At 35.6% G+C, this 72,089-nt stretch overlaps 1 protein-coding gene across 1 annotated transcript; it reads left to right on the forward strand.

Moving 5' to 3' along the window:
• The first annotated feature begins 19,854 nt into the window (after window positions 1–19,854).
• LOC149793333 (uncharacterized) lies at window positions 19,855–38,611 on the forward strand. The gene is made up of 4 exons (XM_089968906.1): window positions 19,855–20,658; window positions 22,628–23,012; window positions 30,016–30,129; window positions 38,331–38,611. The coding sequence occupies exons 1-4, from the start codon at window positions 19,939–19,941 to the stop codon at window positions 38,609–38,611; spliced, it is 1,500 nt and encodes a 499-aa protein (XP_089825032.1). The 5' UTR covers window positions 19,855–19,938.
• The last annotated feature ends 33,478 nt before the right edge of the window (window positions 38,612–72,089 follow it).

Genomic DNA, 72,089 nt, shown 5'->3' on the forward strand with positions numbered 1-72,089 from the left:
ACCATTTTCCTTATACAAACAGTATTTCGACCGAAAACGACATGTGATCCAGGGTCTACAGAAATTATGTATCATTGCGCAGAACAGTATGATGCACAGAATAGGCTGACACTGGTATATAATCAGTTATTCTTGGAAGAGGCAGTGTGGACATCTGAAAACATGTTTTCTCCTCAATACTCTATTTTTATGCATAGTGAATATACCACATTAATAAATAATTGATATTCAACAGCTGTTTACAATTAGCTGCTTTTGATTGGCAACTTTTTACTCTTGTCTCCAATCGTATCCTAGCTGACGGTGATTTTTTATCATGTCAGGGTCAATGAAGATAACTGTTGATTTTTCTACTGGAGGATTTCTTGCTGCTTAGACCGTTTAATACTTAATTTGAAACCTAAAATAGACCTATTTAGTTTACTTAGAGAACATCATTAATATCCTTTATTCTTAAAAAAAATATTGCAAGCTGAATTTATCGTTATCATTTTTATTACCAATTCTCATTTTTCCAGATCACACTTTAGTCCATTGCTATTTACATTTTATCATGTGCTCAAAATGAACATTAAAATTGATGTAAGCAAGTGTACAACACAATGTCATGCACATAAGAAATGTATGAATGAGTATATTTATATGTTTATATGTATATATATAAAGCACATCATCATCATACTGTATATTCACATAAATGCCATATATTTATTAAGGAATTAAAATAATAGAAGATAATATGCTAAATAATGCCAGACAAGGTCATCATGGATTCATTTTAGTTTATATTTTGGCTTACCAAAAATCTACTCTTTCTGCAGCTTATTTTAGCTCTCTTTTTGCTTCTTTTTGGTTGTGGATGTCGGGCTGTAATATGTCATGTTTGCTGACAGCAACCTGAGCCTGTTAATTGTTTTAGTGGCTTGGGTAAAGAGGAAATTTGGTTAGGTGTTAAATGAACCCTTCCTTCAGCAACATTAGTCCAAACCAGTTGGCACATACCCCAGTCATTCCCCATATCTCTCTCTATCTCTCTCTCTCTCTCATGCACACACAATCATGTATATGCAGAAGCACTATACATGATAGTTATCAGCTTTAAAACTTTTGCATGAATTTAGTTATTCTGTATTTCTTCTATGCTATGCCATGAATTACTGGATTTTCTAAGTGAAATTATTAAGATATTGCACTGGAGTGAAATGTAAATATTTTCACTGCTGCATAGATAACAAAATAACAGTGAAATTTGAAGTTATTCTTAGATGTTTATGTGTTTCAGTGGTAAAGATGGCCGTTTTCCATTGCAGATGACTCCAGTAAAAATTCAACAAGGCACAAAGTTTATTTCTTAATGTGCTATTTTAATTTGAATTGGGAAGAAGAATGACATAACTATTTATATTTTTGGTGTAAATAATCTCAAATTACTGGATATATTTCATCTTGTGTTTGAAAAACCCACTTGAAATATATAAATATATATATATATATATATATATATATATATATATATATATATATATATATATATATATATATATTTATTAGTAATTCATTTCAAGCAGTATCCTTTATATTTAGATTGTCATATGCTAAATTAGTAGCCAACACTGGTACAAACAAGGTCGCTCTGATTTGTGAGCAATGAATCATATCTGGATACTGTTTTCATTGTTGATTTTCTGGTATCATGTTAAGCAAGTATATTTTTAAATTTTCAAGGCAGAAAACGTAATTTTTGGTAACTTTTGACAATTTTATGCGATAAAGCATGAGGTGTCAGTTTTGAAAGAAGTTATTGTTATTATGGGTACAACATTGTGATAATGTTAAATACTTGTAATGAACCAAGTAAATTGGACAGATTTCCAATAGAAATATAAGAAGAAAGTAGATTATTATTGAACATTTTGACTGTTTTTTCAAACAGTTTATATCAATCTAACTTGATTTCTTTAAAAACTACCATCAAATTGATGGAAGGCATTAATTGGCCAGTTGAAGAAATGGCTCTCAGGTGTTCCAAAACTTGTAGTTTACAAAACATTTACTATGATTTTGTGTCCCAACTTGTTAATGTCCCAAGCCTGACGTTCATTACTGTATGAATATTCTATGCTCAGATCATGCTTTTCGCCAACTTGTATTGATATTGGAAGGAACATGTTAGTTTACAGGCGATAATTGTCCACAACATATTGTTTTAAAACTGCAGCTGGCATTGGTATATATATTTTTAATTTTTGATAATGTTGCTTGTCAGATTCTTTAAATTTCTCCAACATATTTACAATGTACTTTTCTAGCAGAGGAGAATAAAGCAGTCAGAAGTTGCAAGACAATGGATAGCCTTAGGTAAAGACCAACCTGGATTCAGCATACAGTACTTTCAAGAGAAAGGTTTGTTATTTTCATTTTCCCCTTTAAAGCAAGAATTTTCAATACTTTTTAAAATACAATGAACAAAATTTAATTTAAAAATGCAAGTTTATCTTACACAGTGCCCTAAATTGTTTTTTTTTTATAAAAAAAAAAGAGAAATACCCTCTATTGGCCATTCAGAAAATCAGTATATGTCTTCTTATGTGTATTCTTCTCCTGAAGTGCTGTTTGTATTGGCATTGGATTTTCACTCAAACACTATATAGCAATTATGTAGCTGGTTCTAACGAAAATGGTGCCCAAAAGACTGGCACCATAACCATCTTAAAACTTTTGTTAGCACTTCTTTAGCTTGAATGATAACATAGACATGGAACTTCCATTGAAACACTATTTGCAACATTTATGGTCAAGATCAAAAGCATGATGAACTGTTTTGTAGTGCACTTAAAGGTATCTTGTAAACACATTAACTAGAGTAAGTGATATTAACAAATTTTATATGTTGGATTTTCTCCATAATTTCCAAGATGGTTTTGTTACTCAGAAAGAAGAAATCGTTTAATTTTGGATTCCTGGATATTCCGTTCAGACATTAGAATCTTGGTCCCTTCAAGGGACTCATTTTTTTCTTTGTCGTCTAAAATCTGTCACCTGAAAAGCCTATGTCACACCATTAGAATGTGAAGTGAAGATCTTTAAAGAAAGCTTAAATGTAAAGTTAATTCCATTCCTATTGTGCATATTTGTTAGGTCGAGGAATAGTGTCTGACACGGAAAGACAAGCAGGAGATTTCATATTGGAATATTCAGGAGAAAAGGTCACTGCGGATGAGGGGGAAAGACGGGAAGAGTCTCTACCCTCAGTATTCAGATACTTTTACAAATATCATGGCCAGTCATGGTGGTAAGTTAATAATGTCTGTCATCTAGTACAATCAAACCTGTCACTAGTGGCGCCCATGTGTAAAGTCGCTACTGATCTTTGCACACAGGTTACCTTGGGTTTAGGACATACACACCGAATAACGTCATCATTATTATTGCTGTTATTATTATTACATTGTTTTATATTTACAGTGCAACAAAAATCATAAATTGTGCATATATTTTATCTCACAAATTTATGTTCCAAACAAAATAACTTTATCCGGCTCACTTTAACCCATCCTGTAAAATAGATCATCACTGACTTGAAATATATATCTCAGTTGACAATTTAAAAACAATATCTTAATTACTCAGTTGCTCAACTTGCCAAGATCAAAGATTAAAAAAACAGTCGCTTTACGTAAGAGGCCTGTTAGGAATAGGAAATCAAAAGAAAACATCTGTAGCTATTCTTTTTGAACTCAAACTTCACTTGCTTTTACAGACAGACTGTGAATATGGAAAAAAACCTAATAGTAATGAAAAGGGATGTAATTCATATCTCTTCTAAAAGTTGAACTCATATAACATAACTTTTATACAAAATGTTAGTGAAAATAGGTCTTGGAAATCAATGTTTGTGGTCTTTGAAAGTTTGGAAAAATTCTTTGAATTTATTATTCTGAATTCTGTATGAACCCTGTAGAGACAGATAGATAAAGGTATCAAATTATACCTGTCACACTAGCACAAACGGTGACTTATGTTTCTGGGGGCCCCAAGTGACCATGTGGTCTAAGGAACTTGCCTTTACAGATCACTGATATCTCACCTCTGTCTTTGGGGTTTTCGAGTCTAAGGCTCAGTCAGCACAAGTATGTGAGAAAACTTGCCAGTAGCTTCCTGGGGGTCGGTGGTTCTTCTGATTTGTCCAGTTTCTTCCTACACCAGATATTCTGGCTGCAATGAAACACCTGGCTGCTGACCATATAAATCAGGTGACCTTTACATACATGACATTTATTAAGGATATTGGGAGTATTGGGAATTAGACTGCCTGTTGTCAAGCATTCTATCCATTAAGACTAGTTTTCAAGCACAGTTGCAGATTGCATTTCCCAAACTTGAAGGCTGCTAACATCTTTGATCACATTTGTGTTTTTTTCCCCCTTTCTTTCAGATTGCTTCGTCTAATATCAAGGACAATTGACCTCTGCAGTACTCTAAAGTTCTCTATGGGTCAGACCCTCATATTAAGATTTGGACTGATCAGTTACTTTTAGCTTCAGAAAATGTCCATTACTCTTCGGTGCCATGATGGAATCTTTTGTGTCCTTCACTTGTTAACTAAATTACCTTATGAACACTTGAGTGAGGCTTCCTTCGAGAACCTTAGAGACTGACTTCTTTCTTGATCATCAGTGAGGAGTGAAACTAATGCCATTTAGTGGAAATGGGTTGCCTTCAGTTTATTCTTCTTTGCCTGTCCTGTTTTATAGCTAAGAATTGGCTATCTTCTAAAGCCCATGAACCATTTGAAATCTGTTGTCTCAGTCACATCTGCGATAAACCCTCTTGTCTAGTTAGAGCCTTGTGTTATTGGATAAAGGTCAAATAGAAAATAATTGGTCAAAAACATTCTTTCTCTTCCTGTAATAGATACCCCTGATATTTCAGCAGCCAACATCTTGAGGTGGGTTATCCTGTCAATGAGCTAAGCAATCTCTCACAGACATTGGGTTTAGGCAAGAGGGTTAAAATCAAAGCCCATTAGGTTCAGGCTATTTCTGTGTCTTTGGCCTTTCATAATCTTTTATCTCAGGATGATATTATAAAAGACGTGTTCTGGTGGTCTCGCTCAACATTTTTGTTCTGCCTTTGATGTTGCACCAGAATAAAGGCATCAGTGCATTAGGTAAGATAATGTCAGCCAAGCAAGTTGTTAAGAGCAATCTACTGCCAATGCGGTAATCAACTTCCCTCTGAGTTAGAAAAGTGTGCGATGGAATAATAACAGGTAATATGTTGCTGCTATGAAAATGTAATTTCGGGGGATTGAATTACATTTAATCATAAATGCTTATCTGTTGTTATTATCAAATTCCAACCTCACTCCTCACTCTGATGTTTCTCGAGGCCTCCAATTTCTGGTTGGAGGAAGGAAACATGCCTTGGACAACGAACTAGTACCAGGAAATGTGAAAGTAGTATAATAACAAGCATTACAGAATTAAAATTAGTTTACTCTTCCCAAGATAAACCATTTAATGTTTATATTACAATGTAGCATATGTTGCCACACTACTTAAGATTTTGAAGAGATTTCTGTCATTTTTCTTTGGGTCAATTTTCAGTGAAATGTTGGGTCAGAAATATGTTGCATTCTATATTTTGTCTTTCAGTGCTTTGTCATGGACCTAAAATTAAAAATAAAACAACATTTATTTCAGCATTGATGCAACAGAAGAAAATAACAGGTTAGGACGACTTGTCAACCATGGAGGAAAAAAAGAAAGGAATTGCACAATGAAAGTGGTCTCTAAAGGGTCAGACTCCTCATTAGCCCTTTTCAGCACCAGGTAGGCTTGCAAGCATACTTTGACGTACTGCTTCTGATTATTGTCAGAACATGTACTTTAACTAAATTTACACATCACAATCTTTGCATAAGCTGATATTTAACTCGTATTCTACAATTGGATAATCAAATTCTGATGTCCTAAAAACTTGAACTTGTTTGTTTTCCCATGTCATATTGCCGCTGGTCAGTAACTAAGTTGAAATGTGATCCTGACAGTTTCAGCGTTGACATTGGATTTATGAACATACAGAGTATTATGTTCATGCTACAAAGCTAGATAATAATGACAATTCACATAAAACATTTTTAAAAATCAGACTAAGTATTCTGTTCTCTTTATCTTATTTTATGCACAAATGCATACTAGAGTACATTTCAGTCTCATTTTTGATGCAACGTGGGACCACAACTTTTGTCTAATCTTGCTATGTTGCCAGAAGTTATTTTGTCTTAGAGGAATCCAGCATTCTGCTTCCTGAATATTGTAAGATGTCCATAGTACCTAAGTATGTTATATTTGACATGCATCTTGATTTTTGTATAACAGTTGAACATGGGTTTCAAGTTCTTTAACTATGCTGTACTGACAAAAATGGTACTAACAGCTGTCTCACTTTGTGCTCAGCATTAGGAGGTTAGTGTTAGGACTGGTCGGCTTGGTGTCAGGATAATGTGACTTGGTGGGACATCATGCTACATGTCTGCGGCATGATGCCCCAGTACTAGACATCACTATAAACTGCCACACTGCAGACATTATAGCAATATGACTGAAAAATTGTTAAAGCTATGTTAAAAATTCAAATCACAAACACACATTGTAGAAGCTTCATTCAACTAGACTCAATAATTCTGATGTAATGGCTGGGTTAATAAAAATGTGTTCATGCATATTGCATGACTGGTCATATACCAATAGGTTCATGTAGGCACTGGCTACAATACTAAAACATTAACCGACCTGCAACATGTGGTTCCGCTCCAAAAAACATAACAGACTATGAGTCACAAGTTTGTTTACTTTAACGTTGGTTTCTCATTGATTGGCAAATCAGTAGAGGATGAGTCCCTTTGATGGATTCTTAGTTTTAAATGAGGGTGGGGGAATATCCCTCTACATTTGTTAAATCTAGAATAGACCCTTATTTTCCCTTTTTTTTCAGAGATATAAGTATGGGGGAAGAATTACTGTATGACTATGGGATTGATAAACTTCCTTGGAAAACAGAGGTAAGAACAGTTTTAGCATGATCTTGAAAGTGCTTGCTTTATGGTGGTTACCTCAAAAAGTTAATGAATTTGTGGTCAGCTCCAAAAAGTACTTGAAAAGTGCTTGAAAATACTAGTTCTTGAAAAGTGCTAAAATTGTTAGACAAACACATTTCATAGAAACATTTATTTACTAATATCAAGAAAAGAAAGGAAAGATTCATTAGAAAGGGAAAAACTCAATCTTCCTTGAATTTCAAAGATATATTGGTTACTTAATATATTTCATAAGACTTTTGGTTCAGTTGCCTATGAGCTCCTTAGTACATAGTCTCATTTGGGATTGTAATTGACCTGTGTTGTAAAAATAATTGATGCTGTGTACATTAGGCCATTGAGACTGATAAACAAAAGCATATTGTCAACAAGATTCCCATGGGCTCTATGCACTGTATATATGGTTAAGGCCAAGTGATGAATTAAATGTTGTGTCTCATGATTGTCTAAAGACTATGGTTCAGCAGTAGCTTTAGCTCTGCAAGTCCCCAGGATTTACCGATGGTGTTGACAATACACCTTACACATCGATCAAAAAGTCTCAGAATGGTATGTTTCTGGCCCTGTTGAACCTGAAATCACTGAAAAATGAGTAGAAAATTGAATACAGAATACAATACAGAATCAGTTAAAATCACTGAAGAAATACAATAGAACTAGCACAAAACATCGAATCAATGGAATCTGACAACTCTGTTGAAAATGTCCATGCATTTGATCTTAGCTCTAAAGTAACCTCAACAGTGGTATAACTAGGAACTTGCATAACTGTGGTAACCTCAGTGAGTGAAAGCGCTCTTATGTCCATTGGCAAGTATGAAAAGCATAAAATTAATTAAACCTTGCAAGCAGGAATGATTTGAGACAATTTCTTTTGGCTTGATCTTGAAAACCTCAAAATAAGTCTGAAACTCTAGCAAAATTATCTGGGCCATACCTGAATTGCTGATGTGTAAGATGCCATGTTATGCATTGGGTCTTCACGTGTTTGTATAATTAAGAAATTACACTAGGCAGGTCTTGAGTTGCTGTTGTGTAAGATGCCATGTTATGCATGGGGTCTTCACTTGTTTACATAATAAGGAAATTACACCAGGCAGGTCCTGAGTTGCTGTTGTGTAATATGCCATGTTATGCATGGGGTCTTCACTTGTTTACATAATAAGGAAATTACACCAGGCAGGTCTTGAGTTGCTGTTGTGTAAGATGCCATGTTATGCATGAGGTCTTCACTTGTTTACATAATAAGGAAATTACACCAGGCAGGTCTTGAGTTGCTGTTGTGTAAGATGTCATGTTATGCATGGGGTCTTCACTTGTTTGCATAATTAAGAAATTACACCAGGCAGGTCCTGAGTTGCTGTTGTGTAATATGCCATGTTATGCATGGGGTCTTCACTTGTTTGCATAATTAAGAAATTACACAAGGCAGGTCCTGAATTGCTGTTGTGTAATATGCCATGTTATGCATGGGGTCTTCACTTGTTTGCATAATTAAGAAATTACACAAGGCAGGTCCTGAGTTGCTGTTGTGTAATATGCCATGTTATGCATGGGGTCTTCACTTGTTTGCATAATAAGGAAATTACACCAGGCAGGTCTTGAGTTGCTGTTGTGTAAGATGTCATGTTATGCATGGGGTCTTCACTTGTTTGCATAATTAAGAAATTACACAAGGCAGGTCCTGAATTGCTGTTGTGTAATATGCCATGTTATGCATGGGGTCTTCACTTGTTTGCATAATTAAGAAATTACACAGGGCAGGTCCTGAGTTGCTGTTGTGTAATATGCCATGTTATGCATGGGGTCTTCACTTGTTTGCATAATTAAGAAATTACACCAGGCAGGTCCTGAGTTGCTGTTGTGTAAGATGCCATGTTATGCATGGGGTCTTCACTTGTTTGCATAATTAAAAAATTACACCAGGCAGGTCCTGAGTTGCTGTTGTGTAATATGCCATGTTATGCATGGGGTCTTCACTTGTTTGCATAATTAAGAAATTACACAAGGCAGGTCCTGAATTGCTGTTGTGTAATATGCCATGTTATGCATGGGGTCTTCACTTGTTTGCATAATTAAGAAATTACACAGGGCAGGTCCTGAGTTGCTGTTGTGTAATATGCCATGTTATGCATGGGGTCTTCACTTGTTTGCATAATTAAGAAATTACACCAGGCAGGTCCTGAGTTGCTGTTGTGTAAGATGCCATGTTATGCATGGGGTCTTCACTTGTTTGCATAATTAAGAAATTACACCAGGCAGGTCCTGAGTTGCTGTTGTGTAAGATGCCATGTTATGCATGGGGTCTTCACTTGTTTGCATAATTAAGAAATTACACCAGGCAGGTCCTGAGTTGCTGTTGTGTAATATGCCATGTTATGCATGGGGTCTTCACTTGTTTTGTATAATCAAGAAATTACATCAGGCAGGTCCAGAGTTGATGTTGTGTAAGATGTCATATTATGCATGGGGTCTTCACTTGTTTGCATAATGAAGAAATTACACCAGGCAGGTCCTGAGTTGCTGTTGTGTAATATGCCATATTATGCATGGGGTCTTCACTTGTTTGCATAATTAAGAAATTACACAAGGCAGGTCCTGAGTTGCTGTTGTGTAATATGCCATGTTATGCATGGGGTCTTCACTTGTTTACATAATATGGAAATTACACCAGGCAGGTCCTGAATTGCTGTTGTGTAATATGCCATGTTATGCTTGGGGTCTTCACTTGTTTACATAATAAGGAAATTACACCAGGCAGGTTGTGAGTTGCTGTTGTGTAATATACCATGTTATGCATGGAGTCTTCGCTTGTTTGTATAATGAAGAAATTACACCAGGCAGATCTTGAGTTGCTGTTTTATAAGATGCCATGCCTTGACCTAAAAGTGACATTTCCCACTGTTGTCCAGGACCGGTAAGATTTTACACTGAATAAGCCAAGCACTAGTCCAGCAACTAAGTCTGACATACAGATATTTACTACAGTGCATAGAACATCAACAAGGCACAGGGAAATTTTGAAATGCACAAACTGCCCATTGTTACTTATGGTACTCTCCCATTATCCCCATTGGCAAGAGAGGCCATTTTCACCAAATATGACTGCATTTTTTTAAATTGCAAATATGTGTTGGCATTTTTGAATAATTTTGAATGCATAGAAATAAATCATCCTCGATATTTTATAAATGGACTGTTATTTAATATTTTAACTGGTAAAAGTAGTTCTAGGCTGGGTTTGCAATACAGAATTACAGATTGAACATCCATGTCAAATGCCAGATCATCCGTTTAAGATTAAATGGATATGTACTAAAATAAGTTATCAGTTATAATAACTGGCACACTATTATATCAATATAAGTTGTATGAATGCAGTTCTTTAGGGGAGAAGTCAGGTGTATGGACCACCATGTATATATAGTGGTGAGTGCATTATTCTACTAAAAGTTGGTCACCATTACCCATATTACCTACATTTCATGCTGAAATGACTTTGGTAAAGTTTTGCAAACAGTTCAGTTTTGGAGCCATTTTTTTTACTGTAAAGGTAGTTCTGTACAATTTCATGTTAAATATGGGGTTAGATTTATATAAAAAAGAATTTCCTAGATTTTTGTCACTGCCCTGGCTATTTAAACAATACCTCATATATCTTAGGTACTGCTGAAATAACTTTTAATTCCCTTTATTTCGGTGTATGATTGATGGGTGTAATTTGGGTTATAAAGTATACAGCCTGGTCTTGCTTAAGTTGTTCACCTATCAAAAAACTGCTTGCTTCAATTGGCCATTTTCACTTAATGGACTTCAGGTAAATTGTATTTTTTTAAAAGCAAGCGATAACTTATGTTTACTTTTTATATATTTGGTAATTCATTCATTGAACAGTCAGAAGCTGGTATTGTCTAATCTGGCAAAATTGTTTTCCTATTTTAATAACTGCTAAAGATAGTGTACTTTAGACTAATTCAGGTTGATTTTTCAACCATTTTGGTTGGCTCTTTGCTTAGATCATTTTCAATTTCCACAAGCAACATAGAGGTGTGCCAACATTCTTTCCATTGTGCATGTTGCAAACGCAAACAACTTCACCTTCCATCTGGCACTCTCTCAGAAGTACAGAATATATGCAGAGCACTCCAAGGTCATGCATTTGTGTGGAGACATGTGTTCTATTAACACGTGTACAGTTAATGGCTCAGTTTGAAAGATCATGATTAAAACAAGCATGACTCCTGTCTTTCTAGGTCATATAATGAGTGGAGGTGAAGTTGATGAATATTTAAATGTTTGATTGTATGTTGTGTTTCTTCATTTATAAGAAAATGTTTAATGGAAGAAATTTACATGTATTCAATTTTTTTTTTTCTCTTACAGATGAAATGAAATGTCTTGTCCAGAAGATGGGTGGGCATCTGGTCGAGGGAAAAGAAATGGAACCTGTCCATGTTATCCTGGCTGAAGCTGGAAACATTGCATCTAGTAAGCTTTTGTTTTGCCTGCTTTAGCATTAAATTATAAAGTTTTTCTGTAATGTCACTAATCCTAAACCATAGTGAGAGATTGCCATCTATTGACTGTAGAACCTGCATCTATTGCCATGTTATATTTGCACACCTGCACTAAATCTTTAATCTTTAATCTTTTTTATTGGTTGATCAGCATCAGAGTCAGTTGGATATTTTTTACTGAGTTTTCTAGAGGCCAGACTGTCAGCTGTTTCCAAACGTGTTTTTATTTATATGAGTCCATGTTTCAGTCTTATTTTGATGTCTTTTTAAAGGTACAACTCTGTTCAAAAGGTTATTGTTTTTAAAAAAATACCGTACTTTAGACCCATATGGGTTTTTTAGTTTAGTTTTTTTGTAGTGCTTTTTTTAAAAAAACATTAAAATGCTGGGAATTCACACAAAGACTTGTTTATGCTTGATTGTGTGGAAAACAATTTCTTGTCACTAAAATTAGTTGTGTCTGGCAACTGGGAAAGAGTGAATGTTTGCCAGGTATATTTATTCAAGAAACCCCTGATACATACAGCAACTTTCTTTATCACCCCGGTATATAATAAAAGAGTGGATAATGCTTTGTCCTTCTGTCTAAATAGTTTTGTTTCCAGAGTATAACTCTCTCACTGTTAGTACTATTTCAACCAAACTTTGTACACCTTTTGCAAGTTGCTTATAGGTGCCTTTTGATACATAAAATTTTCTGCATTCTGCTATGTTACAATGGAAACAAAGTGTAGAACAAGTAGCATATAAATTGAGTGATGGTCTTAGCAGAGGACAAGATATGATATGTCATCTCAAAATGACTATTCTTTTTCTTTTTATATGTCTTGCATATCACTTGATTTTACATTAAAATGGTACACTTTCACCTTTTGCCATGTACATGTTATAGGACCCAATATTCTGATTCATTATTTGGCATTGTAATACTTTGTACCTTTAATAATTTTTTTAAGAATGTTATCTGAGTGCAAATACTTCCTGGGTGAGATTCATTTGTTTGCTACATATTTATTTTTTTTTGTTTTAATTTCAGGAAAATTTCCAGATGCAATAGATAAACAGTGGGTATTTGATTCTATAATCAGAGGAGCTTTGCAAGATAGAAAAGAATATATGATCAGCTCTAAAGAAGGTAACTCATGTGTTGCATTCTTTGCTCACCTGGTCATGAGGCCAAATGAGCTAATGATATGGCCCTTTATCCATTGTGCTGTCCAGTATCCCTAAAAATTTGCTAATTTCAGCATGTAATATATTAGCAATGATGTTGTAGACTCTACGAAGTAGGGGTACTGCTATTAGTGCTAGTTTTGTATAGATTTACACTTTTTAAGCTTAGATTACACTCTTTTGCCACTTAGCAAAAATTACGCTTATACCTCCCTTGGGGCTGGCATGTATTGTTTTTGAATCATTCCATTGGATCAGCTTAAGTTGTCTATCACAGTATGTTCATGAACAAGGCACTATACCCTAGTTTTCAGAGATAAAGTGAACTAGATATAAAAGTTTAATTTACTTGATTTGATCATGGTTTTTGTTCATGTTCAACAAATAGGGGGGCCCTGAGTGGCTGAGTGGTCTAAAGCGCTGTCCGTTACGGATCACTTCCATCTCACCTCTGTCTGCGTTGGTTCGAGTCTCGGATTTGGCTAATATGGGTATGTGAGAAAGCTTGCCAGTAGCTTCTCGCGGGTTGGTGGTTTTCCAAGGTTCTTTTAACACCATTAATACTGGCCGCCATTTATAGCCTATCATGTGCTGGAAACTGGCGTCAAAACCCTACAGCAACAAAAAAATCAACAGATAAGGGCCAATTCTTTGGGTATTTTCTGGAAGAAGAAATAAATGTGATCCATGCCCATGTTCATGTTATATATCCTGGGTGCAAGTTATCAAGGGAGAAGTGTAATTCTATGTATGACCACAAAATAGAGTATATATGTTGATCTAGGGTCCAATCTTCAAGGTCAAATCGCTTCTGTCCCCAACCCAATATTAAAATCGCATCTACTGCCCACTAACCCAGTCAGAAATTATGTTTAAAAAATATGCTTCTATAGGGGGCAGTGTTTTTTCAATTAAAACACATCTGATGGTGGATCATAATTTTTTTTTATTACTTCTGTTGTGGGTTGGTTGAATTTAAAAGTGCCTTCCCCTGTAGGGTATATGTTTTACTGGAACAGCCCTCAGTATAACTTTATCTTTGATTTCTGTTTATTTACATGTGCAGCCAAATGATCAAGATTTGAAAACAAAATTAAATGCTGTTGACATGTGTATCATGATTGTTGAATTGTTGCATTTAGATACTATCTGCAGTCACATTTCATCATATTTACTTTGCGCAACTATTATATATGCCATCACAACAAAGTATGTAATACATCACCATCAAGAACCTACTTCGGTTGTGCCTTTCATAAATCTTGTGCTTTTAGACTGCTATGTTCATGTACATCTTACCTCTGTAGGATGTTACATGAATATTTATCTAATCTAGACTTTTATTTGTTTTGTTTTTGTTTATATGCTTTGTTTGAGCAAGATCAAAACTGTATGTAACACCAGGAAACTTGGTGTATTCATCTTGGAGGCTACTACTTGAAATGGGCAAAAGTCACAAGTTCCAGCTTTTCACACTCCAGCATTTAGGTTAAGCTTGTGCATTTAGTTTTCTAGGACACCACTATATGTATGATCATGAAACTTGATTGGCTTATTCATCTTAGAGTGTACTACTCACCACAGATAAAGGTATATCCCGGTGATTTCTTTTTTACGTTACAGCAATCAAGTCTTGTATTTAACTCAGTTTCTCAGGTACCATTATATGCAGTCGTGAAACTGGATGGTATATTTATATTAGGAATATTAATCACCTTTATGACCTACCAGTAAGGACGGTGAAGTGTTTGGTTTATGTGATGACAGATCATATGAGACTTTGCTTTTTGAAGAATTTGTGTTACTCTAGTGACATCTTAGGTTAGTTTTATGATGCATTTTACATACTGTCATAATAGCACATGCAGAAGGACGTTTAACAGATCTGAAGATTGACGATGTGAGATACAAAGATGATCATGAAGAAAGCAAGTTGGAGAATTGTTGTCCAGAAAGTTCAGCAGGTTTGTAGTACAACAGATGTGTAAATCATTTCCTTGCTGTGGAATAATGTGAACTATTTAATTATTGTTTTGGATTTAACACAATTTCTCAGTGCGAGATAGGCTATCCAAGGCATCAAGTATAACTGGTGGAAGAAAAACTTGTGAAAACCCCATGTGCACAGAAGATTTAGTGGGAAAAACCTGTGGGCTTTTACCTTTGTGATAAACAGTGATAAACAAGGCAACATGGAAAGACATGTCAATTTTGATGAGAAAATACTGTTACAAAAACCAAAAAGACTCAGGGGCTCAAGTCGCTCTTGAAATCTTAGCTTAAAAATACATACTTGAAAGGGAGGAGGGGGAATACTGTATATTATTTTGCTTTCAGAGGTATCATTCTGGTTTAGGGAGAGGAAAAGGTTAGTGGGTAGCTACATTGGTAAATTTTATTTCTGTAACATCAAATGACATAACTCTGGATGTTAGAAGTAACCAATAAATCTTGGAAAATTGGTACACTATGAATAAACTTGATTTCTCAGTATTTAATTTTGTTTTTTTATATTCAAGTCCATTCCTGACCACAAAAAAGGCATTCCAGCTCTGTAAAAGAAATTTATAGTTCCTTGCTGCTTTGTTCTCTTGGAATCCATTTATGTTCTGAAAAAATCTTGCCTCATACTTCTAAGTAACACAAGTAAACTGTATTCTCTGTTCAATAACAATGAAACAGAATGTCTTATAAAATACATGATTTGATTCAAAGTCATCCAAAAATGTCCTGTAGGATTTTATGCTAGACCACCCAACTCCAAGCACATAAGGGGATTCTCATTCCCTCTGTTAAATTTAAGCAACTGAAAGCTCAAAATATGTTTATCACTTCTTACAAATACATGCCAACCATTATGCTTTTGGCGTAATCATTACGTTTTTGGCCACAAAATTACGCATTACACGTAAACATATTCGGACTATGTATTTTCGGCATATCCCCCTGCCAAAAGAATTAATAATTTGTTTTCTCAATCTTTATTAACATCCCATTAATCCCACAGACTGTATTCTAGAAAAGATGGTTTCAACGTAACTATGACATAAGAGTACGCTTGTCCATAGACTTTTGCATGTACTTTCCTAACAGTATTATGTTCTATTTATAGCAGCTTCCCTATTTCCAAGAAACATGCTGGTTTCTACTTTCACACTTTCGACCTCAGTTTCTATTTATAGCAGCTGTGTGGCTTAGTTAGGAGAGGACATACTGGTTTTCTAATTTTTAATCTTTGTTCGCAGATTCTTTGTTCTAATTCATATCTGGTACAGAACCAGTCTGGAGGTTTTTGGTGCTAAAAGTCGTCAGATTTATTATAGTTAATGCGTGTTAGAGCAAAGAGCAAAAATGTTTGTCAGATAATTTTACAGATGGATTAGAAAAAGATGAAAAACCAACTCAAAGATGATTACATAATACAGCGTTACATTCTAGGACAGCTTCATACCCATTGCAGGCTTTGTGGAAAGGATTTTAATATCGATCATGGTGGTAAAACAAAGAAACCTTGAATTAGCTCTTTTTACTAAGTCCAGTACTAAGGTAACTTCTTTCTTACAGCAGAACTCAATTGTGGATACAAAGTTTATAAATGCAGAGGCATTATTTACCAAGTTCTTAATAGAACACAGACTACCCCTAGGGCCGTAGCTGTAGAAAACTATGTTGGACCATTGTTCAGCAAATGTTTCTTGATTCCAGAATTTGTTTGTATCGGATACAAATGGAAGAAAGAAAAAGTTCTATCAAGCATGATTTACAGACTTAAATTGGGATATTTCAAAATAAAAGTTTTGGATTCTCCAATGGAAATTGGGGTCACTAAGTGGCCCTAAGTAATATAGCAGAATTACTCAGCTCCTGCTAGCAAAAAATACAAGGGGTAGTAGACATTTCCACCATAAGTAAGTCATTGATTTACATTTTACACTGGTGTTTGGCTCAGATCTCATGCATTTCTTTATTGCAGTCTTAAAAATACATGTATACATGGTATTACAACAACGTCTCACAAAATGTAGATAAGTTTGAAGTGCATTTCTCATGCTGCATGGACTAAGTCAGCTTTTTATAGAACTTCTACCATATAGCCACTATTATAGTACTGAAATGATGTTAGACCTTGTACGTATGTACATACCCTTCCTTGTTCTTTTAACTAAAATGTGCAACCAAAATATCACTTTCATCAAAATTATTTTGATCAAAGAGCTATGAGCATTGTGCAGTCACACATTGATCGTAAAAGTATTGTTTTTCTTGCAGCCAGAGAACATAAAGTATTTTAAGAATTTTTTTGATTCATTTATTTTTAATGATACTGATTTATTTATTATTGAAGATTTTATTGGAAAGCAACTCCAGTCTATGGATTGAAGATGCATGTATGTCAATCAGTTAGTCCCATCTGTTCAGCATCAACACTGTTGTTAGTGTTTGTGTTTAGCTAAGTTCCTCTGATTATTTTGCCTGCAGAGTCATGTGCCTTGACATTTACATTTGTCATGGGGAGTAATTAATTTGCTCCAACAAAATTAGGTCACTCATGAGTAATTTGCATAAATTTTACATACAGGTAGTTTCTCTGTTGGCTGCATTTAGGAAACTTGGTTACAGGGGCATCATGAGGAGTACTTTACCCTTTATTAACAAGGTCAGTGACCTAGGGTTTTCGCCTCGTGATTTATATTAACTTTTGCATTTAGGTAAATTTCCAGTGTGCATAGAATTGTCATCTTGTTTTCTTAAAATGCAGACCGTAGCTTCGATTGCTTATATATTTTTACGTTGTACTGCAAAGGTTAAGCTACACCACAATGTGTAGTTATAACTAGTCACTAACTTTGGAAGCTAACCAATTATATTGTAGAGGTGGAAAGTTCGCATTGGCAAACATACTTTATGCTCTGTTGTTTTTGTACATAAAGCACAAAGCCATAGTTACCATCAAAGATTATAATTTAAGATGTGATTATTTCACCTTTTCCTTCCAACCTCTATGAAAATAACAACTCTTTATTGGGGATCTGTCTTTATGCTGAAACATGAATGGTCTACTCAAAAACTTGGGGCATTAAACTGTAAAATCCCCAATTGGAAACTATGTTGCACCCTTAACAAAATCTCTAAGGCAATTTCATACCTATTGCAATGGTATTTATTATTACAGCAATCCTGACAGGGTAAAATGCAGATTTTGTTTGATGCCTGATGGTATTTTGCTGTTGAATTAAACAAGATCACAAAACTATAGCTTGGTATCACATCCTATAATCTTTTTTTGTTGATGGAAGTGCAAAGCTTTGATTATGACTGATGCTCAAGGCAGTTTGACACCCGTCATACAATGATTTAACAATCTAGCTGTTATGTCAAATAAGAAATTTTATATTATTATATTTTATAAATGTGCAATTCAATATAAGAAAAAGAACAGAATTTATGTTTACAACTACAGATATCTGATAGGAGTATTTTTCATTTGGTCAAAATATCATTATCATCAGAAATCCAACAGGGATGTGTTAGGTTTCTGTTTACTTTCTCAGATTCTTTATGCCTGCAGAGTCATGTACCTTCAGATATATATGCATCTTGAAATATATTGGATTGTTCAAAATAAGATCACTGTCAACAGAATAATGGATGAAGCATTATATCGGGAAATGCGATCACTTAACTGTAAGTTGTGCTGTTCAATGAAATATGCAAGTGAATCAATACCATGGCTTGGTATCTTGTGATACCTCCCTCAAAAGGCTTTAGCCCAGAAATGTCTTGATCATACCATAGTTCCAAAATGCTGACCTTATTGAAAAGACAAATTGGTACAAATATGCTATTTTGGTGTCTGGCATGATGGCCTGTAATCAAGAGTGACCACTCAAAAGAGGGATACTTTTGTACTGGCAAAATACCCATCTTTTTAAAATTCAATGTGGCATTTTTTGCTAATGTAGAAGAAATACTAAATGCTACCTTTGCCCATCTACCACTGATTGCACAAGGCATCCAATTTTGGGCATATTCACCAGAAAATGCATTTAAATAAAGATGTATTGTTGATAATGACATTATTTGTGAAAGCTGGTGATGATGTGGACTGCACCAGAGACCTGAATTTTAAATATTTCCATCCATCCTTATTTTCATTATTCTTTGACAATGAAGGAATATTAGATAGAAGTTGGTGTCTTCTAGCATTTTAACTATACTTTCAACCAACTTTGGTAAAGTGTTCATCTTTATTAGTTCATAGTTCACCCAACCAAAGGATGGCACTTTGAGGACATCCATCTTGTTTGGTTTATGATTTCATCAGAATGTTTTTTAAATTTCCTTGAAGAATGGAGTGAAGAAGACTACAGCATCAGTGGTTCTGAGGAGGAAGATAGCGACTATGTACCAAACAGCTGTTCAGAGCAAGAAGAAACAGACGATTATGACACACATGATAAAAAACAGAAGAAAGGGGAGGATGAAAGTGAATCAGAGGAGTCGACAATAATTCCAAAAAAAGAACACAGTTTTAATAAGATAGTAATACAGAAATCTGTAAAAGTGAATGAGAAAAGAACACAGAAAGTTCACAGTTGTTTGTTTTGTGAAAAGTGTTATCAGAAGATCCCAAGGCATTTGGAACAAATCCATGCAAATGAACCAGAAGTGGCAAAAGTACTGACATTAATAAAAGGTTCAAGAGAACGAAAGGATGCCTGGGAGTTGCTCCTGCGAAAGGGTGATTATATTCACAACTACAACACAACATTGAAAGAAGATGGAGTTCTTTTATTAAAATACCGATCAAGGGAGGGAGAAGAAAGAGACCCTTCACAGTATATTCCTTGTGAATTTTGCCTTGCATTTGTGGTGAAGAATGACCTCTGGAAACACCAAAAACACTGTAGACACAAGCCCGATAAATTAAGTGATGGCTACAGGAGTGCAGTCACCAACTCCCGTTTGCTGTTACCTGTGCCTGATCCCAAGCCGTTTTACATGAACATTTTGTACAGGATGAGAGATGATTCTCAGGAAGTAACAGCTGCACTAAAAAGTGATTCTTTAACAAAGGAATTTGGACTGAGACAATATGAGAAACTGGGGCACCATCAACAAAATCACCAATATATATCGCAGAAGATGAAGGAGTTAGGAAGACTTCTTGTTAAAATAAAAGAAATCAATCCAGCTATCAACTCTTTAGAAAAATGCTTGTATCCAGCAAATTGGGAAGATCTAATCAAAGCAGTTAAGAAGGTTGCAGGGTTTGATGATGAATCACACAAGTATTCTATACCATCGCTGCCTTTAAAACTAGGTTATAGTCTAAAGAAGTGTGCAGCAATCTTGAAAAACAAAGCAATTAAAGAAGGAGATGAGGAAAAAAAAGTTAATGCCCAGTCATTCTTGGATCTATACAATGATGAATGGAGTTATAGGATTGCGGCCCACGCTTTGGATACATTACATGAGGCTCATTATAATAAGCCATGTCTTTTGCCCTTGGTAGATGATGTTTTGCAACTTCACCAGTATTTAGAGAAGAGAGCAAAAGAACTAATTTTGCAGGTCACAACTAAAACAGATTTGCAGAACACCTATTTTGAATTGGCAAAGATTTGTCTGTGTCAAATTATCCTCTTCAACAGAAAGAGAAGTGGTGAGGCACAAAGACTCAAAATAGCTGACTTGAAGAAGGGTCTTATTTTGGAAAATAGCGGGATTGACAAGGAGGTCAAAGAAAGTCTTTCAAAATTTGAGGTACTTCTTTGTGAGACACACAGAAGGATAGAAACCAGAGGCAAGAGGGGAAGAAAAGTGTCGATAATCCTGACAAAGAAAATGGAGCAGAACATACAGGTACATATTATACTTGAAATGTTGCACATTCATTATTTCCATGACATACACATAGATCAGAGCCAAAAGTTTGATCATCCAGTGTCTTGTTCCAAGATGAAAATGAGTAGTTAGAACTGCTTTTCATCCTACATGGGGGATTTCCGTGAAACGTTGCACACACATTCATCCCATTGTCTAGTTGGTCATAAATGAAAATGGTGCTTCTCTTGAAAATCTTATTATTGTTACTCTTCCTGAATGGACGGTCATATCAACATGGGGTCTTCACTGAAAGACTTCTGTAGTGTCAATCTACTATCCAATATGGGAAAAATTGTTAATGTCATGGGTTTTTTACCAGAAAACTTCTTATCATGTCAAATTGCTCCTAAATGAAAATGTTTCCAATCTTGATGTCCAATATGACCAGCAAAGTCAACGTCTTGGAAATCTTGTTAATCACTACTCTTCAGTAAACGATCATATTGAAATGAGGTTTTCACTTAAAGACTTCTGATGATGTCTTTTGGTCCTAAATGAAAATGGTGTTAATATGACACCCATTATGGCCACAGCAACAAGTAATTGAACATATTTTTATCACTGAAGAATATCAAAGATACTTTCAGTATGCCGGAGTTTTAGGGAAGAAATGGTCATGGAAATCCTTTTTGGCTAGTTTTCAGTCCTGTCAGGCCACTCTTGTTCCTTTGTTCTTTTTAACCATGTACATTAAAAATTAGTGAGAAAATGTTGAAAGATTGAAAAAAAGGTATTTTAAAGTGGCAGTTGCTAAAATCAGACAATAGAATGTATCTTAATAATAAACTAAAAATAACTACTGTGAGACTTTATTAATCATATCTTTAAAAATCTTAAATATCTTGATATTGCAATATGAGTTTTGGGAAGAGCTCCATTCAGTTTTTTCTTCCATAGTGATTTCATATCAGTTTCCATATTCATAATTAACCTGTAGAGGGTAACGTATCACAATATTGAATGTATATTGAGTATTTATGTTACCCTCAACAGGCAAATTGTGTATTGTACATGAAAATAAGTATAGGAATTGTGCAGTCAACTGCATGATTTTCATATAAGGCCTCGTCTTTAATGGTTAATAAACTCATTTATGAACTATGCTTGTACTGCTGGCCCTCACTCTAGAGTTACTCAGAGTCTGTGACTTTAACCCATCTGAATTTGTCTGCTGCAGATAGATAAAAGCTTCTAAACAAGATTTTGAGAATAATGATTTCTTTTAAAAAAACAACTATAATGTCTGGTTTTTATCATCTCAGTATAACGAATCTACTTTGATATTGCAAGGAATGTTCTTTTTTATTGTTTTATGTCTTTCTTGACTTGTTCCAGTAAGTGGGTTTTATTGGTATGTCAGCACAATACTGGCAGCTAAAAATACAAAATTTAAATTTTTAAAGATTAAAAGATAGAATGTAAGGGGGAAAATGCAGAAAAAAAAGTTCACTTGCAAGGGGTGAACAGTTCTCTGTCAGAATCATGATAGTGTGAATTTGTTTGCTCTGTGGCAATTTACAGTGATGTCTAGCACTTGGGCATCATGCTACAGATATGTGGCCTCTTGTCTCACCTAGTCAGATTATCCTGACACCAGGCTGACCAGTCCTAGCATTAACCTCTGAATGCTGAGCGCCAAGTGAGGCAGCTGCTAGTATCATTTTTACTAGTCTTTGGTATAACTTGGCTGGGGTTTGAAACCTGCGACCTCCTGCATCAGAGGTGGAAGATTTACCACTTAGGCCACTGGAATGGTCACTTAGTGTAGATAATTTCTGCATGATAATTCATGTTTACAGTGCCTACTAGAGATATCTTGAAACTTTGTAGAGGTGGGATAACTAATCATTGATTACACTGCTTATAATTATGCATGGTTCTTTATCATTATGATTAAAGTTTTACATTATGAAAATGGTAAATTGTATACTTGTGGATGTTTCAGGTTCTGATTGACAACAGATATCAAGTTGGAGTGACCTCAGAATTTTTGTTTGGAAAGGCCGATTCAGCCTTTACCCACAGAGGAAGTGATGCATTGCGTGAAATGGCACACAAATCAGGAGCAAAACATCCATCACGCATAACTTCAACTAATCTGAGAATGCAGCTGGCAACACTTTGTCAAGTCTTAGGCTTAAGCTCAAATAGCCAGGACATCTTAGCAAAATTTCTTGGCCATGATATAAGAATTCACAGAGAATTCTACAGATTGCCTGACAACACTCTAGAACTTGCAAAGGTCACAAAAGTACTTCATGCCTTCAACACAGGAAATATTGGCAAATACAAAGGAATGGATTTTGATGAGATTGAATTTGATGCATCAGGTGAGTACTTTAGTCCCTTTCTGTTTTTGGTTTTGACACCATTTCTCAGTGCAGTATAACTGTTGGAGCAAAACTCTGGTAAGAACCACCGACCAACGGGAAGCTACTGGCTGCTTTCTCACATACCCACATTGGCCTAGCCGAAGGCTTGAACCCACATGGACAGAGGTGAGATGGCAGTGATTGGTGAAGATCAGCACTTTAGACCACTTTGTCACCTGGGGTCCACTCTTTAGTCTTAAATGATAAAGCTAAAATTTGAATTTTGTTTCATTGTTAGCTCACCTGATCATAAGTCAAGTGAGCTTATGTTATGTCCCAGCATGCATTGACCATTACATATCCATCAGCAAATGCTGTCATTTGAGTGTGTGTGTGTGTGTGTATGTGATTTGGATTTTTAACGTAGCTTTAACAATTTTTCAGTCATATTGCTACGATGTCAGCAGTGTGGTAGTTTATAGTGATGTAGCATGATGTCCCACCCAGTCACATTATCCTGACACCAGGCTGACCAGTCCTAACACTAACCTCTTAATGCTGAGGGCCAAGTGAGGCAGCTGTAAGTACCATTTTTGTAAGCCTTTGGTATGACTCTGCCGGGGATCAAACCCATGACCTCCAGCATCCAAGGCGGACGCTCTAACAACTAGGCCATCGGAGCAGTCCACTATCATTTGAAAAGCCTGGGTACTAATTTAAGCCAAGCTTGACATAGAGCATCATGGCAGAAGGCCTTGCAAGTTAACAAATGATAAAAGAATATTTACTTGGTGCATGGCAGAACACATAGCCATTTACATGTACAATGTTGCTATACCTTATCAAGCACAGGGACATGACAGGTACTCAGCACAATAAACAGATCACTTAACCATGAAAGGGATTGCCATCTCATGTTTTATCACACAAGTCCACTTCATAACTCATAATAACGAATAGTGGCAATTTTTACTTTTCTGTCAGATATTTGAGGTCTGGAGTCTTAGAGATCATTGGCAGATTGACTGATAAAGTCACATATAAGCAGACTAATGTAAGTTTTTGTAGCCCTGTGAGTATATATATATATATATATATATATATATCTTCAGCCTTTGCTTACAAGAACGGAGCACAGGCTATTGTAATGAAAATAGACATAATGATAATCCCAAACCAAAATTGCAAGCTTGTTTTAAAGCTTGCGGCAAGCTTGTATTTGGAACATTGCAGCAAGCTTGCGCAAGCTTATTTATAAAGCTTGCGGCAAGCTTGTGTTTGGAACATTGCAGCAAGCTTGCGGCAAGCTTGTATTTGGAACATTGCAGCAAGCTTGCGCAAGCTTATTTATAAAGCTTGCGGCAAGCTTGTATTTGGAACATTGCAGCAAGCTTGCGGCAAGCTTGTATTTGGAACATTGCAGCAAGCTTATTTAACAAAAGTGTCATAAGCATGCACAAGCTTGCGAAAGCTTAAGCTTGCACAAGCTTGCGCAAGCTTAAGCTTGCACAAGCATGCGCAAGCTTGTTATTTATTTACCTAGTACAGTAAGTATACACAAGCTTGTGCAAGCTTGTTACTAACTTGTTGCAAGCTTGCAGAGATTTCTTGCTACAAGCATCTGGGCTTTCAAAAATCAGACATGATTGTGTTTTCCCCCCTTCCAAAAAACCCCCTGAAAATGTGAAGGGGGGGGGTCGGGGAGTCCGAAGGCCCCTGTCCAAAAATGCATTTTAGACTCAACTGCTCCTGGTGGACCAAATTATCATAATATATTGCAAAGTTTTACTTCATTCCAATGAAGTAATCTGCATATTTAATGATTAAATAATGCAATCTTATAGTTGCAATACAGTGGAAAACAAATCTGTTCTGCCAAAACATTAAGTTTAATTCCATTGTTCAAGTTTATTCATTCACTGCAAGCTTACCCAAGGCTGCAGAAGCTTTATGTGTTCCCCTAGCTGCAAGTGTCACGCCCCTATGAAATGATCATGAATAATGAATGAACTGTTCATGAACTTGGTTCAAGAACTGTTCATGAAAGTTCATCAAAAGGTTCATGAATTATTCTAGAATGTGCATGAATTGAAAACAGTCCACAAATTGGATCATCATCATTCATGATCAAGTGCATGAACATATTCATGAACTATGATGAACAAAGTTTCTCAATGATTCATGACTTCACGAACAGTGCCTATAAAACAAAATATGATAACCTGACAAGTCACAAATACCTATTCATCCTGAATCATACAATAACCTTAGATGGGGGATGGGGTTAATACAGTATAAAATGCAACATATTATCTTAAAAACTGTATTTGATTTCAGATAAATTTAAACTGACAAGTGATATTCTTTTTTTTTACCCTTAGCAACACTTTTTGTATGTTCTGTAATTTTTCTTTGAAAAATGTTCAAGAGATATTGGGGCAGTTGCCTGCAATCAACTGTTGAAGCATATTTCATTGTCATGGGGCTGTCTTTCAGCTGGGGTTTCTCCTGACCAATCTTCTTCCAGAGACTGACCTGTCTGATAACTCTTTTGTGAAGATGTTCAGGGTCTATAATTTAATCAAATCCTGTCCAATGTCACTACTGAATGTCTCCTTCTGTAACTTAAGCTGTTCCATCTGATTACTGTTTGGATCTTTAACATTGTTGCAGCAGTCACAATTTAATGTCTCTTCCATCTTGAATCCTCCAGTTTTCAAATTTTCATCCTTAACCTACAAACTTCATCCTCTACCAATTTTACTTTTCTGCTGTCTGGTCTGAAAAAAAGGTAAAGTTTGTTAATTACAGATAATCTCTGATCAACATTGTTTTTAGCTTTTAGCACATTATCATTGTACCCCACTTTACTTACTGGAATAATATGATCCAACTCAAAAATGATTTAATCCCTTACACATAATACTGAGCATTTATATTATTGCAGAATTTTGTCACTGTTTTATATTAACTGAATCTGTCTAGCCATAGGTATAGTCACAGGAGACGGATGTTTTATTCAGTAAAATATGACATTTTTTTTTGACAACACCGTTACACTAAATAACCGTATATATTACAGATAACGGTTATTTCATGCTTTCAAATATTTTCGCCATTTTTTATTGATAAAACGCCAGACTTGTGTGGTATAGGCCCTTAGTATGTCACTAATGCATCCACTCCGACTCCGCATGTTGCGTATAGCTGCTTCCGGTTTCATCACGTTGTTATTTGCACTTTTATTGTGAACAGTTTCACGCATTAACTATTTTCTTAAGGTTTTTTTTTTTTTAAATTACGAAATTACATCAGATTATAGAAATAGTGATGTCATGTAAAAGAAAACGATCTCGAACATCTCAACTCCTATCGATATCGAACCACGTCTGGTATCGAGAACTGGGGTGGGTGGGGGTGATAATGTTTAGTGATTTTCAAAACTTCGATGAGCAAGTTTAAATTAGGTCTGAACAAAATCGTGTCATTAGCTTGGTTATAAATAATATGATGACATATATAAACCAATAAAATATCCATATAACTTCTACTGAAATAATCACGAATGACCAAGAAAAAGATACTCACCGTAATTCTGGTCATCCGGGCTTGGTACGCTTTTCCGCCTAATTTTGCTCTCACCAAATCATTTCCTTCACATTCTTCAAAGTCGCTTCTCTGCACTTCTACTTACTTTAAAAAAATGATATTGAAAATATTCTCATCTGTCCATTCCATGGAGTCCACGGTTTTTGTTCGAGGTTTTTGCCTAACCATCTGCATGATCTTTGGTTTCTGAGCAAGCTTAACTGTAGAAATCGCGCGCGTATATTAACCAATCATATCACGTCTTTTTTCAAAGTCATTCAATCAGAATAATCGTTGTTAATATATTTCGGTTTTTACTGCAAATTGGCAACCAGTGACTAAGTCAATAGAATAAGCAGTTTATAACAGTAATGGAGAGAAGAAAAAAAACGTTAGGACAAAGTCATTGAAAGCTTTTTAAAGCAAATACATTTTGTTGATGCTGGCCAGAAAATATTTTCCCATATTAATCCAGAAATACTCAGGTTAAGTAAACAAGTATTGAATTAAAGATCTGTATGAACATTTATACAGTATATCATTTTAAAAAAAGAAGAAAAAATTCACCTTTATTTAAATTTCACTAATATTGTGAGAAGTTTGTATGATAAATTTTCATGAACATTTTATGAATATAATGATATAGATATTTAATATACATTTTTTTAAGAAATACCATGGTATTGCATCAAAGTACTTGAATTGTTCATGAACCATTAGTTCATGATATTTCAGGAACTTCAAAGATATTATAATAGTTCATAAAAATTCATCAGTGTGTTCATGAACTTCAAGTACATGATTCATCAAAATTCTTGAAGCTCATGAACTTACTTGAGGAACTTTCATGAACACTTCATGATTGTTCATCAAGTCATGACTTTGTTTTCGTAGGGGCGTGACAGTGATGGTGCCTGCTACTTGGATACATGGTCTCAAACTTTCACAAGTAATGGATATATATATATATATATATATATATATATGAAGAAACTTGTTGCAAGCTAGTTTAAATTTACTTTCTGAAACATACAAGAAAGCTTGCGCAAGCTAGTTTTACTTTCTGAAGAAAACAAGCTTGCGCAAGCTAATTTTACTTTCTGAAGAAAACAAGTAAGCTTGCGCAAGCTAGTTTTACTTTATGAAACAAACAAGAAAGCTTGTGCAAGCTAGTTTTAATTTCTGAAGCAAACAAGAAAGCTTGTACAAGCTTGCGCAAGCTTGTGCAAGCTTGCGGTTATATCCAGCTATCTTGCCTAAGCCTGCACTTGCTTGTACAAGCTTGCGCAAGCATCCATGTTAGCTTATAAACATCAAACTAGCTTATCGCAAGCTTACCGCAAGCTTGCCACAAGCTTTCAGCAAGGATGCATTTTGGTTTGGGATACTAGCAGTTTCTCAGAAAATCATTTTCTACTAACTTCATGCAGGTGTGACTCATAATGTAACATCATTTAAGTTTACTAATCCCACTGGTCAGCAGCTACCCTATGTTGAGAATGCATGGTGGTGGTGAATTCCAACTTTTTGATGGACGGTAGACTCTGACCCCAACGTAAGGGTCCAGTTATAATATATGGGTGGCAAGGGTCAGAGGGAACTCTGATTAGACGATGGGCTCTCATTCCATATAGATAGAGTAGTAAGTAAATTTTTATGTATTCAAAAATGTCGAATCTTGGAGTTGAACATTGGTGAAAAATAATTACACAATGTAATGTAATTTGAAATATAGGTTTCTCTTTAATAGTTTGCATGAGAATGGGAGAAGCTTGATCCTGTGTATTATATTATTCTTAGGTAAATTTTAAGAAATTATACCAGCCCCTGTGAGTATCAATACAGGTTTGGATATTGGTTTATTGGATTACAAGCAGACATAACTGGAGTTAGCAAAAATTCAATCTTTTCTAATACAGTAATATATTTATATATCATTTTGAAGGTCTTTTTGTCAAAATTTAATTCAGGTTATTTGAAAAATGTTCGTTTTTGGTTTATTAGCACAGATTAATTCAAGGTTGAAACTTTTTTCATTATGAGATAAGATTCTCTTACTTTGCATTATTTCTTCAGTTGTTTTGTTTTTTAAACTGATTGGAAATGTTTACTTTGTATAAGTAAATTTCAGTGATACATGTACCAAATCCTTGTATAAGGTTTTGAATTTGCTGGCACTAATGACATTTGTTTTCTTTAATTAAATGCTATGTCAATTAACAGATATTCTACTTGAGACATTGCTATCTTGATTTAAAACTGATCATTCCTATTCCTTTAGAATTAAAAGTTTGGAAGGAAAACGAAACTATTTTCAGTTAATCGTTCTATTATTGTTTCATCATACCACCATAACGAAGTTCAGCAAAGTAAATTTAACATTTTTATTCTTTAAATTGAAATGACTTAGTATGCCAATTTTATAGGAATTTTCACTTGTCAAGCTTGCTGCTTGCAATACATTTTTTGGTTTAGTACATGGTCACATGTCTGCTTCAGATGTTACGAGAGAGTCTTGAAATAGAAGCAGCTTTTAATTTGAAACATTCATGTTTGCGAAGATAAAATGTTCTTAAATTTCATAGATTAATGGTCATATGTGAACCTCGAAAAAAATGAATTTCGTCATGGAAAAGACCTGTAAATTTTTCTTTTAAAAAGTGGTGGAACCATGTATTTGGCTCTGTTTGAGTGAGTGTTCACAATTTTAGGTCAATGTGTGCTACTGTTTAAAACATGAACAAACAGCTAGAATATGTACAGTAGCATGGTATATATTTATCAAAACACCATTATGCATATGGAAATATATGCTGAATACTTTGGAGTACAGGCTTAAAATTCATTTGTTTTGCATAATTTGAGTACATTGAAAAATGCCTTAATCCATTTTCAGTAAATTTGGGTAAAATATACTAATAAACAGCTTATCACCACATTGGAGATATCATGAAAACAAGCTTACATGTCCTTCACTAAACACAAAGTATCACCTGTGGCCTTGTAAAATAGGTTACAAGGTACTAATAAATACTTGGGTATTGGGATCCCCAGATCAAATTATCTAATTTTGCTTAGTTCTATTGAAACCCCCACATTCATCCCTAAGTCTTGTTGGTCCTGAATGAAAATGGTGCCTCTGATATAGGCCACGATTGTCATCTTGAAAATCTTGTTATTGCTACTCCTGATGAATGGATGGTCATTTTAGCCTTGGGTTCTTATAAAATTTAGCTGGTCCTAATTAAAAATGTTGCCCATTTGGCATCCAGTACTGCCACCAGTGTTGAAAATCTTGATACTGCTACTCCTGAATGGATGGTTATATTGATACTGCATTTTCACTAAAAGACATATTTGGAGAATAAAAGGCAGGTTGTTTTTTTAAATAAATTTTGTATACAATCTGCAACAAGTTATGATTTATTTTCAGAGACATTTGAACCGGAGGATGACATTGATGCTGATGCATCAGATGATTCGATGGATGATTTTCAAGACGACCAGGATAGTAGTCCTCAATTACCATCAAAGAAACGCAGAATAGGTGAGAGATTTATCCAGATACCGGAAACTGTAGAGGGTTTAGTATAAACTTTAATATATTAAAATAGTTATACTTGAGGTAAAATAAATTGGGAATTGGAATGATCATCAGTATTAAGTAGTCACGCCTGTCTGAATGGTCACCTTTATTTAGTGATTGTCTCAACATCCTTTCTGATTTCCCCCAGGTAAATTTCTTATTTGAATATCATGTATATAACAGTCATCTGCTTACTGCTTACAAAGGTCATTAGCCAGATCTTTCCTAATTAGATTTAAGTGGTCACTGGAGTGTATTAACTCGTTAACCCCTTGAGGTTTTTGTCATTTTCAGCTCAAATGTGAATAGGAAACACATTTTGGGGGCTACTTCTGAATACATCCTAACACATCAACTTCCAAGAGATTTACCGTTAACGTAATGCTAATTGTGTTAGATACATCGTTTATCATGGTCTATTTGACTTGCACAGGAGCAGAAAGGTATAAGTTGGATTTTTTTTTTTTTTTTTTTTTTTGGCTTATTCCAAATGCCTATCTTATCCTACTTTTTGCAAAGGTTCGCCTGTCTTTGTGCAGTTCAGACCGGTCTTTCTGAGATCTAAGCCCAGAAAGTCTAAAATCCTGACACAAAATCGGATTCCAACCACGGGCGAATTTTGGGTGGAAAAAAATTGGGTCCAAAAAATTAGGTTTGTCCCTCTGTATTTTGTAGTGAAACTAGTTGTTGTTGTGGGGTTTAACGCCATTTTTTTAGCACACGATAAGCTATACATGGCGACCAGTATTAATGGTGGAGGAAGAACCTGGAAAGAACCACCGACCCACGAGAAGCTACTGGCAAGCTTTCTCACATACCCACATTGGCTGAATCCGAGACTCGAACTGGCACAGACAGAGGTGAGATGGCAGTGATCCGTAACGGAGAGCGCTTTAGACCACTCGGCCACTTGGGGCCCCTTTTAGTGAAACTAGAACGGCCATATTATTTGGTATCATTGTAGAGCTAGATCTGTCTACCTTTCTATAATACCACCCATTTTAGTGTATCATGCGTGACCTTGACGCTACAGAGCTTGTCATTAGGCTACTACCTCCTGATGCGTAAACATGGTGCCAGGGGTTAATGAGTTAACCCTTTACCTCATAGAGCATAGTGACAAAGTGCAGTGCGCTATAAATAGAACACCTGTTACCTAGCCGACCACATACGTATAGGCCTGCCTGTGAACTGTTAAGCAATGTAGTGCATGTTACGTTTAACAGCAATTTTAACCATTTTACATTTTTGGTACACATCTATTATATGTGGAAAAATTTAAGAGTAAAGTCCAATTGTTATAACTGTGTAATTATTTTTCACAGAAGAATTTTTTATGTGCTTTAAAATCTTGAGAGAACTCGTTCACCTTTATGTCAGTGAGGCCACGTGACCAACCGTAGCTGCCATTTCCCACACTCGAAATTTACATGTTTTTCGTCTGCATCTACATCACTAAGTCATCTGAATTTGATAATTTATAAAAACTAATTGCTGCCTACATCAATATCAGAGCCTTTACTTAAGTTATTTAATCTTTCATTGTTGTGATTCTAATCATGAAAATTTTGTAAGTACTGAATGAAATCCTGCCTGTGAACTGTTAAGCAATGTAGTGTATGTTATGTTTAACTGCAATTTTAACCATTTTACATTTTTGGTACACATTTATTATATGTGAAAAAATTTAAGAGTAAAGTCCAATTGTTATAAGCTGTGTAATTATCTTCAAAGAAGAATTTTTTATGTGCTTTAAAATCTTGAGAGAAATCATTCACCGTCATGTCAGTAAGGACGCATGATCAACCATAGCTGCCATTTCCCATACTCGAAATTTACATGTTTTTCATCTGCGTCTACATCACTAAGTCATCTGAATTTGATAATTTAAAAAAACTAATTGCTGCCTCCATCAATATCAGAGCCTTTACCTAAGTTATTGAATCTTTCATAGTTGTGATTCTAATTGTGAAAACTTCATTAAGTACTGAATGAAATCCGTGACCGCCATTTTGGAGAGTGGAGATTACGACCCAGTTACTTTAAATAGCAGATATTGACCAGTGCATAAACAGTGACCACGTGATTTGACGGAATTGTCATTCACAAAAATGAATGTAGCATCTAATAAGGAGGGTTTCTCCAAAGGTGGCGCTTCGAAAACCAGCTCAAAATGGCTGATGTTTACAGCAAGTGTCAAAAGGCGATTCCATGCGAATGGAGTAGAGATGTCCAAAGATGCTTGCATGAGGTAAAGGGTTAATAGTGAATGATCAGTGTATGTGGTCTAAACATTTGCATCGTGAGGAAGTTCTATATAAACTGTCAGTAGTGAACCCAAAGTGTCCTCTATTTCACAGTCTTATGTAACCTGTCAGTTAGTGGAGTTTTGTCATGATGCACAAAAGAAAACGTATAATCAGTGATTTTTTTTAAAGAGTTAGTGATGGTTTAATTTATGGAATGGATTAGGATAAGCAGGATACAATAATTTTGTGTGTTACCAAAAGTTTGGGAAAGAGAAACCTATCTGTGTATATTATGATATTCAATAAATGTTGTTGATGTAGTAATAATAATGATAGATAGATATTCTATGCATAGTATTTGTTCTCCAAAACTTTTTTAAAGGTGAACCTGCACACAGAGGTTACCTGTGTACAAAGGCTGGTTTGGCCTGTTCTCATAGGTGGTTAGTATTGACAGGTTCGACTGTATTATACAACTCAGACCTGCCAACCCTTACGATTTGACTCTTACAAAATTACCTTTAATATACTTATGGATTAATTACAAAGATATGATCATTGCAGTCAAATCTTGAGACTGTCTTATCCATATTTACTCCAGATCTGGATTTCATATTATATTCAGTGGAATTGATCAGGGAACCAGACTAGCATTACAGTAGCACCTTGGATGCTTTAAACTGCCCATATTTTTCGTCCAAAACATTTGCATGATACGTCATTGTTTATAGAATTTTTCTACAAAAATGGCATCCAGCAAACAAAATCATGTTCAGTAAAGAAGACACAAATAAGCCTTTTCCAAAATTTAAAGTCTGTTCAGATGTATATGAAGGAATATTCATATTCTTGGGGGAAAAGCAGGAAGGGCAGCAATAATGTTATTAAACATTAATGTGTTGATATCAGTATATCATGTTGGAAAAGATGATTACTGTCACCAAGTAAAATTGAAGAAGAAAATAATACCAAAGGACTAGGTGAAGTTGATAGCTGTTTCAGTTTTAAAACCCCATATTCTTGATGTGCATCAACCACCATTTTTTGAGCAAGCATTTTATGTTTTTGAGTAAACAATTTCTGATTTATTAATTATGCTTTATTTCACATCTTGTCAAAGCAATTTCAGTCAAGATTGCCTATTACTAGAAGAGAAGGTAGTATCAAATCCCCTAGCAGCAAACTTGCATGTGAAACAAGGTTCCCACGCTACCTGGAAATCAGGAAAAAGTCGGATAAATTATAATTTTTTCCCAACCATGAAAAGTCCTTGAATTTTGCAAATATTGATGAAAGTCGGGAAAAACTCTGTAATTTTCCGCCTAAAACAATCATGTAATTCATCTTGAGTTAAATTTATCGAGTTCTAACCAGAATATTCGGAGGGTGCAGTATGGATTGTTTGGTTGCTTGCAATAAACATATTTGCAGAGTCAATCCAAATGCCCAGTGGATTAGATTCGTCAATTAGACTTTTATTTTCAATGTCAGCTCAATATCCGTATCATTCCTTACATGGAAGGCATGAAAACCAGTCTAGCATCACAAGAGGCCAGTGTGGTGGGAAAGTGTAGCCGCCTACTACATGGCCTAGCAAACTTTAAACATTGTTAGATCGAGTAATACATGCATGAAATCGATATGAAATTTACTTATTTTCTCAGAAATTGTGAGTATTAAAATCGTTATGTCTTTAATCTGCTGAAAGGCAAGATAAAACTACATTGTTGATGAAATGTGACCTGGTACTCACGATTTGCATTGCTTGTCACATGAGTACACAAATCTAACAACCTACATTTTCAAATGTTAAAATGGAAGTCGTATACTGGTTGTAATTAAAAAAAAAAAACGAAAGAACACAAAATTCTCCATCTTTATTTATTCCGAGAATAACTTCTGGAGTTTTGTTGTATCATGTGACTACCATGTTGATATGAGCTCTCCGCTATATAAATCAGACTGGCCAGACTGCTGGTTTTTACAGAATTAATTAATTATTAATGATTTTTACAAAAAGTGTCTTACTTTCATTTAATATAATTGAATTTCTGTGCAACAACATTAAAAAGTAGTTTGTTGTTGATATCACGTGACTATTGAACTTCCAGTGTCGTCATTTGAGTTTTGTGAAGTCATGTGACTAGCAATGCAAATGGTGAGTACTGCGTTGGGTTTCATCTGTGCTGTAGTTTCGTCTTTTCTGTCAGTGGATTAACGACATAACGATTATAATACTTGCCATTTCTGAGAAATAAATCCTTTTCCTGACGATTTCATGCAGGTAAGAGTCAATATAACATAAGGTTAAATTTTCTAGGCCTGCTGGTAAGCGAGTACCATATATCGCTACCACCAGGTTGCGGCAAATTCCAAATCTTCGATATGCAGTTGCAATGACCCCCCACACCCCAACCTAAATGTCCAAATATGAAAAATGGGGTGGGAATATTCGGAGGAAACTCGTATTAGAAAACGGACTGCTATTCATTTTAAGCCAGATTTGTAGTCCAAATTGTTAAATCTCAGAATTGAAATGAGAAATTGTTGTCCCTTGTATTATATGTTAAAAACGATATGAGTTCCTGTATCAATACAGGTTGGGGGACTGGATTAACGAATTACAAGAAGACAAGTTGATTTTACAGAAAATTCAGTCCTTGTTTATACAAAAGTAAACAATTTTGAAGGTCTTTTGTCAAAATTTAAATCATCCCTTTTGAAAATGTTTTTTAAATGATGAATTTTTAACCAGATCATCTTGAGGAGATTAGGTTGTTTGAAAAATCTTGTTTGGGATTTTATTGGCACAGATAAATTCAGGGTTAAACTCTTTTCATTACAAGACAAGATTATTAGCGGTAGTCCGCTAGCCCGAGGCTAGCAGATTTCCCGTTGGACTAGTAACTTTCACAATGTTAATAGTCCGATGGGCTAGTAAGTTTCAGTTATCAATAGTCAGCATTTGTTTGCTCCATTCCCTAATAAAGACTTGACTTATCAAATTGTTCTGTAAACTCAAAGCAGTGGCCATTGTAAACACGGTCCTAAAATAATAGCATGAAAAGATGAAGTCAATTTCTGTCTCGGAAAGGTACGTTTCTATAACAACAATCCATCCGATTTTGTGCATTTCACTTAACGGCGCAAATTATGGTCCTGTCATTAACAACGGATGTTTGGTAATTGATCCTAATTAATCTGATAACGAATCAAATGAAAAAATGACATGGTATCACACTTCATTCACTTGACCACAGTAACAAACTACAAAGTGGTATACCACACAAAAGAACATGGCAAAAACTATTCAAAGAAATTAGTTTGCACATTTTTTTATTTAAGGTTCTTTTTTTTTTCTCGCTACCCAAACACTCCAACAGTCACAAACAGGAAACTACATATTTTACATTTCCATCGAAATAATTATTAGAATTAGATCATTTATTACGATTACATTATTGACACATCCTTTCTATGCAACAACTTTTTCTATGATGATAAGAAGAGTTTTTATATTTTTCCCTTACAAGAATAAACAAATAATTGAATACACATGGAGATATCCAAGCAGAACGCTGTACATTTGTTGGGAATTAAAATCTCGGAGCATAGGCATCTAAGATTTGAAAATTTTCCGCCTTATTATTAATTTCAACAGTACATTGAAGTTCAATTAATTAGGAACAATTACCAAACTTACGACTTATGATACCGTAATTGGAGCTATTAAATACAACCCGCCGAGTGTCACATGGCTTCGTTTGATGGGAACACACCTTTTCCAAGCTGAAACTAACACTATCTTCTGATGCTAATATTTTATAACAGTGTTTACAAAAGCCACTGCTTTGATCATGAAGAACATCTGCTGAAGTTAAGTCTTTGTTAGGGAGAGGCGATTTAATTGTGGGAGGGGGCAAAGACACGTGTTTTGAAATGTGTTTCTTACTCTGACTTTATTATATAAAGGACACTGTGCCATTCCTTTTCTTGCTTTAAATAATTCGTGTCTACTATAACATATCGTATTTCAAAACAAGGCACAATTTCCTCCTTATAAGACAGGCAAAATGTGGCATTTGATAGAATGTGTTCAGCCACCAGAAAAAAAAGCAGAAGTTGAAACAGAATGATGAGGAATAGTTCTTATGATAGGGAAAAGCGTAATGGAAAATTTCAGAAGAAATGGACAAAAAACTGGGAATGTCTGAATTATGATGAGGAAAGGAACGTTATGTGGTGTAACTGGTGTACGCAATTCGCAAAAACAAACGCACAGACATGTACATGAAAGCTGTGTGACATTGTTTTGTGAACAGGACTAGTAAAGATTTGGCAGGACTAGTAAATTTCTCAATATCATAGTCCTTCTGGCTACAATTAAATTTGTATTAAATTTGAGCCCTGTGTGTGTATATATATATATATATATTGCTACAGAATTCTTAAGAGTTAAAGGTTTGAAAGGAAACAAACCATAATTTATGTTCATTATGTTGTTCCCACTTAGCAACATAATGCAGCAAAATAAAGTTAGAATTTTTATTCTGTACACTGAAATGACTTTACATGCCAATTTATAGGATATAATCTTGTGTCATGTGATACATTTTGTGGCTTTGTGCTTGATCATCTTTTCTGACTTAAGTGTTTTTGGAGAGTCTTGAAAGAGATTAATATCTTTCTGTTTAGAAAATGTATGTTTTATGATCTAAAAAATGTTCTTTATTTCCATTCAGTAATGGTCATATGTTAACCTTGAAAAAAGTAATTTCATCCTGGAAAAGCGTGGGAACCATGGTGAAAATAACTACATATGACATCCACCATTTGCATGAATGCTGTTATCACTTTGAAATAGATCTAATTGTCAATTATTATATTTTGAAAATCCAAAATTTTTCATTAGTTAAAAAGTCCTGAGACTTGGGGGAAAAAGAAACATGATAGTATCAATAAATTGAGAAATATTTCACACACAATCCAGTTGATAATTCACATTAAATATATTAATACCAGCAAAGTTACATAAGGGAAGTAAACAAAGTGTTCCAAATACACATAATTGCACAGTGAACGATGTGAAGGAATAAAAGATCACTATGAACAAGCATTTTCAATCTTACTGTACTTTATTCAGAATCAGTTTCAAATTATATTCTTGATATTTCAGTAGTTCCATTTTTTGACAATGACATAACACATTTTTATGTATCAAGCTGTGTGAGTAACTGTTTTTACATATACACATAGCTCATGATTGCAGTAAGGAAATATGTTTAGAAATAAATTCACAATTGTGTAATTTATAACAAAAGCACAGAGAAATAGGGGATATAGCAATAATATAAACAACAGCGTAATCAAAATGTGTTTTTATTTGGCTAATATAAGAAGCTCCATTAAGTGTTGGGATGCATATTAAATGTACAGTTGAAAGATTTAAATGGACTTAAGAAGACATACATTTGCTAAATTGTTTTTCCCTGAATTTAACATCTGATATCTTCACATAACCATAGATGAGATTTCTGTTTTAATCTAACAAACAATGAAAGGTGACAGGAACTTGTTTAATTTCACTTGCACACATTACAGCCTAAAGATACTCTTTCTGTGGCTACAATAATGACATCATAAATAGATGATGATGCAGCTTAATTTAATTCTTGAAGTCAGAAATTTTGTAAAATATAATTTTCTTTTATATGTATAGAAAATTTTATTTGAATTATTTATTGATTTTTTAGTTTTGAGGAATATTTTAGCACAAAATTTTGAATCAGACAAACATGATAATTGCAGGCATCAACCAAAATGACTTCAAAAATTTCTGGGATAACTCTGTCATATATATGATTGTTAGGATTAATTGTTAGATGATAATGAGAATTATTATATCCATTGCAGAAAAAACACTTAGAGAAAGAACATTGTGGACTAGAGAGGAGCAGGAGGCTGCAAAACGGCAGCTTAATCGTTACATTGAAGTCAGAAAATTACCAGGAAAGCTACAATGCCAGAATGCTAAGATCAAAGAAGCTGCTCTTGCCAATAGAAGTTGGCAGCAAATTAAACATTTCATTCGGAATAGAATTGTAAAAGTTTCTAAAAATCTGAATCAGGGTATATGTACCAACAGGCAAATCAGTAAAAAATGTATTTGTAAAACCCTGTCTCAAGATCATTGAGCACTTTTGTGGTTGGTGTATGCTATATCAAACCTGGCTGTAGCCAATTTTGTCATCAGTGTTCAAGTTGTGTTAATAGTACATAAACTGATCAGTTGTAGACTGATAACATTTTAATTGGACCTGGCTTGAGTGTTCTTTAATATGACAAATCAGTCATTAAAAGCGCTTTTACATTGGGAACAGCTGTTTAGATATCTCATACTGCTATAATGTCAAAATTCCAAGTTGTCAACCTGATTTGATGACTTGTTGGACAAAGTGGTGGCTGTTCCTATGTTTCATTAAACACCCTTTGGTATGCAGATTATTGTTATTTCCTTTAAAATGTTGGTTGCTATATCCTTCACCAGGGGTCAGTTATAATAGTAACTATGCTCAGGGAATGGTTTTCTTCTTGATTTTGGTGTATCATTCTGACAGGTCCCATACAACATCATTCAGCACCTCACAGACATTTGTTGGGATTCTTGACAAACTGTCCTTGTCACAATTGATCTTTTTGCACTTAATTATAACATTATAGGGAAATAGAGCAGTCAACAAGCAGTTTCTGGTTGCATCTAGTTTTTGCAGCATGCTAGTCAGGATCAGTGTCCATCCTAACTTAAAATTATTTTCCATCTAGATAGTGATGATTGCCCAGCCCTCTTTATGCAGATATCATTTCAACCCAAAGAGGCTGAATACTGAGGACAGTAACACAGGATATAAGGGATGGGGGTATTTGGGGAGCAGAATATTATTTAGAAGCCAGAAACATTGGCAGGGCATATGGATTTTGAGGTCAGGTTGCCATGCCCCAGCTGGAATACTGATCATGGTACTTGAGGATTATTTTATCCAAAAGATATTAAGGGAATTTTCCATTTTTTAAAACTTTGATCATGCATTATATAACTTAAAGTTTGTAATAAAGAAAATAATATATTTAAAAACTAGTTACATATTTTATGTTGAGACCAGTTTAGTTATGCTGCTCTTAAAATATTGTTAGCTTACAGTCTAGCCGAGTAACTGGGCTATGCATAGCTTTTACAGCAAGGGTCAGACATAGGCCTTTTTAATATAAATAAAATTCAGATGGCTAAAGATTTCTGTATTCACATGAGTATGTTTGATCTTTACTTTTGAGAGAAGATGTGGGGATTGATGGATTCGATTCATGCATATTTATAAGAATGTGGCAAATGTTTTCATTAGTGGGTATGATATTACTTTAAATGGATGATTTGTCACAATATTCTGAAATCAGTATTTCTTACAATCTAGATCACAGTGTTTTTTCAACTATTCAGTGAAACCTTCATTAAAAGTAAGACCAGAAATGTTGAAAGATTTAAATCTGTAAATGTTTTGTACAGAGTAAACAATAGAAGAACCCTCATGCACTGGTGTAAAATAGGAATATTTTATTGGAGGGTCAGAATTCTGTGTAAGACATGAAGCTTTGCTGAGTAGTGTCTGATGCAAAATGTTTAACCTTAAGTGGAATTTTCCAATGATACAGTCAGAAGCATAATGAAGGATTCTTCTCACATTTTTTAATGAAAAGTGAGGGTTGAATTTAAAATAGTTTATTGTGAATACTGATTGAACTTAAACAATTTTTACATTGTGTTGGAGCATAAAATGTTTGGTTGACACATTTAGGTGTTTGATATTTGGCAAACAGCTGATGATAAAACATGAGTAATTGCTATTATTAGTGTAATGAAAGGTTGTTTTTTTTTTATTGTGTAGTAATGTGTGCTGATTCTTAGACATTCCAGTTTAACTATAAGGGCACTTAATGGAAATAAATTTAAGTACCATTCATATAGTTATAAGGCTATTATAAGTAAACAATGTACAAAAAATGTGTTAGCGAATGTGGAGCTGAGACAACATGTATGTTTCTTTAATGTATTAAGTAAGAAAAATGATGAGCAAATACCCCAATTTTTTAATGCATCATTATCACATCAAATTTGTTATGAATCAGTGGTTTAGTATCCCATCTTCTATAAAATAATAGTTGGAAGATAACAGTCAGTTTTCATTTCAAAATATTGTCAAATCGTTGCCATCCTACACTTGGAACTCACATAACAGGACAAACAAATTAGATATTCAGTTCATGATTTCTTTTGCTATCTGGATAATAATCAACATAACTATTACAACTGCATAATGAATACAAACAACATGGTTTAGATGTATATAAAATGGGTACACACGTATTCATAATCCATCAATTAACAATTTCAAATATTACATTATGATTTTACAAATATTTTTGTGAAACATTTTCTTAATATTTCTTTTTAAAATTTAGTGTTCTATTGCAGTTGGCAAAAACTAGAAAAGACACACCATTGTTTCAAAATGTAACTCGTGTAACAAGGACAAACTAATTTATTTTAATTTTTTTGTAAAAATTTAATGAATTGTCGAGATCCGTTAATGGACAGGTTTGGTTCAGGGAGTATCTACATCACATCAGGTTAGAATGTTGCATATTTGGTGTTTCCTATGTCCCATAATTAGCTTGTTTTGTTGATTTTCTTGAAAAAGAGTGCCCCCCAATGGAAATTCTGATGTAATCTGAAAACAGAAATATATATTTATAATGTAGTAATTATTTAATATGTTGGGTCAGTAATTTATTATGTTAGTCATTGCTTCAGTTTATGTTGTATGAAGCTATGTTGATAGATACTGATAATAATTTGTACTTTTAAGTGTTTCTGTTGACTTATCATTTCACAAAATATTACATGCACAGAAACTTGAAAATACTTGATAAAATAAAAGAATGAAATGAGTTATAATGAATATTTAATTCTTTATGGGGTTGATTAAACTTCATATTTTAAGCAAAAATCACAGCACTTTAACATTTTATTCACATGACATCCCCATCCATACTCTCTCTCTCTCTCTCTCTCTCTCTCTCTCTCTCTCTCTCTATATATATATATATATATATATGCATGCATGCAGTGCAGGTTTATTTCACATGAGTTTATTAAGGTTTGGTACATAACAAATTATGTGGGTGTTTTCCTCTTAAAATAACAGTGCATGAGAATCACATAACTGTGTCATTTCTGTTACATAAATGTTACACGAGATCACCTTAGGTCGTTAAAAAAAAAGATTTTAATGTACTGCATAACAACTGCAAATGCTAGTATTAAGGCTAATTACAGGGTTGTAATTTTTTTAAATTAAAAAACATACAACTGAACATGGACCAGCACCTGGGAAAAGTTACACGAGGCCGATTTTGATGTCAGTTGGAAATCATATCAAGTGTACTGATGGATGTTCCTTACCGATTTCTTTCATGCTAATGGTCATCATATTTTTGTAATTAAAGATAAACAATTTATCAAGTCTTTTTGCCACCCATTTATTTTGTTGATCATTATATAACTTACCTTTTCATATAACATTCTCTGGACATAATCAGTTCTTGAATGCCAGTATAGCAAGTGTGCCATGTACAAACAATGTTGTATGCAATGTAAGGGCTTTTGGTGGTTAAGAGAACCAAAACTGAACTTGAAGAATGGTGAGATCAGACAGATGCTGAAATTTTCTGTAAATTATTAAATTTGTCAAATGATGAATGAATTAAAGTATTTCAGATTTCTTGGTTCAAATGCTACATGAAATGATTACACAATGCGTGTGTTACTACACAATTTATTGAATACATTAATGAAATAAATTAAATTGCTGTAAAAATGTTGATTTGCTTTGAGTTCAATATGAAGTTTTCTTAAAAATAAGTTTTGGTGAAGTATAAAAATGTCAAGATGAAATCATGGTTAAAAAATGTGTCTTCATGCAGGTTGCTATTTTAGATTTATCTGCTGAGTTTCTTTTATCAATATTCATATTGAAATGACATGTAAAATAAAATGAAGGTAATGTAGAAACAGTATGGAAAATGAATTCTAAATCATTATTACATTAGAAAAATGCATCCTGATTTCTATTTTTGATTGTCTGCTGTTTTGAAAATGTCTAGTCAAATGACAAATAAAGCAACATTCTTTTAAAAAATGTGTTTTTGTAATATGTCTTATCAAAAACATGCCACTGTTTACACTTGTGACACTGACATTTCTTTGACATCTGAAGTAAATTGAAATAATAGGGAACAAGTGTCTCAAGATCTAGAATTGGGATTTTAAAATTATTCATAAGGGGCCATCCATTTCGTACATAATTGTAAGATGCACCCACTCTCTGTAAAGGGTGAGGGTTGATTGGCAGATTGTACCTTCTTTCAAGTTGTCCACTTTATTCGGTTCTCATTATCTAGTAGATGATCGCCCTCAGTTTTATTCCCCGGATCGAGTAAACTTATAGGTAGAACAAATAGAGATCTGAGCAGATATTTAGAACAGAACAACTCAAACTCCCGTACATGGAAAATCAAAATTTAATCAATTACATAAACAACGGTGATAATACAATACATTGGGAAAATACACTTCTTTTTGGAATCTTTCACTGATTTTCAAAACACAAATATATTAAAATAGCTGATCTGTTTTACTGATAGATGTAGTTCATCATGCGATCGAGTGAACAATCGAAGTCGTTGCCTTGTACAATTGCATAACCTGCTTATCTCTGGTTCACTCCCATTTCACTGTAGCTGTTCTCTGTCCTTTTGCCTTTTTCCTTTCTTTTTCTTTTTCTCTCCAACCTTCCTACTGTTTTGCCTCCCTTTCGCCCTCAAACTTTGTTTGGGTAGGTGGATATGTAAGCGTGTAGATATACATATGATTGGATACGTCATTGCTTAGGTACATCTGAGGATACTTTTGGGAATACATATGAAGAGCTATTTTCCCCTTTGAAAACAAACAGGACAACCTAAATTTTCTGTCAGTTATTCGACTGAGAATAGAACATTACTCACCTCTCGTTATCAGATCTTACTATCGGTATTGAAACATACCAAAGCTATTAGTCGGCCCAAGCATGGCAGACCAAAACAAATCTAGTTTCATAAGATTAATGTACATCCTAATGGCTAATTCATCACTTCACATTAACATACAAGACTTAGAAGCTCCGCTCTCGTCTCAATTACACAAATGAATGAATGCAATTCACTACCTGGCTTTATGTTACGTTCAGCGAATACACACATTCAAGTCTTTAGCATACAAGAAATTACACTGCATGGCTTAACAACATTTAATTTCAGTCAATATGTACTCGAGTCTTTATCATACGTGAAATTACCCAAGATCGGTGAACTCACACGGATTCTCGTAATTCATATTAACGAAAGTAATACATGAAATTCTTAGAACCTAATTCCTATAAAACAAGACCACAAATTCAAACAATTCGACAACCTTATATAAAGAAGATTATTGTGCGAATTCATATATGTATAAACTCGACACAGTTATACTTATATCAAGAGAATTGATCTACGAATTTAAACAAATAAATGCATGCACATATCAAATATTTCAAGCAAATCATTATATTGGTATCAACAAATTTCATGAAATTGACGCAAATACCCTTTTTTTTGCTAAGCGTTCTCGCTTCTACCGCCAAAATTGTGTCCGTCGACCTTCCAGAAATCCGGTCCCTTGGACAAATGTTTTACGAGAGAATTTCTTCCAAATTGACTCTCGGAGTCCCCTGTACCTTTACTCTTGCAGCAAAGCTTAGACTAATTAGATTTTTCGATGGGGGGGGGGGGGATATTTACAGTTAGGAAATTCGTGTGAGAAACACGCCCCTTGTTTAGAGTAACCAATCAGGATGAAATATATTTACCGCCTTTTATCTAGGCGCCAAAATTGGGGTTAACTTGACCTTCCAGGATTTCGACTAACGGTTTCTGGAAAATTTTCAATTTCGATAGATCCATTATGAAATAGAAGTTAGCCATGTCCCTAATAGTCCGTCTCGCGGTTAAGTAAACGACTGCTTAATTTAAAAATCTCTACCGCTACCGACCCGACATTAAAAATCACTGAAGTATAACGATTTAACAAGCGCCTGTCCCCATAAATCTAATTAATTGTTCTCTGGTCCAAACTAATGTGCTTTCCGTAGATCAACATACATTTTCCCCATCACATAGGCCCCTCCTTGAAGAGTAAAATCGGGGATTTTACTCTCCAAATTTTTGGAGATCTAATCTGATTCATTTACACGTCCTCAGATGAACCCTTCACCTCAGATGTCCCTAGTCTACTTAAACAGTGAGACCCTACATTCTTGTAGCCCATACCTAGACTTGGTACTGTTGCAGAAATAATGACCATCTCATTAATCGTCCATTAGTTAGCTTAGCTTGAGCTAAATAGGCAAGTGCTTGATGGTTAGTTTCTAAAATAAATTTTCGTCCATACAGATAAGGTTGGAATTTAGATATCCCAAAGATAATTGCCAAGCATTCATTCTCAGAAACTGAATAATTGCGTTCTGCAGTTGACAATTTCCTGCTACTGTATGCAACTGCGAATACGCTTACGTCATGCTCTTGTAATAACATTGCCCCTAAACCTCTATCACAAGCGTCAGTACGTAGGACAAAATCTCGTGTCACATCAGGCAATTTCACTACTGCGTCTAACATCAGTCTGTCCTTCAACGTTTGAAATGCTCGTTCTCATGCGTCTGCCCATATAACTTCCGTCGGAGCCTTTTCCCGAGTCAAGTCAGTCAATGGGCTCGCAATAGCGCTGAAATTAGCAACATATCGTCGATAATACCCTGCCAGTCCCAAGAAAGATCGAACTTCCGTTTTAGTTGTCGGTCGTACTGCGTTCCTAAGTTGATCGACCTTTGGACTATCTGGCGTTAACGTGTCTTCGCTGAGGCTATGACCTAGGTGAGTTAGTTTCCTAAACCCCATATGGCACTTAGATGGTCGTGCGGTCAGTCCCGTTTGTCGAAGTCGCTTCAAAATTTTTGTCAGCAAAATGATATGATCGTCCCATGTAGCTGTCGCTAAGAGCACATCGTCCATGAAGTTTGAAACTCCAGTCCCCCTTAACGGTTCAGGTAATTTTCTCATCCTACGCGTGAAGACACTCGGTGCATTCTGGACCCCGAATGGCATGACTACCCACTGGTAGGTCCTATCTGGAGTTGCGAAAGCAAGTTTTGCTCTATCTTCACTTCGAACTGGAATTTGCCAGTATTCAATGGACAGATCGATTTTCGAAAAATACTTCGCATTGGTCACCCCAGCAAATATGGACTCAAGGTCAGGTAAAAGTTCTACTTGGAATTCCGTGATCCTGTTCAGCTTCCTGTAATCGACGCAAAATATGTGTGTACCGTCTTTCTTCTGCACCAGTACAACAGGAGAGCTATACGCCGACTCAGTTGGGTCTATAACTCTCAAGTCTATCATAGCTCAAATTTCATTTCGGACAGTTTCTAATTTCGCATAGAGTAGTGTATATGGTTTCAACTTCACTGGCCTCATCCAGTAACTTTAGGGTGAACTCCTCCAACTCCATCTTGCCAGGTCGTTCTGTCAAGACGCTCGAGTAATTTTGGAGTAACGACTCCACCTCCTTACGTTGCTCTGACGTTAACGTCCCGTCAAGGACAACGTCGAAGTAGGTTTCTTCCCTCGTCAATGGATAACTAGGGAGTACTTCCGTCTCTCCTCCTTTGTCGTCGAATTCTTCAGTGACAACCGTAGCAACCACGAACTCTGTGGGTGTCTCTCTTTCACGGTAACGTTTTAGGAGAATTACGTGGTACAGCTCCTCCTTGTCTCCTACCCGGATACGGTAGTTCTGCCCACCCTTTTTTCTCCGTTACCACGAATGGTCCCCTCCATGAGACTTGAAGTTTGTTGTGCTCTAACTGCAGCAACAACAACACCTTGTCAGCCACCTCAAAGTAACGTTCCTTCGTCTTTTTATGGTAGTATTTGGCATGACGCCCCTTTACGTCGCAGAGATTCTCCTGAGCCAATTTAGAAACCTCTCCTAGCTTGTTGCAGAGATCAGCACCATATTGGTATGGTGTCCGCTCTTCCTCGGATGCTTGTTCATCCGTCCATAATTGCTTTAATACAGCCATGGGCCCCTGACTATCCTCCCATAGACTAATTCAAAAGAAAAAAAAAAACAAACTAGCCTGTGGTACCTCTAGATACGCAAAAAGTTTCGCGGGAAGGTATCGATCCCAATCCCTGGGTCGACCTTCACAGAGCTTCTTCAGAGCCTGTTTCAGTGTTCCGTTGAAACGTTCCACCAAACCGTTGAACTACGGGTGATACGGAGTAGTCGTCAGGTCTCTAATGGACAGTAATCTATTTACCTCTCCCATCACCTGGCTCATGAACTGCGTCCCCTGGTCAGTTAGTATCTCCTCAGGGACACCAACTCTCGACCAAACTCCTAATAGGGCCTCAGCCACCGTTACTGAGTTAACGCTCTTCAAGGCCACGGCCTCCGGGTACCGGGTGGCGTGATAAACTATCGTTAATATATAACGATTACCGCTTTCTGCCGCCGGCTTTATCTGACCTACTAGGTCCATCTCCACCCTCGAGAAAGGTTGGTCAATCAGTGGGGTAGTTCCTAGTGGCACCGGGCGATGGGAGGTTTTAGGTGCCACCCGCTGACACTTGACGCACGACAAACAAAACTTCTGAACATCCCCATACACACCTGGCCAGTAGAACTTCCTCACCAACCTATCTCTGGTCTTCGCCACACCCATGTGGCTTCCAAGTAGACCCTCATGTGCCAGCCTAAGCACTTCGGCTCGCTTCACTCTGGGCACAATAACTTGTTTAAACGTATCGGTCCCTTTCTTGGCGTACCGATACAAAATACCCCATTTCGTCGTGAACTTCACCTCTCCGTCTGACAATTTCCGTATGGACCCACATTTTGCGTATCTGCGTACCTTGTTGAGAGATAAGTCTCCCTCTTGAAGTTTCCTTAACTCGCCAGGTAGCAAATTGTTTATGAGCGAAGTCGTGGGTCGTATCAGCTTTGACCCTGAACTTCGCTTCATAGCCCACGTCTCAACGGACCCGACATTACAGGGGTACACGTCATATGGTTAGGTTGTGGCAATACATTTCTTACCCATGCGACAGAGAAATCTAGCTGTTTTGCTAACCTTACTTTTCTTATCTTAGTCTAGTCCTCTCAGACCAGTCGTCTCAGTCAAGGTGTTCACGGACTCAGAACTACTTTTAAATAAAGAAACCTTTGTTGTCTTCTGCTGTGCCTGACGTAGTTGTACTAAAATCAAACAACAACAACAGCAACAAATATATAACAAAAATATAGTAACTTAAGGTAAATCAATCTTTGAGATCACACCATGCAAAAACATTTCGCGAGAGACAAAAACACAAACGCATACGATGTCGAGCCTTTTGGCATTATGCTAGTTCTTTCCACACAGCATGGTCAATTTTATCCTATATGCAGGCCTAGCTCAGTACATTTTCAGGTCAGCGTCATTAATGCAGCTAAAGCTACCTAACTAGTTTTAAATATTTCGTGTGAAACAAATTATATACTATTAGCTACATTTAACGACGCTGACCTAAAAAATGACTGCTACAGATAGGATAAAATTCTCAATGCTGTGTGAAATGAACTATGACAGAAAACACTGATCCATGTACATAGACTATAGACCTATACACTTCATAGCCTCCCAACTCTCTTAACAACTACTTAAAACTTAGTAACAGCCAGAAAAGTGTTACATAAAACATGCTTTATTCTAATTTTGTTAAGCATATCCATTGTGCGGGGCTGAATCAAAATATAGCTACGATATTTAATGACAAAAATGCACTTACCAGCCAGAAGGAATCATTTATCCGTCAGCACATTAATCCAAAAGCAGATTTCACTGTAGAACTTGCCATATTTCCAGGACAGAATAAATGTTCAAAGAATCTGTGAACTTGAAAGTTTAGGACATGGTTATCCGCTAGAGTCCGTTTTTGGAGGGTCTATTATACACGGGGGTAATTTTACAATCAATATTAAGGACAACACAAGTATGTCACAAACAGTTTCACCCCCTCCAAAGAAAAGAATAGTTATATACGATAGTGACACAGATCTCTAATTACCAATGAATTATAAAGCAAGATGTTACTCTTGGTTACAGCTTGTACTAAGTATAACTACAGCACAGCTGAGTAGCCAATATCGTTTTATTATTTACAATATAACCTGTCAAAATTGGAACTAATGAAAATAAAACAGTTTCTTGTAATAAATATTAATTATTTATTGTCAATTTCATGTAACATCCATATATTAAATGTGATAATACCTCATTACTATGCGACGTTTTATGTTGTTAGTTTTCTTTGCTCACGCGTATAAACTGTACTTCGGACGTAACGGTCACACATATTTATATTCATGCGGTCCATGTAAACATTCGACGAGAACACTAGTAAAGAATTCTCTTTACTTTAAAGAATAATATCGGGTGAGAAAAATAATCTACGTTGGGGTTTGGGCCGAGAAAAGGAAATCCCAGTCACGGGGTTACATTATATGTTTTCCCACTCTGGCAAGCCTCGCGGGGAGACAAATAATATAACCCCTTCACTGAGATTTCCTTGTCTCGGTCCAAACGCCAACGCAGATTATATATACCTACACCCTAATAGTACGTCATGAGACAGTCCCGACAAACACGCCGCTTGAATTCGTCCCTTTACTAATAGCGAATCAAGATCAATGTTAACGACCGGGAGGAAATCTTTCGTCCGGTTAGCAAACTGGACTTCAAGCGTCTCGCCTGTGTAATATGCACTATCTGCCAAGGCCGGATAACTACAGCCGATATCATATAACACGTTTTCCATCTCACCATTAACCGTAGCTACCGCTGTGTTGGTCAACTCCACTGTTTTCCGTTTCTTAACAGTATTCGGAGTTACAGAATTAATCGTTGTCGGTACGATACTTCCTACAATCCATAACGACATGGCCTGGTCTATTGCAGCCGTAATGCACCGGCTCACCTTTCCTTCCCGTGGTATCATTATGTGCCCCCTGAGTCTTCTCAGACCAAAGAGAAATGTTCTCGGCTGGGATTTCCGACCCCTGGCATCCCACCATTCGGACCATTCCGTCTGCGGGGTGCCACCTCAGTGGCCTTTCTATGTTCGCCGATACCAGGTCGGTCCCTGCCATCCCAGGTGGTTGAACGCGAGTGCGCGCTCTCATAGCGCTCGGCCACCACGCTTATATCATCCAAGGTTAGAATTCACGCTCCGCTAAGAACACTATTAAGTCTTTTCTGTATGTACTTAAAACATGCTCTTTCAAAATTTCTTCGCGTATGCCTTCATACGTTAGCGCGGCACCATACATTTGATCCATTTATCAAAAATCACACGTACGCGGCAATGGAATTGCGCGTGCGTTTCGGTAGCTCTCTTCGACGATTCTCTGAAGAGTTTCCGAAACGTTTCATAGTGCCGTAGTAGCACTTTCTTCAGAGTGTCGTAGTCGTCTACCTCGTTTGGGGTCATATTATGGTAGACGTCTTTCGCGACTCCCTGTAAGAATGCCGAAACATTGATAGCCCACTGGTCTTTGGGTAGCTGGTGAACCAGAGTCAACCTTTCGAACTCTGTCAAAAAGTTGTCAGTGATCTCGTCCTTGTCGTTGAACATGGACATGGTGATCTGTATTGGTTGTCTGTCTTCAGATCGCCTACTTGTGGGTCCTGAACGTTCATTCAGGTCTTCACCCCTTCTGGACTCTGCTTCGATCCTCCGTCTCTCCATGGCTAGCATATGTTCGCGTTCACTAGATTTTTCTTCCGCCTGCAATCTGGCTAGTTCGAGCTCTCGTTCGCGCTCAGCTGCTTGTCTGTCTTTCTCTCGTTTGCGACTAGTTGCTCCTTGTGTTATCTAACACTTCGCTCAACAAATTCAGCTAACTGGGCCCCTTCGTAGTTTAACTCGTCTCTACCTATTGATTTAAATTCTCTAACTAATTGTCTGTATGTCACCATATTGGTCTACTTGTAATGGTGACACAAGAATTAAGTCCTTTACCTATATGTAAGTTTTACTGCCCTAGTCGAAAATAGCCCCACCGTATTTATTCTCCTCTAGTATGGCCTACTCAATTAAACCAAACTATTCCTGCATCAACAGTAAATAAACGGGCAGCGCACAGCTGGAATGTCTTCCCCAAAATTAAGCGTAACGTTTACACACTAACAAGACGTAATTACTACTGCGGGGTTGGCGTAAATATCTCTTCTCCCAAGAGAATACAAAGGTAATTCTTCATTTTACTTCACAACTTTAGAATACGACCCGCCAACAATTTCTCACAATATTTTCATCACAATATGAAAAGAAATGGCAAGACAAATTACATGCACAAAATATATTTAAAAAATAAACAGACAATGATTCGATTAACTCTGATCGCTATTTCTTGACAAGTACAATGAAAATTATCAGTGTTTAGATACTTATTATATTCTATATTTGCTCAGACTCTTTACTCAAACAAAAACGTCCTGATCCCCGGACGAGAGCGCCCACGTTGTAGGACGCTCCCACTTTTTGTAAAAGGCGAGGGTTGATAGGCGGATTGTACCTTCTTTCAAGGTGTCTGCTTTATTCGGATCTCGTTATCTAGGAGTTGATCGCTCTTGGTGTTATTGCCCGGATCGAGTAATCTTATAGGTAGAACAAATAGAGATCTGAGCAGATATAAAGAACAGAACAACTAGAACTCCCGTAGACAGAAAATCAAAATTTAATCAATTACATAAACAATGGTGATAAAAGAATACATTAGGAAGATACAATTCATTTTGGAATAAATCTTTCACTGAATTTCAAAACACAAATATATTTATTAAAATAGATGATCTGTTTTACTGATATAATTAGTTCATCATACGATCGAGTGAACAATTGAATGTGTTGCCTTATACAATTACATAACCTGCTTATCTCTGGTTCACTCCCATTTCACTGTAGCTGTTCCCTGTTCTTCTGCCTTTTTCCTTTCTTTTTCTTTTTCTCTCCAACCTTCCTACTGTTTAGCCTCCCGTTGGCCCTCAGACTTTGTGTGGTTAGGTGGATATGTAAGCGTGTAGATACACATATGATTGGATACGTCATTGCGTAGGTACATCTGAGGATACTTCTGGGAATACATTTGAAGAGCTGTATTCCCTTTGAAAACGAACAGAGAGCAACCTAAATATTCTGTCGGTTATTCTACTGGGAACAGAACATTACTCCCTCTCGTTATCAGATCCTACTATCGGTACTGAAACAGATACTAAAGCTATTAATCGGCCCAAGCATGGCACACCAAAACAAATCTAGTTTCATAAGATTAATTTATACCCTAATGGCTAATTCATCACTTCGCATTAATACACGAGACTTAGAAGCTCCGCTCTCGTCTCAATTACACAAATGATTGAATGAAATTCACTACCTGGCTTTACGTTATGTTCAGCGAATACACACATTCAAGTCTTTAGCATACATGAAATTACACTGCATGACTTAACAACTTTTTATTTCAGTCAATATGTACTCAAGTCTTTGTCATACGTGAAATTACCCGAGATTGGTGAATTCACACGGATTCTCGTAATTCATATTAACTAAATTAATACATGAAATTCTTAGAACCTAATTCATATAAAACAAGACGACAAATTTCGACTGCCTTATATTAAGAAGATTATTGTATATATCAGTTATACTTATATCAAGAGAATTGATCTACAAATTTAAACAAATAAATTCATGCACATATTATCAAATATTTCAAGCAAATCATTATATTGGTATCGACGAATTTCATGATATTGAAGGCAAATACCTCTTTTTTTTTTTTTTTTTGCTAAGCGTTTCTCGCTTCTACCGCCAAAATTGTATCCGTCAACCTTCCAGACATCCGGTCTCTTGGACAAATGTTTTACGAGAGAATTTCTTCCAAACTGACTCTCGGAGTCCCCTGTACCTTTACTCTTGCAGCAAAGCTTAGACTAACTAGATTTTTCGATGGGGGTAATATTTACAGCTAGGAAATTCGTGTGAGAAACACGTCCCTTATATAGCGTAACCAATCAGGATGAAATATATTTACCGCTTCTTTTTATCTAGGGGACAAAATTGGGGTCAATCTTGACCTTGCAGGTTTTCAACTAACGGTTTCTGGAGTATTTTCAATTTCGACAGATCCACTATGAAATCGAAGTTAGCCGTGTCCCTAATTGTCCGTCTCGCGGTTAAGTAAACGACTGCTTAATTAAAAAAAAATTCTACCGCTACCGACCCGACATTAAAAATCACTGAAGTATAGCGACGTAACAAGAGCATGTCCCCATAAATCTAATCAATTGTTCTCTGGCCCAAACTATTGTGCTTTCCTGTTGAGCAACATAAATTTGCCCCATCACAGTACTCATGGGGAGGGGGGTTAACCCAAATGCATACGCTTGCTTACGGGAGGGGGGTCTACTGATAATGTACGTACGCATAAGAAACGGGGAGAGGGTGTGGAACCTCGATAATTCATATAATATGTAACCTGTTTGACTGGGTTTAGTCGGCGTTTGCATTTTAGCAGACACTAGACAAACTTTTTAAAGTTAAAACTTATTTATTTGATGCAGCCAGATATTCAGCTTAGTTGGACATTGTTTTATTAGGCATATTAATATTATTAATCCTTGATCGTTTCTGCGTGGATTAAATATAGGCCGTTCTAATGAAATTTGGGGCATGGGGTGCGTCAAGTGTACATACGCAGGTGGGGAGGTGTGTACAAAGAATGTATGTGTACGGGGGGAGGGGATTCAAGCTTTGCCAGATTTTTGTGTACATATTATATGGATGGTTTCTGATAATCGCAGTGTGAATTTCAGTTTTAAGCTGCTTCATTGAGACATGGACGTCACTTTATTATGAAGTGTCAATATCCCAGTAACACTCGGATTTTGATCAGATCATGATTTATTAGAGAGAATAACTTTTTAAAACCTTTGTAATTATACCTGTAAAAATGCCCCTGATTTTGTTAAGGTTACTTGGTAATAGTTTTAGTCCAGATAAGTATTTTTTCCTGGGCAAGTTATGTGTTACTGTATTATGTAACCTAATACTCAAGTTTGTAAGTCTGTATTCATTGTCTACATTCAAAAGGTGAATTAGAATCAATTCAGAGTTTCAGGACTATTTTAGGTATCAGTATTTTAATTAATGCCACTTTTTCTTTCATTCAATGTAATTGTACAGAATTTCGACAAAAATCCTTCTAAAATTGGATTGAAACGTTTTACAGAAAACTAAAGATCAAATTGACTTTTTTAAATGAAGTGAATGAAAACAGCTTTATCAGCACAACAACCTGGGGTATATCTTATTTTATATGAACACATTTATTATGCGATCCATTTGTCAATTTTTTTTATGTCGTGTTGTATGTGAAGTCTTCACTTGTTTAATTAAAAAATTACACACGGCAGGTCCCAAGCTGCTGTTGTGTGAGGTCTTCACTTTTATACATAATTAAGAAATTACAACAGGTAGGTCTTGAGTTGTTGTGTGTAAGATGGCATGCTATGCATGGGGTCTTCACTTGCTTGCTTAATTTAAACGTACACCAGGCAGGTCCTGCGTGGGTTCGAGTCTCGGGCTCAGACAATGTGGGTATATGAGAAAGGATGTCGGTGGATTCTCGTGGGTCAGTGGTTCTTTCCGGGGTTTTGCTTGGTTCTAAATTCTCCACCATTTATTCTGACCACCACGTATAACCTTTCTCATTCTGAAAAATGGCGTTAGACCCTATAAAAACAATAGGATAGAACAAGGCAGTAGGCAGAGGACATGCCTAGTCGCGAGAGAGAGAGAGAGAGAGAGAGAGAGTAGGAGGAGGAGGAGGATAAAGGAGACAAGAAGGAGTAGAGTATAGGAAGAATCGTAGTACGGAGAACGCCGGAAGGAGGAAAGGAATTGGCAGAGTAGAGCACAGATGAGTAGAAACCAAGTACCGGGGAAAGCCATCTCACACTATAATCACGTGATGAAATAGGTTGTTACATGATCGAGAGGAAGAAGATTGGTTGAGAAATTTAAATCGTTTAAATTGTATTAAATTGTTATTCTTTTGAATTTCACCTTTGTGTTCTCAGTAATTTAATTGTCGGCATTGCTGACTGGGGGTTCGGAGCTTTACCTCTCTCTATCACTAATTTCACTTCCTAAAAACGAGCCAGGGTGGGAATTCCATAGTAATTCAAATAAATATTGGGAGCACCCCACCCCAACTCATAGCTGACGTTGCAGAACGCCATATATATATATATATATATATATATATATATATATATATATATATATATATATATATATATATATATATATATAAACTCAACACAGTTATACTTATATCATGAGAATTGATCTACAAATTTAAATTCATGCATATATTATCAAATAATTCAAACAAATCATTATATTAGTATGAACGAATTTTATGACATTGACGCAGATACCTTTTTTTGCTTAGCGTTTATCGCTTCTACCAACAAAATTGTGTCCGTCGACCTTCCAGACATCCGGTCCCTTGGACAAATGTTTTACGAGAAAATTTGTTCCAAAATTGACTCTCGGAGTCCCCTGTACCTTTACTATAGCATCAAAGCTTAGACTAAACAAATTCTTCAATGGGGGAAATATTTACAGCTAGGAAATTCGTGTGGCAAACACGCCCCTTATATAGCGTAACCAATCAGAATGAAATATTTTTACCGCCTTTTATCTAGGCGAAATATTGGGGTCAACTTGACCTTCCAGGTTTTCGAATTACGGTTTCTGGAAAGTTTTCAGTTTCGACATATCCACTATGACATCAAACTTAGCCATGTCGCAAATAGTCCGTCTCGCCGTTAAGTAAACGACTGCTTCATTTAAAAATCTCAACATTAAAAATCGCTGCACTATAGCGATTTAACAAGCGCCTGTCCCCATAAATCTAATTAATTGTTCTCTGGCCCAAAGTAATGTGCTTTCCATAGATCGACAGAAATTTGCTCCATTTAAGTGCTCATGGATGGGGGGTTTTAACCCAAATGCATACGCGGGGGGGGGGGGGGGATAAACCCAAATGCATACGGGGAAGGGTGTGGAACCTCGATAAATTGTCTAATATGTAACCTGTTCGACTGGGTTCAGTCGGCGTTAGAATTTTAGCAGACACTAGACAAACTTTTTAAGTTACGCAGTTTATTTTTGCTAGGCAGCCAGATATTCAAGGTCGGTGGTCTATCTGTTTTATTAAATACTTTAATATTATTAATCCTTGATCGTTTCTGCGTGGATTAAATATAGGCCATTCCATAGAATTTGGGGGTGGAGTGCGTCAATCGTACATACGCAGGTGGGGTGTGTGTAAAACGTACGCATGTGTACAAGGGGAGGTGAAGGGTCAAGCTTTGCCAGATTTTTGTACACGTACTATATGGATAGCCCCTAATGGAAATTGTCTATAATTTGACACAGAGGACCCTGAGAATCCCAGTGTGAATTTCAGTTTTAAGCTGCTTCATTGAGACATGGACATTACTTTATTATGAAGTGTTAATATCCCAGTAACACTTGGATTTTGATCAGATCATGATTTATTAGAGAGCATCACTTTTTAAAACCTTTGTAATTATACCTGTAAAAATGCCCCTGATTTTGTTAAGGTTACTTGGTAATAGTTTTAGTCCAGATAATTATTTGTTTTTTCTGGGCAAGTTATGTGTTAGTGCATCATGTAACCTAATACTCAAGTTTATAAGTCTGTATTCATTGTATACAAGTAAAAGATGAATCAGAATCAATTCAGAGTTTCAGGACTATTTTAGGTACCAGTATTTTAATTAATGCCTTTTTTTCTTTCATTCAATGTAATTGTAAAGAATTTTGACAAAAATCTTTCTGAAATTGGATTGAAACGTTTCACAGGAAACTAAAGATCAAATTGACTTTTTTAAATGAAGTGAATGAAAACATCTTTATCAGCACAACAACCTGGGGTATATCTTATTTTCTATGAACACATTTATTATTCGGTCCATTTGTCAAGTTTTTTATGTCGTGTTGTGTGTGACGTCATCACTTGCTTAAATAAAAAATTACAACTGGCAGGTCCCGAGTTGCTATCGTGTGGGGTCTTCACCTGTATACATAATTAAGAAATTACACCAGGCATGTCCTGAGTTGCTGTTGTGTAAGATGCCATGTTATGCATGGGGTCTTCACTTATTTGAATAATTAAGAAATTACACCAGCCAGGTCCTTAGTTGCTGTTGTTTAAGATGCCATACTATGCATTGGGTCTTCACTTGTTTGCATAATGAAGAAAGTACATCAGGCAGGTCCTGAGTTGCTGTTGTGTAAGATGCCATGTTATGCATGGGGTCTTCACTTGTTTACATAATGAAGAAATTACACCAGGCAGGTCCTGAGTTGCTGTTGTGTAAGATGTCATGTTATGCATTAGTTCTTCACTTGCTTGCATAATTAAGAAAGTACACCAGGCAGGTCCTGAGTTGTTCTTGTGTACGATGCCATATTATGCATTGGGTCTTCACTTGTTTGCATAATGAAGAAATTACACCAGGCAGGTCCTGAGTTGCTGTTGTGTAAGATATCATGTTATGCATTAGTTCTTCACTTGCTTGCATAAGTAAGAAAGTACACCAGGCAGGTCCTGAGTTGTTCTTGTGTACGATGCCATATTATGCATTGGGTCTTCACTTGTTTGCATAATGAAGAAATTACACCAGGCAGGTCCTGAGTTGCTGTTGTGTAAGGTGCCATGCTATTCATGGGGTCTTCACTTGCTTGCTTAATTTAAGAGTAAACCAGGCAGGTCCTGAATTGTTTGAGTGTATGATGCGGTATTGTAAACGAGTTCTTCACACGCTTGCTGAATTAAGAAATGGCACCAGGCTAGTCTTGAATAGCTGTAATACACAACAAATTCTAATTGTTTGCCTTATGAAGAAATTTGACATGAAAGGTCCAGAACGGTTATTGTGTAAGCCATCTCCACCGTACTTGTAAGAGATCCTTATTCATTTCTAGAGTATTATATGTCTTAGGTTCAAGATGCATTGGGGACCTGGGTGGCCAAGTGGCCAAGTGGTCTAAAGCGCTCTCGGGCTCGGACAATGTGGCTATGTAAGAAAGCTTGCCGGTAGATTCTCGTGTGTCAGTGGTTCCGGGGTTTTCCTTGGTTCTAAAGTATGCACCATTTATTCACCCCCACCCCCACCCATGTAAAACCTTTCTCTTGGTGAAAAATGGCGTTAAACCCTATAAAAACAACAACAACCAAGATGTACTAGTGATGGACATCTTCATTTTTTTGTTTGGACATGTGTCAATAAGAAAGTCCTAGGTTGTATTGTGTAAGAAATGTCCACAGTTGTCATGGTGTATACGAGGTCTTGCATTGATAGTCTGAGTAAGAAGTCCTCATTTGCTTATGACAATAACACAATGTGAAGAAAGGAAATGTCATGGTGTTGAACCTATATCAATGATATTTTTTCTTCTAGTAATGTTCCCTTTAAGAGAATTTGGCAATATGAATAGTATTTAATAAGGTCCCCATTTGACTGGTATTTTTCATTGGTCCCCACTTGACACCTTTTACAAGTATGTGTGTGTGTGTGTGTGTGTGTGTGTATTCTCCCCTCATGACTAAGCACGAAAATCGATTGAATTGATAGAGCTTAGTCGTGAATATAGCATTCTTGCGTAGCAGACACGCTCCGTTATCGATCCATAAACTGACGTTCATCTAAATCGAGTCACTTCGTGTTGGTCAGGCAGATATCAATGCATAAAAGAAGTCAATACCGTAACTTTTAAATATATAGCAAACAAAACGGAAAATAGGATATCTGGATCTTACAATACGATATGTAGCAATATAAAGATAAATTAATGGAGAAAACATATTGTAATATAGATAAGGTAATATTTAATGCGTCCTGTACTACATTTCGAAACCGAGTCTGCGGGTTACAGCTTCAGTCGACTTCCCTGCACGCACCAACCCAAATACCCTCTGGATTAAGTGCACATTCTAAATAAATTAATAGAACTTTGTGTTGAATGTAGGCATTACTTAACAGACACAATAGCTAGGTACGCCAGTAATTAAATCTCCTCTAAATGGCAGTCACTCCGGATACTTCGAACAGGAATCCAACATCTGGAAGTGATTATGCCGAGTTACAACTATACAACAAGCAAAATATAGCTCGTCCCCACGTAAGAATCTAAACCGGGTCCCCGAATGACGACACCTATTCCTTTGATACACGCACTCCAAACACGTATACACGTGTACCGTACATTGAAATTAGATATAAACGCCGTTCTTACTATATCTTTTCTGAAATATGATTCCACGAATGATTTCCAACTACTGTGCCATTATATATATAATGCATGTATGTATGTATGCGCTCGTGTGGGAGTATAATTCATTTTTTTTAATTAACTGCTGCTAAGTAAAAATCTTTTGCTATCTTTCTGAAAATGCATGTTCACGGTGAGATGATAAAAATATTTATGTGTAGACCTATATAAACGAACTGTGAATAGACTTTCTGGCAATCCATTTCATTATTAGGGGTTTCAGATTTGCATAACAGAATTTTGGAGTTAAAAGGATATAACACGCACTACCTGCTGAGTACGTATTCCTTCCGTAAAGCATACACAAAGGTTATCCCTCATGAACCGACCAATATGTTATTTTTCATATTTGTCAAGAAATCGATGTCATTTTCATACTTGATCGGATGACTCCGTATTTTTATACATGAGCAAATCATTGTTTATTTTTTACATTTTTTAACAACTTTCAACAGGGACTGCTACATTAAATAAATTGATTTTGACAGAGCTGCAAAGTTAATGAGTATAACAATGTACACACGTGAAATATTGTGTTTTGTACGAGCAATGTTTGCTCATTTCAGGCGACGGTACGCATGTGCGTGGTTAATGCAAAAATGCATTTTATTTTGCGCGGATAGAAAAAGTTTCAATACTGGTATGGACATGTTCATGCGTTACAGAAAGATATGTGTTTACAAGATGCTCTGAACCAATCTCTAGACAGACTTATAAGGCGACTGGAACATCTTGGTCTCTGTTCATCGTGAATCTTTGATAGAGACTCGGGGGTTATCATGGTTATATTTTCCAGCTGTTAATTGTTGGTCAGATGATTATATGGCTACATGTGTAAAGAAAATCTTCATGAAAGAAAGATAAGCGCCGAAAATAACATTCGCCATTCATTGTATTAGCTGCACATTTAAGCTATATTGTTTTTATGAGGACAAACAAGATGATGTGGTTAACTGTTTAATCAGATAAAGCACCGCTTAACATGTTTATGTCATCAAATCAGTGATAGTACACGGCATCTGACTTATGTGTGTGTGTGTGTGTGTGTGTGTGTGTGCGTGTGTGTCTGTTTGTTTGTGATGTGCGTTTAGTGCTTATGTTTATAAGGACGTCCAAAATCCTTTAGTTTGGTCTTATTACAACAAAATTAAGTGACATGGTATTATGTAGTTTCTTAGCCCTGCTATGTGATCTCAGAGGTATGTACAAGGTTTAAATTCATTCATACTGAAATAAATGTCTCAAAAAATTTCTGTCTTGTTAAAAAAAATCATTTACGTAAGAAATATTACCCTTTGGCGGTCTTGTTTTTTTAAAAGTAATTACGATTTTTCGTTGTTTCTCTTCCGTTATTACATTACTTAATCTGAATGTTTTAAAAATAATGTTCTAAATTTAAAAATGAAACTGTCAATGCACTTACTTTGATTTAAGAATATATCATAGATTATTCTTAAACCATGATCCTAACCAGAGACAAACCTTCATTTCTAGAAACACTCAGATGTGCACAGCTTAGTAATAGCATAAATGACAATGCACATTAACCAGGTAACAGATCCTTAAACCTTTGAAGGGTTCACTAATAAATCAAGATATATTTGTTAACCCTTCAGAGGGTCAATATATCTTGTAAGATTAAAGAAAATGAGACATAGTTTGTGCGTACAATAAGCCTTTACAAGATATGTGAATTCAATAAGCCCATTTCCTTCCACAGGTAGTATTCAATCTTTTGTTCCGATCATCGAGGAGGTAAGGGTTTCAAACAGAAAAGTATGTATCTCTGCCTGTGAAAATAATTAGAACCAACTAGGGAACTCCCCGTATCTGTACAAAATTATGTTCTTACAAAACCCATTGAATTACCTTTTAACTTATTTCGTCGAGGGAACGGCAAGTTACATTATTAATTCGAACACGTACTTTAGACTGAATTATAAATGCAAACTATTTGACAGAAACGAGAGCATAAAATATAGACGTATAGGTTTAGCAGTATATTGATTTAAATTCTAACATTTACAATATTTGACATTTTTAAAAAGTAAAAAGCACATAAATCCTTTCACATACTTCACTGACAAAGTTATACAGGTTTACAGCATTCTGCTTGATTATAAAAAATCGTATGGCCGTAATGTGATGAAAGTGCCAATAACAGTCGAATGTTACAAAAAATATAGAACTGAACGATCAAGTAATAATTCTAACCAATCTGACTAAAATCATATCACCATAGTCCGAATTGTAGATCTGACAGACACCAAAAAAAGTTCGTGCTTTTGTGACCTTTGGAATTTCTAGTCCACTTATGTTTAGTATCCTATCAGATAAAGCATTGCAAATTTATGGTAAAGAGAATTATCGTTAGTAATTTTTATATTCTGAATGACGTGTGTCACCTTCAGAAATCTAAAGGTGTAATTTGATTGGTGAACCGCAGGGTCATCAGAACACGTCCATCAGATCTCCACGTAGGAGATTTCCCATATAGAGATAATCCGATTGTAATTCTAATACTCATATAAAACTTGAGACATGTAAACATACCATGGAATATTCACATTCACGTAGGAGGCGTTGTCACTGCTTCCAAACGTACTGAATCCTTTCAGTAAATAGTTAAAGAGGTTAAACATGCAAAATGTTTTGCCCCATATTTTTTGATTAACAAAAAATAAAGAAAATACCTTGCTTTTCTCAGCTTTTATTTTCGTTTATCTGAACTAAGAACATATCCCTCTCGTTTCTCCACATTACTATGGCATTTTTCATATTTTTGGAATTTGGATAATCATATTTTCTCCTTCAAGTACATCGAGAAGGTTACACAATTGATGTGCCGTGTAGCTCAATTTTGTCCAAAGATGTGTGCATTCGTTTTAAGTGATAATATTTATGTTTCATTTCTGTTGATTTATTTTATGATAGAAGCGATCCTTTTACTATGCTTGCTCGTGTAAAATATATATAATTAGAGACGCTGTTTTATGTTTAATTAATATATAACTATTTAAAGAAGTTGGAGTCGGCATTCCTAAACAACATTCGTCACATAAATTTTATATTACAGTGGAAACATTATCATCGAAAAAGGGTATATAGATACAATCTAGTCTAAATGCTAAATAGAGATGACGTAACATGGTCTTAACTGATTTAGGTTACTAAGTAAATGATTGTCAAATCGGCGAACATTATAAACAGTTTATTTTGTCCTATATCGGGCAAAATCGCTTATCTTATAAAGCAAACGCCTATAAGAACCAAGTCATCCTCCCACCCAACGTAGATTTTAAAGTTCACAGAGAGACCATCTTAGAAATTTCATTCAGGTTTTTTTCGCTTATCAAAATTGCAAGTGGCCATAATGCTTACCGTTAGTGTGTCGTAATTTTATATATAAAACTGGCTTAGTCATTATTAGTATATACTTTTTTGCGCATGAATTGTGATATACATTTTTCTCTTTTCAGATCCATTATATATAAATATTTATTATCTGTACTGATGGTTATGACGGGAAGGTCATGTAAAACTATTTACATCGGTTACAATGGAGTAGATTCTTGGGACTGAAGAAGGCCATAGAAAAGAAATAAACCCAGTAACTTCATTAACACTAATATTCTTTCAAGTCCGTAATTAAAAAAAGAATTAAAAACTGAACATCTGCATCAAATTTCTTATTTAATGTACTTTCGTGTCTTCGGAACTTATGATAGCAGCTGAGAAAAAGTGAGGTGTGAATAACTGACGGATATGCGAAATTAATAAATGTTCCATCCCTAAGAATTGTTACTGCCCATAGCCACGAGGTTAATTGGTTTGAACTTTGAATCTTTATCTCTCTACACGGTTGCTATTTATTTTTGCATGTGCCTTTACAAACAAACTGAGTCTCAAAAACAACAAGAAAAACAACACTCGGATCGCACACACCTGCGAGAACGCAAGTAAGAAAGTGTTCATTAACTAAAATTCTACGTAGAGACCACTAGAAAGATGTCTTTTATGTACAGAAGAACAATGGGCCCTGCTTCCAAGTCACTGGTACCATTTATTGTTTTCTATTTCATCATGACAGGAACACTTTCCCAGAGCTGTAAGTATATACATTCCATTAGCAACGTATTTTTTAATCCCAATATGATCCTGTATAATATTAAGGCCATTGTACGTTCTAAGCCCTAAGAATAAATTTGTATTGCTATAACAATTTGTTCCTTGCAGAAAGATAATGCAGATGGCTGTTTAAAGATAAAAATCATTTATTTTTGTGTAACAAAGAACTCTAAGTACATGTTCATGACGTTTTCAACTTTGTCAGCTAGCTTTAGTCGTATCATTGTTTTGATCTCTTAATTTTCTTACCTCATTGTGAATTAACTCTCACACACAAGTCAGTAATCAATCAAGTAAGGTAACTTATATTGAACTTATATTGCCGTAAACAATTGCTGTTGATTTTATAAAACAGAAGAGGAACTATATTTATATAGCTTGTTACCATGGTTTTAAAGGAAGTTAAGAAAAGAGCATGGACTAACAAGTTTTGTAAAATTCGACAAATAATTTATTTCCCCTGATTACAAAGTGCACAATTTAAAACGAAGTTACAGTGCTGTGAATTTAATCCCACATAGACCTAAAATAGATATCACAAGTCCAAATGCACGAAGTTCCAATGAAATTCCAGTGGTATTCTAAGTTCCAATATTGAAGATGCTGATATGCCGGTAGTCTCTAACGTGCTAATGTGTCATTATATTAGGGGTAACATGATGTACTAACAATCTTTCGATGCATCACAATTATGTAATCCGAAATGTCCTTGTCTGAATTATATATAATTCCAAATGAATGTTCCAGTCCGAGATTATTAATAAGAACTTTGTAATTCTAGTGAATAACAATTTAAACAAATAGATCCACTCTAGCTAAAAGCTGAACACAGCAATAAAAATGATTCTGCTTCAGATGTTAAGAAAGAATGAATAATTCCGAAGTACGCAAGGTGTTGGGTGTTGGGTGTTTAGTGGAGATGGTATAGGTATGGTGTGTGTATGTATGTATGTATGTGTATATATATATATATGATTAAACTGATTAAAGAAGAGTAAAACAGTAATTTCACACACACACACACACACATATCACAATGGTATGCCAATTACTGGTATTTTTCTTATATTTGTACTCTTTCTTCATCAGTCAGGAATACCATCCACTAAACTGATATCACTATATCACTACATTAACCCACATTGAATTCTTAGTAATAGTACAAACTTTTAATAAAACAGATACATGCCGAAATGTCGGATGTCGGCTCCTGTTGGCAAATGTGTATAACATAGAGGGGCGACGACTTGGTGGATCTTTAATAAATAAATAAATAAATAAATAAATAAATAAATAAATCAGAAGAAGGAATGTGGTCGACATCACTCCGTCCCCTGAACTGACTCTGTTTTAAACTCATGATCATAATGCCCAAAGTCGAGAGGGAGAGAACGCATGTCTCAATAACGTCATGAGTACAACATTCACCGCTAGATGTGGGCAGAAGCAAATTGTGGAATATCCTATAATTATAGTTTTGAAAATGAAATGAAGATAATTATTCTGAACAAATTCTCCACTTCACTAAGTCTCATTTCTCTAATCGGTAAGTCCTTAAGAATTCTAGCTAAATACTTTGGTCGGGAAATCAACTTTCCCTACAGAACAAACACTCTTCTGACATCAACTCAATATGTAATAGCAATACGACTCAGTAACATTTATGCGATTCGATTACTCTATTATTTCAAAGCTGATGTTCAGATGTGGATCTTTGCTATTATACTTTATGCATATGTACAAGAAAAACAAACTTTAAACCGTATATTTTTAATCAAAGTCATCTACATTTTCTTATTTGTACCCATATATTATATTTTTCTGTCAGATAGCAAATTAGCCATTTTACTTCAGCATTAACATTGTCTGCGTGTTATTTCTCAATCAATGAATAATAATGTTTATAACATTATTACGTATTTATTTTAATTATTTTGTAGATAATGGTAAGAATAATAAGCATTTGAAAAGAAAACCTTTTTCTTTTAACTTCAGCTTGTTTGTCCCTAAATATTTGAACTTTAAGAGAGATGCGTTCTGAATAATGACAGTGCATTTTGGAGTACCAAAACTGATCATTGAGGAGACTGATGCTCTTAATGCCCACATTGCCTAATAATTTAAAAATAATAGTTCATTTACTAAATCTGATATATTTTGCTTACGAGTAAATAGGTTTCTTATCATAGAATGATGCATTTTCCCAATTAGATTTATTTTAGTATTTTTAACAGAACTCTCCCATAATTATAACTATGACAAAAATGAAAACGCTTTAGGAATGCTAAATTAAGTTTTATTATAGGTTTATCCATACAAGTTTTTCGTGTGTGCTATTGATATTGATGTGTCATATCCTTTTGTTGGAAGTTGACGGGGTGGTGTCTGAGTTGGCATCCATTTTCACACATGGTTTTGAACTTGTCGTGACTCGTAAAAGCAAATTTTACATATTTTGCATTACACCAACACGCAACAAACCTCCCACTTGATTCTAATTTTGATGGCTTCCTGCAATCTACTCAAGCCATGGCGCCAGATTTAAAATATTAGGTCTACATTCTAAACGGTTCTGAATATATAGTCTTTTGTAATTCCATCGCGATATCAGGTCGACATCTAAGGATATACAATCGAAACTAGTCTTTGCATGGTTTGCCCAAATTAGTAAGCGTTTTGCCCCTTCTTTTGAAGTGAGGTACCATGGAAGCTTTCAAACTCCCAGACTCGACTCAATAGGGGCGGAGTTTGAGATCTTTCAAAACTTGTTCGGGTGGGGGACAGCCTTTTATTCATGCATACAAGCGAACCCTTTCTCAATTTCGTTTCAATTATTGGTCATTGCACACAATTTCAAATGGGACATATTAGCAAGAAATGGTTATGAACCATGAAAAGCATATGCTGCAGAAGTCTCCCTACTGCGGGCTGGAGAAGAATTAAACTCTATTTTTCCAGTGCCAGCTTCTTGCGAATCGTGCGTTTGACGTATCTCTCCCTTACTTTTGACTTAGCTTGAGCTCTCAACCCAACATGTTAATGATACATGGTTGTATTTTCTTTGTGATGAAGTGTATGTTGTTTTAACAAGTTTAACTGTCTGCAAACTAATTACCCACCGAGCAACATCGGCAAATGATTCGATCATAACTATCAGACCTCTTGCTGTCAAGAACCCCGAAACAGTCGCTGAATGCATGTAGATTTTCGTCAAATTTCTCGCTCTCATACGGAGTAGAAGTCGAGCTAAATATCTTGGTCAGTGTCGATACACTTCTTAATGTTTTGCGGTAGTAGGTGCTATTGTCTGCAAGAGTCGTCTTTGAGCAGGCCGCGGCAGGGGCGTATCGATTAATGCGCTTTCTGCGCTCCTACTAGTGGCCATCATAAAAACCAGACGATAGGTTCACAACAAATCAAACTATTGTTCTTTCTTTCTCTCTCTTGTGACATAAAATGATTATCATTGTGCAATCACTTTTACCTGTTTATGATTGCTATTGAAGAGTAATGTTAACTGATGAGATTTTTATCAACACTTCATAGTTTGGGAAAGTTAATAGAAACGATATCAAGGGTCAGCCTATTAATAACAGAGCCTGATTTGGGGGTAAACTAAAAAGCCTTCGTAAGTTTCTTCTTTTGTTAATCAAACACAATAAACTTCTCCTGACTCCCAGTTGATAAGAGGGGCCTCGAGTGGCCGAGTGGCCGAGTGGTCTAAAGCGCTCTCCGTTACGGATCACTGCCATCTCACCTCTATCTGCGTGGGTTCGAGTCTAGGATTCAGCCAATGTGGGCATGTGAGAAAGCTTGCCAGTAGCTTCTCGTGGGTCGGTGGTTCTTCCCGGGATTTTCCCGGGTTCTTCCTCCACCATTAATACTGGCAGCCATACCTAGCCTATCATGTGCTGAAAAATGGCGATAAAAACCACGACAACAACAACAACAACAACTAGCTGTTAAGAATCTCTTTACAAAATCATTTAGGTCACTTTAATTCATCAGTGAGAAATTATAAGACTTCAATTACGTCTTTTCTAATTGAAGATGCAATTCAACTGACGCCATGACTGGTCCAGACAAAAACATTTCATACTGACAAACTTTTAGGAAGCAGAATTGCCCTATGTTCAAACATATCTATTCCTCCCAGAGATTATATACATTAGCAACAAATACTCATGAAACTCTAAGACAGCTATCAACAGAGACGCAAATACAAGTGGCAGGTATCCTATGTTTATTAGCATATTGTTTATAATATCTATATCCAATGCTTCTATTTTCTTGGGTATTAATGTCATTAGATCATCTGTCATATTAACAACGATTTCCGTTTTTAGGCTAATTTTTCGGTGTGATATCAAGAGACATTGCAGGTTGTTTTTTTTATATATGTGAACATATCGTAGTAAATATGGCACACGTTGAATAACGTATGGTAGAATATCCGAATATGGTGTAGCAAGCCTTTTGGAAAGCGAATTTTCGCGAGAATCTCGTGTAATCTGTAACTGTGATCAAAATATAGTTAGTGTAAACATCACGATATATTATGCCATAAATAGGCCTAATAACTTTATCATGAGCTAAACTTCATGATAAATATAACTCTACTAATGTGATACTTTTTTTTCTCTTGTCATATTATTGTTTTTGTTACAGTTTAATTGTTTCATTGCAAATATAGGAACATAGTCGAGGCTACGACATAGTAGCTATGGCCTGTATTATACCAGGACAAAGTTTAGTCTATAGTCTGCCTCTTGTTCATTATAAATCGTACACCACGTCACATCTTCGAACTATTTATCTGACACAGTTACAATATAGCTGACATATACGTTATCTCTTCATACCTTACAAATTTTAAACCGAGTTGGTGTGCCAGTTATATACTTCTGACGACAGGATGTGAGGTGTGGCTCACACTATGCCGGGCCTGATTATAGTCTGCTCAAAGTTAAATGCAAAGCTTGTCAAAATGCTTTTGCGTGTAAGACAAACCAACAGGATATAATAGTGCAACCTGAAGTGAACCAATCAGGACATACATTTCAGTCAAACTAAGCAAAGCAGACGAAGTTACAAATTTTATCTCAGGTTAATAAATATTGTATTTTGTGAGGATCATAGTACAATAATTTACAAAGTAAATAATATAACCCGTTTCTTGGGTTTTGCTCATAGTAAGTACAAACAAAGTTATTTTTTCGCGTATAAATTATATTTCTTCATAAAGTGAGGAATTGTTGAACAGTTTATGCAATGAATGCAATCAGGTAATGAAATGTATTCGTGGAGTTAATCCTTCTACCTCCACCTGCTTTTCAATGGAGAAGACTGATACGCATTTCCGGTTACAAATGAGACGGGGGAATGTTAAAATACAGCTATGTTACCACATAAGGAAGATAAATCATAGAAACGATTCGACATATCCCATATTAAGATACTTAAATACGACTTCTAAACCATTCCCAATCCACTCAGCTTCTGGAATTTTTAAGAAACTTTCTCAGAGCCATATTAAAGTCTTACTAATATAATATGACTTCAAATGAAAACTGCATGGTTTTTCTGGTTCAGACGATGACGTAAACTTTTCATGCCAACCATGAGAAGATCTAATCAGAGTTAAAAAGGGTCCCTTGAAGCGCTTTCTGGCAGTATTGTTATCGTTAGTCGTATTAGCTATGAAATGCACGAAACAGCTCTCTATTACGTACAGATAATTTTTCATTGCATGGAACTAAAACCTCCGCTTTAGGTAATTGCAAGCCAACAGGACATTAAAACATTAAAGTGTTTCACGTTCATATCTTATACATGTGATACTTGCACGGTCTCATCTTAAATTTATATTCATCAACTGCAATATTCCTTCCAGAAATGCATCAGACGCTACAAGTTTAATTATGTGTACACGGGCAGCAATTGGAATATGCAATTTTTAGAATAAGAATAGGATGTGGTAGGTGAAAAATGACCATATTTTAAATATAAATGTTGATTGTAAAAAGAAAATTAAAGACTAGCTATATGACATAATTGGAATTTTGGTTGATGGAAGCCTATTTAATTCATTTATGTGTATTGTGACAAGCATGAAATATTACAATCATTATGATCACGGAGAAAGGACAATGTTTCTGAAAAAGAAAATTGATAAAATTGCCGTATAAGTAAATTCTTATTTTATAATTAAACAATAATGCTTAAACTTGTCAGGTTATCAAAAGTGGCCAACTTTAAATAAATTCTTCGACTCCGTTCAGACTTTTGTGCTCTTTACAATCAATTTATCATTGATACTTACTAATTAATCTTTGCACATATGTATTTTTAGCCCTACCGAATGTCACAATACTGTCTAGCAAGCCATCTTTTGGAATTGTGGGTCAGTCAAAAACAATATTTTGCCAGGTATCTGGGACAGTGGTTTCCACAGTTTCATGGTACTTTAATGGCATACCTCTCAGTATTTCCTCACAATACTCCTGGACGCAGAGTCTGATAAGTGGAAGTGCAGATCTGGTGATTTCAACTTTGCTTAAATCGGGCAGTGGTACATACAATTGCTCGGCACGAAACGATGCTGGTACGGTTTCCGACTACGTCATTCTTAGAAGCAGAAGGTTTGTATGATAGTTCACAATAGGACTGATTATTAACTTCACACTATAGTACTAATTATTAACTATTTTTGGAGCTAATGCGTAGCATATAGTCAGCTGTGACAACAGTGGCATCATCAATAATAAGGCTTTGTGTAAGTTTCGTGTTTTGTAGTGGTCAGTACTGGAGATGCCAATCAAAGTTAACCTCGCATTCATCTCGCTCCTTCCAGAGATGTTGCATTCGGGATATAGAATTTATGTTAGTTGTAGAGTAGATTCGGGCTAAAGAACAAAGAACCTTTCCGACTGTGATTCGTTCTTTATCATACCTTTAGGGTTTTGATATAATTTTAAACATTAAGTGTTCATTTAAGGTAGTCTTTGTTTTGAACTGAACACTCACTAAGCAGCTTGAAATGACATAAAGATTTAGACAAAATGTTATTCGTCATGTTACGTTTATCTCGGTGAATTGTATCCCTAGGAACGGTAGTGCAGACGCGACACTAAATGACACATTCTTGCGAATTCTATCTCTTATTAAGTCATGAAAAGAAGAAATATCTTGTGCAGCTCTCAATTGTGGAAAACCGATTGATCTAAATAAATGTGACTCATGGACACAATGATTTTATAAGAGGAGTCTGTGGTCTTCAATCTGTTAAATACTCGAACAGCTGCTATTTTTTGGACAATGTGCTCTTTCCCTTTACTCTTCTTTGTAATGACCTTACTTAATATATTCAGAAAATTATCTATTATAACAGAATTACAAAAATGAACACAAACATATGCATTAATGAGAGATTTAGGATTTATTCGATTTAAAAAATAAATTAAGCCCTGCAACCTATTCGAAGTGCTCATACTTAATATTTTGCAAATTATATACCATAATAGTACCGCATTACATGGTATGCAGGTGAGATAACCCATTTCTTGCATGCCATAAGCTAATGATTTCCTCTAATATAAAGTTGACACGTAAAAACAAGCCTCCATTATTGTCAGTGACACCCTCAGTAAAGCATTCAAGATCGTTTCCATTTCATTGACTAACTTAAATTTGAAGATTTTAGCTAATTTGTTTCGATTTTATGTCAATTTTTAAAAAACAAAAATTGTTTACACAATTTACGCAAAGATGCTGCGAGTGTTCACGAGTACGGCAGCTGCAAGAATATGCAAACATTCGTGCTCTTGGAAAGCAATTATTTCGAGAGAACTCCTACAAGTTAGTTTAAACTCACACATACAAAATTGTACCGCAGAATAAAAAGTTTTATTTAACTGTTACGCATTAAAGTGTTTGACTCGACATAAGTCACGCCGCCAGCATGAGTTTTTTTAGTTCTTGTCATGACGTATGTCTTGTCCGGTATTCAATTGCTTACACATCTTGGTAGTTCCGCTTGACATAAATGTTTGTTAAACTAAATTTGATTGGTACTTTGAGACCTAGAACAAGCATTATGTTATAGTTTTTATCTTGCATTCATCACGAAAGGTTTATAAATACTTGTTTAAATTATTGGATACTTAAAAATCACAAAATTGCTGACTGCTAATATGGTCCATCTTCAGATGATTTTCTTTGGCAAATGCTGATGAATGCGACGATAACAATGACTTTGAAAGTTTGGAATTGTATCAAGTTATTGGAGCTGTGAAAGTATTACTGGAAATATCAGTGAATATAATTTTGATCCCGAAAATGATACTGAATACGAGTCCGATACATGATGGAGCATGCCGGCCAACAGCATTATTTCGAAATGAAATGTAGAAATGCAATTCACCAATCCTTATTAAATACAGGCAATTTAAAAGTACGGTGCAATTTTCATTCTTTTATATCAAACAATTCAGAAACAAAGGATCATCTGCTACAACACTATAAAGCACTTTCAGGTTAAGATAAACTGAATAAATAGGAATCTGAAACGAAATTAAAAGGCAAAGAGACAGTTATTTATTTGATAAACGATCACTGAGCTATGAACACTAACGCAGCACTATGGAACAGCATAGTCAGCAAAGCACTGGTTGAAAAATGTGAAATATTAGCAAAAAAATCTAATTTTGCAACAGGGATATGTAAAAGGCGGTACTTATGAGCTGTGGAAAATTGTACATAACAGCCATAGAGAACAAATTGGCTGGGCATGAGGTGTATATACCCTTTCCATCAGCAAACTGTTAAAGGGGTTCGCCATATCCATACGCACAAAAAAATCAAATATTAGTGCTAATA

This window comes from Sinohyriopsis cumingii, chromosome 8 (genome assembly GCF_028554795.1).
Source record: "Sinohyriopsis cumingii isolate HCF-2022 chromosome 8, ASM2855479v2, whole genome shotgun sequence".
Classification (NCBI taxonomy): Eukaryota; Metazoa; Mollusca; class Bivalvia; order Unionida; family Unionidae; genus Sinohyriopsis; species Sinohyriopsis cumingii.

Bases quoted from the DNA above. Each gene is read 5' to 3' on its own strand.
- LOC149793333 (XM_089968906.1), top strand. From the start codon at position 19,939: ATGAAGGAGTTAGGAAGACTTCTTGTTAAAATAAAAGAAATCAATCCA. The intron at 20,659-22,627 runs GTACATATTATA...TGGATGTTTCAG, and splicing joins AAATGGAGCAGAACATACAG to GTTCTGATTGACAACAGATA. The intron at 23,013-30,015 runs GTGAGTACTTTA...ATTTATTTTCAG, and splicing joins GATTGAATTTGATGCATCAG to AGACATTTGAACCGGAGGAT.